The following is a 70,965-nucleotide window of genomic DNA, read 5'->3' on the forward strand; positions in this document are numbered from 1 at the left end:
AAAGTCAGTGGTGACTAAAGTCCATAAATGCCCTTGTATTACAGTCAGCCCAGTGCTTGCTTGACCAAACAACTGGGCACAATCACCTGGCTGAGTTGACACAATAGCCTCACCATCACAACCTGGAAATACCGAAGATCACAGCAAATCTTTCCCCACAGGATTGGGGTCTCCCAGGGAGAGAGTCAAAGTCATTTCTCCACATTGGTCTGGCAGCTTCCCAAGGTAGGTCCCCTGCATAACCAGTAGCTACTGTTATTATTATTATCATTTTTCACTATTGTTGCAATGATCACATTTCCACCAGTGGGAAAGAAAAGTCAGAAGGAAGCTGAATAGGAAAACTTGTACTGAAGTGTACCAAGCACTCAGCAAGCTCTGCCTGTAGTGTGGTACCTTCTCCTGAGTGTCTCCCTGCCTTTCCCACTGGACTAGAGGCTTCCTAAGGCCAGGGAGCGTGTCTGATGCATCCCACATCTCTCACAGCAGGGGATCAATTCGTGTTGGTTGCTGAGGCAATTAGGAGAGCAAAGGAAAGGGCCTTTACCCTCCCTTCCAGGAGCTCAGGGAGACAGCCCTGTTTTCAGATCAAGAAATAGTAACACAGGATTCGTCATCCAAATGGGCGCCCTTTTAAGCATGAAGGGGAATGCTATTCATAATTGCACTCGGGCAATAACGGGCGTTAATGGGGACCGACTTTTCCACAAAGCTCATGAGGACTGCTGCTTGGGGCCATCTCTTCAGCCCATCTCTTAGCTCCCATTCAGCTCACACTTCCCATTTTCTTCAGCAAAAGTTTGTTAGATGTCTGGGGCTTTGGGGGCAGTTAGTGGCCAGAGGGACAGGACCCAGTCAGGTCAACACTGAGGTCTTAACAAACACAATCAGGAAGCCCCCAGACCCAGCACCGCTGGGGAAGGCATATTTCCCACCACTGTGGAGCCCCCAGCCTGCTAAGAGAGACTGGCCTCGCCCTCCGGAAGGCCTCGTCTAACAGGGGCAATGCCGACCCCACCCTCAGAGGGCTCCCATCCTGCTCTGCGCCCGGCCTCGGCCAGACCTCAGTCTCATAAGCCCCTTCCTCATGGAAAGGCCCTGGCATCCGTTTCTCATGTCCCTGCCTGTGAGCAGGCGCTGCCCAGCAACCTTGCCCAGTTGTACACCTTGTTTCTCCCGTGGCCCCTGCGGTGGAGAGATCAGCTGCTGGCCCTGAGCACCTGCACAGGTGTCCCCTGAGATGAGGCTAGCCCCCCAGAGCTGGCGCCCTCTCTTGCTGGCCTCAAGTTGCCAAGGCCTTCAGCCTCAAGAGTCTGCCCCTTACCCTAAGCCCAAGAGTCGCCCAGGCGCCAGCTGGTCCCTTCCTGCTGCCATAGCTCCTTGGGACCCCAGGAGCACTGGGTGTGGTCGCCAGTTACCATGACTACATGTGGGGTCTGAGGATTGCCCCGAGGCCCACCTACTTCAGGCCAGGGGCCCCTTCCAATCCCTGGGACAAGCCTCCAACACAAGGCCATGAGCTCTGGACAAGTAGCCCAAGAGCCCCAAGATGATCAGACTCCCCCAGGCTGCCTGGGTGCAGCCTGAAAGGGGGAGCCAAGACTCTCGCCCTCCTGCCAACCCCGCCACCCCCAGCCCCAGCTCCCCCTTGCTGGCTCTTTTCTGAGGCATGGGAAGAGTGCCACCCCTCACTGCAGCCCTCCCTCAAAACTTTCAGGTTTTGAATATAAAAATCCATCCTCGGACTTCCTGGAAAAGCTCCTTATATGTTTCTGGGAACAGTGAGCTTTCCAGACTGTGGCTTCACTCCGGACCTTTTAGAGAATGGCTCAAAAGCAAAGCTGCACAGTGGCTTCTCTTGACTCCTGGCTGTATCAGCACTATCTGTCAACATGAGCAACTCCCACATGCCCCTCGGGCTAGCCGTAATGGTGCAGAGGAGGAGAAAAAAAGGAATTAAAAAGGAATAAGAAGGGAAATACATTGTGTGGTATTTCAAAACATTGTTGTGCTCAAGTAGGCCTCCATTGTAGGAATGGGTCATCATTTATACTGGGGGATATTTAGGTTGTTTCCAGACTTTTCCTGTTACAATCAGTGCTACAATGAACATCCCTCTTATCTATCCTGAGCATGGGTACACCAACACCTGGAAAGTAAATCTTACAAGTGGAATTGCTGAGTCAAAGGATAGCTCTTTTACTAGAAATTGACAAATTGCCCTATCAAAAAATGTTCAACAGTTTACACTCCCATGAATTTTGCACAAGAATGCTTGTTCTTCTTATGCTTTTGCCAATAATGTTTCATCAAACTTTTTTATTTTTTACCAATCTGGCAGCTAAAAAGTGAAGCTATGACTTGCATCCTCATCTGTTATGACCCATTTCTCCCCCTGCAAACTGCCAGGCCATATCATTTGTCCATTCTTTGAATAGAATTTTTAAAATTTATTTGTATAGACGCTTCCCACATTAAGGGAATTAGTCCTTTTTAAATGAATTTTAAATATTTTTCTCTCTTAATCTTTTAAAATAAAACTTTGCTGATGATATTTTCTCCCACATAATTCATTGCAATCTCAATGTAGCCAAACATAAAACCCCTATGCTTGGCTTTTCTTAGAAAGTTCTTCCCCACTCCAAGAACATTAAAAATATACTGGCAGTGGACTTGGCCCAGTGGTTAGGGCATCCATCTACCACATGGGAGGTCCGCGGTTCAAACCCCGGGCCTCCTTGACCCGTGTGGAGCTGGCCCATGCGCAGTGCTGATGTGTGCAAGGAGTGCCCTGCCACGCAGGGGTGTCCCCCACATAGGGGAGCCCCACGTGCAAGGAGTGTGCCCCGTAAGGAGAGCCACCCAGCGTGAAAGAAAGTGCAGCCTGCCCAGGAATGGTACGACACACACACACGGAGAGCTGACACAAGATGACGCAATCAAAAGAAACACAGATTCCCGTGCCGCTGACAACAACAGAAGCGGACAAAGAAGATGCAGCAAATAGACACAGAGAACAAACAACCGGGGTGGAGGGGGGAGGAGAGAGAAATTTCAAAAAAAATTAAATAACACAAGGGTCAAAGAAGTCTCAAGAGAAATTAAAAATTATTTTAAAAAAATATATACTTAAACTATCACACTTCCTCCGGGTACTGTGAGTTTTTTTCATTATTTTACACCTTTATCTCTGATTCATCAGCATTTAAATTTTTTTTGTTAGAAGTTATTAACCAGTTGTCCCAATATATTTTATCAAATAGTCCATCTTTTCTCTTGTGATATGAAATATGCCCTGTTTACACCCTGAAATTCAATGTATATTTTCATTGTTTGTGAAATCCTTTCTTTTCCATTGTTATCACTTATTCATGGATGGACAAGGACAAACTCAATCATTGTCCCTTTAAAATTTGTTAAAATATCTGGTAAGATTAATTCGCTTTCATAACCCTTAATTTCTATATATTTTTGGCTATTCTTGCATGTTTATTTTCCGCATAAACTTTTAAAAACTTGTCTAGTCCCCTTCCTACTTCAAAAAATCCTGTTAGTATTTTTATTGAACTTGCTTTAGATTCATAGATTCATTTAGGGACAATTGTCATTTTTGTAACACTAAATCTTCTTATCCAAGGCATTTATTTAAGTCTTTTAGAAATGTACTGCAGTAGAATTTTAAAGTTTTCATCACATGGGGTCTTAATAACTTTTGCTACATTTATTCCTAGGTATTTTTCTCTGTTTGCAGGACTAATGGGATATTTTTCTTATATTTTATTTATTATATTTTCTATTTAATGGCTATTTATATATGGAAAACTATTAATTTTGCCACCAGCCACCTTACTGGATTTCTTTAATGTTTTAAATTTGTATTCTAGTTGATTCTTTTGAATTTTCTGGGTATATAGTTAGAAATCTGCAAATAATGGTAATTTTCTAGGCAAAGCATTGAGTACTTCAGATATAAGCTATCACTAAAGCTCTCCCTTCCCCTGCCCCCACATCTACCTACAATAGATTTTGGGGTTGCTTCCTCACCACCCATCTTAGAATCTACCTCCATTTATACTTCAGCAGCCCCTTTGCCTGCACAGCCCATGAGCTTTGGGGGAAGCTGTGGTCCCTTGCACATCACAGGTGGCTCACACCTGGAGTAATTACAATAACCCTGCTGGCCACAACTAGACACTCAGAGGTAGGTATGTGGCCCAATTTGGGGTGTGATGGGGGCTTCTGGACATGAGTCCCTCTCTCTCTGGGATGTGAGGACGGGTTGGCAGCCTTCATGTAAACTTGAGAAGGATCCAATCTCAGCGTACAGCTACGGAGGACCTGAGCTGTGGTGGCACCACTGAGATATTGACTTAAACCATCCTCACAGCCCACCCTGATTTTCAACTTGCAGTTGATAAACCAGTAACTCCCCTTATTTTTCAAGCCAAGTTGAAACGGCTGTCCTGGTTTTTGCAACTGTGGTCCATGCGCCGTCATCAACAACCACTGATGCTCAATGACCTTAGAGGCTGTCATGGATATGAGGTCAAGGTCACTTGAAAGGGCCTCAGGCTTCTTGATATTTCCAAATGCACCATTGTCCTTAATTTAAAATTGAAACCTATACATCTTCAGAAGAAAACATAGGTGAAAATCTTTGTGTTCTTGGGTTAGGCAAAGATTTCTTAGATACAATATCAAAAGTACTATCCATAAAAAATAAAAATATATTAAAAATATAGTTGGACTTCACCAAAATTAAGAACTGCTGCTCATCAAAAGACACTCTTAAAAGAATGGAAAGACACGTCATTGACTAGGAGGAAATATTTAGACATCACATATTGGATAAGGAACTTATGTCTAGAATATATAAAGAGCTCTCAGAACTCAATAATAAGAAAACAAAACCTCAATTAAAAATGAGCAAAAGATTTGAACTCTTCCCCAAATTGCAGATACTGAACTGTCTTGATTAGTACACCTTTTGAAGTTAAGTAGGATAAGTCCTCTAACTTGGTTCTTTTCATGTTTGTTTTGGCTATTCTAGGTCCTTTGCATTTCCATAGAAATTTTAGAATTAGCTTGTCAATTGCTACAAAAAGTCCTGGTAAGGTTTTGATTGATACTGCACTGAATCTATCGATCAGTTTGAAGAGAAATGACGTCTTAACTCGGTTGAATTTTCTGAGTTGTGACCATATACAACTCTCCAGTTGCTTAAGCCTTCTTTAATATCTTCCAACAATTGTTCATAGAGTTAAGACTACAGGTCTTATACATTTCTTGTCAGAATTATCCCTAAGTATTTCACACTTATGATGCTGCTTTGCATTGTATTATTTTAAATTTTGTAAATTTTTTATTGTTTACTGCTAGCATATAGGCACTTAATAGATTTTTCTATATTAATCTTCTGTTCTGCATTCTTGCTAAACTAACGTTTATGTTCTAGGAATATTAGTGTAGATTCTGTAAAGTTTTCTACATAGATGATCATGTTGTTTGTGAATTTAGAAAATATTACTTTTTCCTTTCCAATCCGTATTTCTTTTATTTCCTTTTCTTGCTTTAATTATTTTCTAAATCTTCCTCTCCCACAATGTTGAAAAGAACTGGTGAAAACAGACAAACTTGCCTTGTTCTTGGTCTTATGGAAAAAACATTCAATCTTTTATCATTAAATATGATTTTAATGTAGGTTTTCACAGATGCCTTTTATCAGATTAAAGAATTTCCCTTCTATTCCAAATTTGCTGAGAGGTTTTTGTTTTGTTTTGTTTTATTTCTTTATCTGTAATGGGTGTTTGATTGTGTTAATTACTTTTGCTGCATATGAGATGACCATATAGATTTTCAGTTTTTCTTTTTTGGCTTCTTTTTTTTAAAAAACTCTTAAGAGAAAAACAAGAAACATGTAAAAGAAAATCTTTACAAATTACATATCTGATAAAGGACCTGTATTAATAAAGTACAGAGAATTCTCAAAACTGAACAATAAGAAAACAAACAACCCAATTTTTTAAAAAGGACAAAAGCTTGAGCGCACGTGTCGCCAGAGAAGACATCTGTGTGGCAAATAAGCACATGAAAAGATGCTCGATATTATTAATCAGGGAAATGCAAATTAGACCACATTACCTATCACTACACACGTACTAGAATGACTAACATTAAAGACTCACCACACCAAGTGTTGCCGAGAAGGTGGAGGAACTGGAACTCTCGTACACTGATGGTTCACTTGTAAAATGGTACAACTTCTTTGGAAAACAGTTTAGCTGTTTCTTTAAAAGTGTTAAACATACACCTACCATATGATCCAGGCATTCCAGGGTATTTACCCAAGAGAAAAGAAAACATATGTCCACATAAAGTCTTGTACACAAATGTTCATAGCAGCTTTATTTGTAATAGCTCCAACCTGGAACTCTAATGTCCAACCGAACATCTATAGACAAATGAAAGGATTGACAGATTACGGTATATCTGTGGTAGATTGAATTACGTATCCCAATTTAGGCACATTCTTATTCTTAGCCCACATCCCTTTAGGTGTGAACCCATTGTAAATAGGGTCTCTTGAAGAAGTTATTTTAGTTCAGATGCAGCCCAGCTGAATGCGAGTGGGTCTTAATCTGGATTACTGGAGGCCTTATGAGGAGAAGGAACCTGGAAGCCAGAGTCAGAGAAGGCCCCAGAGAAAAGGTCAGTGGGAACCTGGAAGAGAGAGAGCCTCGCCATGTGGCGGGAAAGCCGAGAGACCCCAAGTGCTGCTGGCAGCCAGCACCAGGATGATACAGTCTTCAGGGAGAAAGCATCACCTGCTGTTTTCTTGAGTTTGGATTTCTATCCTCACAACTGTGAGCCAATAAATTCCTGTTGTTCAAGCCAACTCACTGTGTGGTATTTTTAACAGTGGCTTTAGCAAACTAAGACAATATCCAAATAATGGAATACTACTAAGTAATAAAAAAAGAATGAACTATTGATATATAAAATGAAATGTATGAGTCTCAAAATAAGTTAGACTGAGTGAAAGAAGCCAGAAAAGAAGACTACCTACCATATGAGTCTATTTATATAAACTCAGTGCAAATTAAGTTACTGTGATAGAAAGCAGATAAGTGGTTGCTTGGGGATAGGGGTGAGGCAGAAAGGGCTAGGAGGGAGCGATTACAAAAATGCCATAGGAAACGTTTGGGGGTGTAGGTTATGTTCACCATTTTGATTGTCGTGATGTTTCCACCAGCGTCTACAGATGTCAAAACTTATCAAATTGTACACTTTAAATATGTGAAGTTTATTGTATGTCAGTTATACCTCAATAAAGTTGCTTCAAACCATTATTTAATATTTTAAGGTAATAAAGAATATGCTTTTAAAAATTCAGCAATTAGAAAAAACAATTTGCTTGAGAAAACCTCAGGAGAAGGTTCTCTAGGAAAAAAATGGAATTAATAGAGAATATAATATATTTGATCATTTGAAAACTACTATTTTTGAGCAGATTTGATGGAACATTTGGAAGAACTTTCTATGGATTAATAGAAAATTTAACCAAAGAAAAAAATAAGCCAAGTACTAGTTCAAGGAAAAACAAAAATATATAAGCAAGAAAAGGCAACCAGCAGTGAACATATGTACACAGTCATAGAAATTAAGCATTGGCTATAGATTTAACAAATATTTAGTTTACAGTTGAGGGAAAAGGATTGGTTGAAGTGAGAGGTGGCAGTTGAAGAGAGATAAATCTTTGTCTTCCAGAATGAAAAGTCAATAGCTTATGTTCTAGAATTGGCAAATCAAGAAATAACAGTAAAAATATATCATGAAAAACATGGAGGTAATAACCAGATGAAAGAACTAAAAGCCTTTGGAAGGGATTGTTTCTGGGGAGGCTTTTGACAATTTTTCCTTTTTTTTGTTGTTGTTTCCATGCTTATTTTTTATTTGTTTATTTAAACAAATTTTTTGATATATAATAATAAAGCATAAATCCATTCAAAGTGTAAAATCAATGGTATTTGTTATAATCACATAGTTGTGCATTCATCGATCACTTCAATAATTAGAACATTTTCATTATTTCAATAATAATAATAAACAAAAATCAAAGACTCATCACACCTCAATCTCTCTATGCTTCCCCTGCCATACATAGCTGCTATTCTGTTTCCAGCTCTCTAGTTTATTTCTATTTATTTATTTTAAAGTTTTCATAGATTTAAAAAAATTTTTCAAAGATACATAGATTATACAAAATGTTACATTAAAAAATATAAGAAGATTCCATATACCCCCACTCCCCACCTAACCCCACTCCTCCCACATCACCAAGTTCTTTCATCTGTGGCACATTCATGTCATTTGATGAACCCATCTTGGAGCTCTGCTGCACCGCATGGATTATAGCCCACACTGTAGTTGATACTCTCTCCCAGTCCATTCAGCGGACCATGGCAGGATATATGATATCCTGCATCTGTCCCTGCAGTATCATTCAGGACAACTCCAAGCCCTGAAAATGCCCCCATATCACACCTCTTCTTCCCTCTCCCTCCCCTCAGCAACTCCCGTGGCCACTGTCTCCATATCAGTGATACCATTTCTTCCATTGCTAGAGTCACAATAATTAGTCCACTCTAATCCATGTTTCATTCCTCTATCCTCAGGATGGCATTATCCAGTCCACCTCCGAATCGAGAGGGGGCTTAGATCCTACGTGGCTGATGGATGGGATTCTCCTGAGTGCAGTTGTGGACTCTTTCAGTTCCCTGGTGTGGTGGTTGACCATCCCACCTCCCTGTTAGCTGACCTGGGCAAGTCCAACGAACCGGAAAGTAGGTGCTTCAACTCTGCTGAGGCTCAGGGCCCGGCCGGCCCACAGTCAGTCCAGAGATTCAAGTCCCCCCAGCATACACCAACCCCAGTGCCAACCACAGGTTCAGGAAAAGTGACAGAAAAGTTTTCCTTTTTAATCTATGTGTATGTATTGTGCAATTCTAAGTGGTGTGTATTATAGGGGTTATGAGCCCACACTCTGGAGTCTGAGTTCAAATACCTAGTTGGTCACTTAATAACCATGAGGCTTGAGAGGTTACTTAACCTCTCTGCACCCAGATTTCCTCATCTGCAAAATGGGGCTAACAATGATACCAAATTCATAGATTTATCATGACGATTAAATTCATTAAAAAATATAAAAGGCTGAGGGCATGCAAGTCTGATGTAAACATGACATAAGGGTTAGCAATTATTATCAAGTGATGCTAACTTAAAGTTATTTTAAAAAGAGAGCTCCCACCAACTTAAAAAAAAAGTTATTTTAAAAAGAGAGCTCCTACCAATGTCTTACCTAAAAGTCAGCTAGTGCTGGAATGTCTTTGTGTAATCTTCTACTTTAAAATATTTTTATTTAAATGAGCTTTCATATAGATGTGTTTACATGTATATATGTTTTAATTTACATTGCTGGATTCATACTATTCATTTGTTATGTCTCATGTTTGTTTCCTTGGCAATAACTCTTGCAGTTCTTTCCAAATGGACATAACTAGATCTACTGTATTCTTGTTAACAGCTGTGTAATAGTCCATAATTTATTTATTAGGTCCCTTAATGAACACCATTCAATCTACTTCCAGTTTTTCTCTATGCTCTATGACAAGCAATGCTAAAATGTATTAGGATCACAGTGCACTCTTGTGGGTTTCTCTTTAGGGTAAATTCTGGCTGCAGAAGTGCTGGGTACAGAGACTCTTACAGAGGGAGAGCAAGGACCTCAAGTAAGAGAAACGACATCAAGAGGAAGGAGATGGTGTGTCAAAGACATTTGCATATTTCACAATTTTCTACGGGCTCACCAGCTTCTAATCCTTTATATTTCTTACATTAGCTCAATTGCTTCAAACAGAAAATCCTCATGCAAATTCATCATTTAGATACCTCTGGCTTCCCTTCTGGACTCTAGCATTTAGTACGAAATAGTGGACACATCTGGGCTGTGCAGACAGACAGACCTGGCTGTGTAGCCTTGGGTCAATGTCTTTCCGTGGTTCTGAGCCTCAGTTTCTTTGTCTGTAAAAAGGGAACAAGCACATTTACATTTACAGAGAATTGTTGTGAAATGTGTGCCTAACTGTCCCTAGCCCACAGGAGATACTAAAATGTATCCCCTGTCCCAGGAAAGGGGAAGTGACAAGTCTAAGGAAATGCAATCATTTCAGCTCCCCGTCACTCAGCTCTTCAAAACTCTGTGCCAGGACTTTGCTTCCTTCTTGTTTGTATCCAATTTGCAAAGTCACCATTAGTTGATCAGAAATTACTCAATGGGAAAGTAAATAATAGCCTGGAATTTTCTAAAGCTAATAATACATCTCCTTGCATTTATGATTAAGATAGTTTCACTATACTCAGTACAGTTCCTAGAATCATAAGCACTAAGATTTTAGTCTTATCTAGGAGAAAATACAAGGAGTCAGAACAAATGATGGAAGGAATTAAAGCCATGTTGTTCATTATGCTTCTTCCACTCCACATGATTTAAGTGGGGGGAGTGGGAGCAGAGACTGGCTTGGACAGTTAGAAATTCACTGCTGTGGTCCACTTAATTTCCTCCAACGCTAATCTGTCCCCTCTGCAGAAAGCTCACCAGTCAATGGTCTGGATTCTCACTTCAAGTGTCCATTTCTTGGGAAGATGAATGTCTAGGTTCAGTAGCAGCTGTCAACACATAGGGACTGATATCAGGGACCCCCAAAAGTGAATCTGAGATGGATTTGGTTATACAATGGTTTAGCATCTACATGCCTTCACAATATAATCTTTGTGCTGGAGAAAAACAAAGTCCATGTCCCTACCAAGGCTTTCTCGATTCCACTTCTTGTGATTCAGTTGAATAGAGTCCAGAAGAGAATAAAAGATTCTCTGACCTGCCCCTTCCCCTCCGCTCCTTCCACAATTCCCGGTGCTGCAGGAATACTGCTTGGGAATTGTTCTTCAACATCTGTATATTTCCCAGCCATTCTTTCATGGCTTCACTCTTGTTTGTACTGGGATTCAGAGATGGTAATGTGTGGCCTCTGCTCTGGAGAGCTCAGAGTTCAGAAGGGAGACCAGCCAGTGCAAGTAGTGCAGAGTGGACAGGTCATGGTGCAGAACTCACAGAAGGGTCAGCTCTCTTGGGCAGCAGGCTTCATGGAGGATACCCTGAGGCTGCGTGCTAGATGTCCATTAGCTGAGCTTCGGGAGTGGAAAAGCCTCTTCAGTCCACAGGAACAGCCTTGACAAATCGTCATCAATCAGGGTGACCAGAGAAATACTGGTGAGTGGAGGAAAGGGCAGCCAGAGCCTGGAAGAGAGGAGCAGACCAACCTCGGAGGCGTTCATCGCCAAGGTAAGGACCTTGGACCTCGTGAGTCTGCAAAGATCCAAACGCCTGCCCTCCCGTGGGTCTGGATTGCCGATTGCCTCTCTTGCTCTCCGTACCAGTCTGCAGTATGGGCCGGGAGCAACAGAAATGGAAATCTGGCTTATGCAAGCTGAGAAGGAAACCATGGGAAGACTCTTGGGGGCTCACAGAGTCACTGGTAAACAGCTAAACAAGGTCTGGAACAGATCAGGGATGGGGATGCCAGGCTGCAGCCGGGATCACCCACAGACCCCGCCCGGTGCCGACCCCTCTGCTGCGCTGCTCCTGCTGCTCTGTGGCCTGGGCCGCCAGGAGGGCCCTGGCCTTGTCCCCGCTGCTGCCCGTCCCTGCGTGCGGTAACCCCTGCTTCTCCTTTCGATGAGTGCGGTTGACCACCCGTCCCTGCCTGGCTGCCGGGAGGCTGGGCACTCAGCTGGCCTCGGCAGGCGCTTTACTGGAACATGGTCTTGGTCTCCCATTAAACCTCCAAAGGTGAAGAGGTCTGCTCGTGAGAAGGAGGCTCTCTGCAGGCCAGCCCCCACTAGACAGACGGCAAGTTGGCTTATTCAGGGCCTTTGGGACATTCCTGACTTGATCAAAGTCACGCACCGAAGAGGGAAAGGCGCTGCCGCGGAGCCCTCCCTGGGGGCTCTTTGAGAGGAGAGACTTCTATTCACGGCCAGTGGAGGATCGTTTCTGGGTTGTTGTTGTAAAAGTTTGTTCTTTTGCTATTTTACTATAGAAAAAAATTATTCCTTTCAGAAATAAGTGAAATGGAGAGCCATCAACAGAGGATCAATAATTATTGGATTTGGCTTAAGGAGTAAAGAATTGGCTTATCGGGGAGGGGGGGAGTCAGTCACATCCCTTCTGAAAACTGTGATGCTCGCTGGCCCCTGGATGAGGCTGGTTGAGTCCCTTGAGGCTAAGGCTGATGGTGAAGGGGTATCTCCCCCAAAGCCATGGAGAACTCCAGAATCGGGCACACAGACCCAGGAAGGTTGCAGAGAGAGCCCTGGGTGCAGAGCCAGGGGAGTTCTTTAGCTAGAAGCAACAGAAACAAAATCTATTAACGGAGCAGAAGAAAAGAACTTCAGGGACTCCACAATGTGAGAGATAGAACTGGTCTTAGAAAAGAGAAACTGAGGCAGGTCTTGAGGGTAGCAAGGGCTGGCCAAAGTTGGGTGGTCTGGTCAGGGTGACACTGCTAGGAAGGAATAAAACTGCCTCTATTTTTGGTCTATTTGTTCCTCCGCCCCAAATTTCAATACCGGGAAGGGGCCGCGCGGTGGCCTGGCTTGGTTTGCTTGCCTCCCCCTTGGCCAGGCGACGGCAGGTCCCCTGACCATAATTGCAACTGATGGAATGACAGTGCAGGCGAGGCAGTTGTGATAAAGGAAAGTGGGGTACTCCAGGAAGGGGAGACGGATGTTGGATAGCGCCAAGCTCATCCTGTCCACTCCGGCAGCCCCAGCAGGATGGCGCAGCCTGCATCAGTTCTGCGTGGCAGGAGTGCCCCGAGATGCCTCCTGCTCCCTGCTGCATGTGAGCTCTACGTGCCTCACCCTGTTCCCCCGGGCACAGGGGGGATTCTTCTGTACCCCAGCAATCTGTTTGCAATTCTAAGATAACCCCACAGCCGTAAACAGCCAGAGGTATCTGCCCGAGGACGTGCCACCTGTCGCCCCTGCTTCCACCAACACGGAAACAGCAGCGTGACACCAGAATCATTCGGATCCCTGAGGCCAGCTGCCCACCACCACGCAGCACCCGTCCGTCCGCCATCTAATCATCTATCAACCGCCCCAAACCGCAGCTCGCCGCTCCCCTTCCTCCCAGCGCCCTCCGGGAGCTCTGTGGAGGCCCACATAATTGCAAACGGACCCTTCCTCCCCCTGCCTTTGCGGTCCACCGGCCCTTAGCCCCGCACCCCGCGCAGTGCCCGAGGCCCTCTGCCAGTGGTGCTGGGAAGTGCAAGCGTCCGAAGGAGAAAAAGAAACCTAAGCAGGCCGTGCAGCGCTGGGTCTGCTTTCACAACCACCCACTTCCGTCTTTAGACTTCAGCTCGCTCCAGGCTTCCCTTGGGTCTTCAGGGGGTCACATGACACTGAACAGCTGGTGAATGAACCCTCGTCCTCCCCAACGACCCTGTCCCTCTCAACCCAGACTTGGCGGCAACAGTGGGGCAGGGACAAGGGTTGGGGGTGGAGGGGAGGGAGAATATAGCCACACACCCTGCCCGTGGGCTGTGCAGAAGGGCCTGGTTCCCAGCAAGGGATGGCAGAAGGTCATTCTGAGCAATCTGACTTATATGCATATTTTAATAAAAATAAATTTTATTTTTTAGAGAAATTTTAGAGTTACAGAAAAACTACACTGAAAGTATAGGGAGTTCCCATATATCCCCCCCCATATACACACAAATACAGAGAGTTTCATTAGTAACATCTTTCATTAGTGGGGTGCATTTGTCACCAGCGGTGAGCCAATATTGAAGCATTGCTACTAACCGAAGCCTGTAGTTTACCTTATGGTTTATACTTTGTGTTGTACAGTTTGACAGGCTTTGACAAAGGTGTAATATCATGAGTCCTTCATTGCAGCAGCATACAGCGCAGTTTCACTGCCCTAAAAAAACCGACTTTCACACCTGTTCATCCCTCCCGCTCCCCTCTGAACCCCTAGCAACCACTATTTTTATATCATGTTACAAGTTATTCTGTTCACATAAGGTAATAATTACAAGAACAATACATCTACTTTGGTCCATGGTTACGCTCCCCCCTTATGATTGTTCATTTCTCAGTCTTGAGGGATTTGGGATGATATCCGCTCTTACTGCTCCAGGCTGAGAGGGGGCTCTACAACTGAAAGCAAAACAATTTCTTCCGTAATAGCTGACTTCCATTTGAAAAGGATTACCCTGGTTCCTATACTGTATATGGACTAAAGGGCAGCAAGGATAGAAGCAGGGAGACCAGTTAGAAAGCTCTTAAAGTAATCCAGGTGAGAGATCATGCTGACTTGCAGTGGGCAGCAGGCAGATGGCGAGAAGTTTCAAATTCTGGATGTCTGAAGGTGAAGCCAAGGATTTCCTAATGGATTGAATGTTGGGAGAGAAAAGGAGAGAAATAAAAGAATCAAAAGCTGACAGAACAGCTGGAAAGATGAAGAGGCCATCAACTAAGATGGGGGGCAAGTACCCAGGGTTCAGTTTTGCACACAGAGTTTGAGATGCCTATATGATATATTGACAGAAATATAAGTCTCAAACCCGTGAGAAAAGTCTGAGCTAAAAAGATACATTAAGGAATCACCACACATAGATGAAACTTAAAACTGTGAGACAAGACATCACCAAGAAGTGAGTACAGATGGAAAAGACCAGAACCCGGGGCACTCCGACATTAAGATGTAAGGACGAGGAGGAGGAAGCAGCAAAAGAAACTGAGAGTGACCAGTGATGTAAGAAGAATATCAAGAAAGTGTTATGTCTAAGCAGACAACCAAAGAAAGTAATTCAAAGAGGAGAGAGTGAGTAACCAACCCTATGAGATGGTGTCGGTAATAAAGTGGGGACTAAAAATCGACCACAGGATGTCACCACGTAGAGGTCACTGGGGATGCTAACAGGAGAAGTTTGGGTTGACTGATGGTGATGACAGTCTCGTTGGAGTGGGTTTAAAAGAGGATGGGAAGAGAGGAATTGCAGGCAGGGGGTACAGACAATTCTTTTGAGGAAGCTTGCTTTGGAAGACCAAAAAAACTGGGTCGTAGGTTGTAGGGAAGTGGGTCAAAAGTAGGCGTTTTAGGATGAGAGAAACAATAGTATATTCCTTTGGCAATTGGGACTAATCCAGTAGAGACTGTAAAATTGATGTGTGGAGGAGAGAAAGGGAAGAACTACTGCTAGACCAATGCCCTTGACTAGATGAGATTTTTAAATTGTGGTTATCTGTGTATATACATACACACACACACATATGTGTGTGTACCATAAAATTTGCCATCCTAATGTTTCTTAAATGTACAATTCAGTGGCATTGATTCCATTTGCGATGTTATGCTACTATCACCATCATCCATTACCAAAACATTGTTACCACCAAACTCTATGCCTAAGATGCCGTCATTTTTTTCAGGGTTCTGTCTTTTTTATTATCCAGACACATGCACATGAGGGCCCCTTGATGGCCAGCTATGGGAAGACGAAGCCAGAAGAAGAGAAGAAAATGCGTCGCATCTGGCTGCTGGACAAAGCATGGCAGCGAGTCGCTCTGTGGGCTCTCATGCACCGTGGCGGCCCCGGGCGACTGGACTTCCTGCTCTGCGTTCGGTTCCTTCTCTCATCCAGATCTGCAGCAGTCCTCAACTGAACATCGCTAAAAAGATCCAATTCCAAAGACCTGTTAGCAGGTCATCGAACGTAAATGCTGTAGTTGCTGTGACTAGTGCTTCAAGGGACTTTGTGATCGGTAGGGTCTTTTTCTAGGTCATCTGAGGAGCGAATGGTTCCAGATGCTATAAATAGTGAACTTTCTATGTGGTTCATGTGTTTCCTTTTCTCCTTTTTTAAAAACTGCTGATTCTTCCATTACCTTTTCTTCTACAGAGTTTGCTAAATTTCTGAGTTTGGGGATTTCTGGGACTGCTTGTTCTCCATGGGCGCCTGGTTGCTCTCAAAGTTTAGAGTAAAAATTTCTCATTTAGTCTCTGTCTCTATCAATGTGCTTAGCTTCAATATTTCAGAATCATAAAAATACAGGTCCATTCGTATCTGGCTTCTTTCACTTAGGATAATGTCTTCAAAGTTTGCGGAGGCTTGCTCGGTCGGTAGAGGTGGGGTCTGGCTGCGGACGAGGGGTCGGTCCCGCTTGGGACGAGGGATCGGTCTCACAAGGGGTTGCGCGGTTCGGCTGACGGGGTCGCCCGGCGAAGCCGGCGATGAAGGGGTCGCCCGGAGAAGCAGGCGACGAACTGGGGACAAGGGAGGCCAGGCCCTTGTCGGGGGCTCTCAGGACTGGAGGGCGCACGGCAGAAGAACTACCATGGAGACAAGGTAAACACGCAAGTCCACTTTATTGAGGGAGAGGCAACAGTTTTATAGGGGCTGGGGAAGGCTGATTGGCCGAAGCCACGCCCTGTTCTGATTGGTTGCCGGAGAAAGGTCAGTGGGCGGTACTGGACGGGGGAGGGGTGGTGATTAGGGATTGGCTGTTGCTGTTGCTGGGGGAAGGGGCAGGGTTTAGGGATTGGTGGCTGCTGTTGCTGGGGTAGAGGGCAGACTTGAGTTTCCCGCCCACGCCTGGCTGTTGCTGCTGTCGGGGGAGGGGAAAAGGGCAGACTGGATTTTTCCGCCCACGCCTGGCTGTTGCTGCTGTCAGGGGGAGGGAAAAGGGCAGACTGGATTTTTCCGCCCTGCGCCTGCGCAGGGAGAAAGAAGAAGAAGGGTGCCACCCCACAAGGCATGTGTGGTGCCATCTGGGAGGAGGGGCGGCCGCGGAAGCATGGCTGCCGAGAAGGGGAGACCCGAGGGCACTCTGCGCCCATGCCGAGCTTCCTTCAGGGGTGGCGGTGGGCCCGACCAGCCACCCTATTATGGGGGCAGCGGCTTGGCCTGCCGCGGCCGCTCCCCCGCCAGGCCAGCAAACCACACTTCAGCCCGAGGGGTGACCGCAAAAGTTCACCCAGGCAGCACCATGTATCTGAACTTCATTCCTTTGTATGACTGAATAACTTTCCATTGTATGGATGTCCTACATTTTTTTATCCATTCATCTGTCAATGGACATTTGGGTTGTTTCCGTCTTTTGGCTACTTGTGTAATGCTGCTAAGAACATTAGCATCTATTTGAGTCTCTGCTTTCTATTATTTTGAGATATACCTGAAAAGTAGAATGTGGGGGTCACATGGTAATTCTACTTTAACTGTTTTTGAGGAACTGCCAAAATATTTTCCACAGAGACTGCATCATTTTACATTCTTATCAGCAATGCACAAAGATTCCAATTTCTCCATATCTTAGCCAACACTAATTATTTTCCATTAAAAAAAAAATAGCCATCCTACTAGGTGTGAGGTCGTTTCTCATTGTGTGTGTTATTTTCCTTTTGTTTTTTTGGAAGTATTTTGGATTGAACCCAGGACTTCGTGCATGGGAAGCAGGCGCTTCCATGAGTTATATCCACTCCCCAAAGAGAGTTGGTTTTTTGTTTGTTTGTGTTTAGGAGGTACTGGGGATGGAAACTGGAACCTTGTACATGGGAAGCGGGTGCTCGACCACTTGAACTACATTCGCTCCCCTCATTGTAGTTTTGATTTGCATCTCCCTAATAATGGCTAATTGATGTTGAGCGTCTTTCCATGATCTTATTGGGTCATTTTATAACTTCTTTGTAGAAATGTCTATTCAAGATTTTTGCCCATTTCTAATTGGGTTGTTTGTCTTTTTGTTGGTAAGTTGTAGGAATTCTTCATACATTTAGGATGTTAAACATTTATCAGATATATGATTTCCAAATATTTTCTCCCATTTCATAGGTTGTCATTTCACTTTTATTTATTTCTTTATTCATTTATTTACTTAGATTAATTAATTTATTTATTTCTCTCCCCTTCCCCCCCCCAACCCCGGTTGTCTGCTCTCTGTGTCCATTTGCTGTGTCTTCTTTGTCTGCTTCTGTTGTCGTCAGCGGTGCCTGGAATCTGTGTTTCTTTTGGTTGCGTCAGCTTGTTGTGTCCATTCTCTGTGTGTGTGGCACCATTCCTGGGCAGGCTGCACTTTTTTTTGCGCTGGGTGGCTCTCCTTATGGGGCGCACTCCTTGCGCGTGGGGCTCCGCTACACGGGGGACACCCCTGTGTGGCAGGGCACTCCTTGCGCGCATCAGCACTGCGCATGGCCAGCTCCACACAGGTCATGGAGGCCCGGGATTTGATCCGTGGACCTCCCATGTGGTAGACAGACATCCTATCCATTGGGCCAAGTCCACTTCCCTAAAAAAAATTTTAAAAAAAATTTAAAAAAGCTAACCAGCAGTTTCTGAGCTTCATTAAGTACTAAGCACAGAGCTAGGTCTGGGGACCCTGTGTGACAATCACCGTCACTCACAACGGGAGGGGCAAAACCTAGTCAGGGCTTCTTAGCCTTTGTCTCCCCCTTTATGGTTTTCTTTAACACAGGCTCCTCTCTCCATTGTCTCTGCTCTGAGCTCAGGCAGACAGCAGACAGCACGCGAGGACCGGCCGCGAGGACCGGTGGGCCTGCAGGCTGGGGCCTTGCTGGTTCGGTTTGAGCAGGTGGGTGGGTGATTTTTGCATCATGCATCACGGTAGCAGTTTGATATGGTTATGAATTCCAAAACTAGTTATTGGATTATGTTTGTAATCTGGTCTGTACCTGGGCGTGATTGAGTCATGATTGGGACTTTGATTGGGCCACATGTTAGGGTGTTGAGTGCCCTAACATGTGGGTGGGGACTCACAGATAAAAGGCATGGCAAAGAACAGAATTGAGCATTTTTGATGTAGGAGTTTGATGCTGAAGGCTTACGCTGGAGCCCCGGGAAGTAAGCTCACAGAGGAAAGAGAAGCCAGCCCCAAAAAGAAAGGAACCCTGAACCTAGAGAGAAGCAAGACCCTGAAAGGGAAGAACCCAGGAAGCCTGAACCCTCACAGCCATCAGCAACCATCTTGCTCCAACACGTGAAATTAGACTTTGGTGGGAGGTATCTTATGCTTTATGGCCTGGTATCTGTAAGCAACTACTCCAAATAAATACCCTTTATAAAAACCAACCGATTTCTGGTATTTTGCATCAGCACCCCTTTGGCTGACTTAATACATCATTAAGCTCTCCCAGTTTTAAACTGGAATGGGGTGGCTCAGGGGTTCTTCGTGACAATCTGCCAGGTGATCCACCCACAGAACTAGTTTGGAATCCACTGGCTGAGAGTTGAGGCCCTTGCAGAAGCCACCTGGAGTGGGTCTTTGCATTGATAGTGATTATTAAAAAATATTACCTCAAATATTATTTGCCTAGATAACCGAATATTTTGCAACCAAGGCAGGCGACTCACTTGCCTCGTCCTATCTCAAGCCTGAGCTCCAGCCCTGCAGGGCAGATGTGTTAGCTTGAATGACGGGAAGTAGCCAGGTTTTTCTGTATGTGAGAAGGGGATGAGTATCAGCAACCTCATGTGGTTCAACCGAATGGGTCCTTCTAGGATGGGGCTGTGAAGGCTCGCCCCAGGCGCCCTGCCCATGTGAAAGTGTCATTGCTCAGCATCCTCAGCCTGACTGCCTCTCAGAACCACCAGCAGGGCTTTTACATTTAAACCAGAGCTTTGGGCTGGGGGTGGGCCCAGGTATATACTGGTGGGTTTTGTGGGGGGGTTTTTTGTTTGTTTTGTTTTGTTTTAACACCTCTGTGGAACCTGGATTAAACTGGGTTATAGAGGCAGGGGTCCTGGATTCAAATTCTGCGGCCATCAGTTCTAACTGCACAATCGGAGGTAAGTTACAGGTTTTTAGGTGTGTTAAGTAATGCGTGGTGATTTCTACCACAGGGCCTGGCACATAATAAACCCTAGATGACAGTTAATGCTTCTGTGAGCTATCATTTATTGAGCACTTACTTTGTCCTACGCATGATCACATTTAATCCCTATGATAAGATTATATAGAGAAAGTCTTGGGGACCCATTAGAGTCAGGAAACCCACGCCCTATTTCCTTCTTGAATTCCCTCCCGATGTCTTTTAAAATTTGAAAATACCACCAAAACCTTTGACCCAGACAGCCGATCAAGCGCCTCGTTCATTACCTTTGATGCAACACAAAATCAAGCCCGCCTGCCCTAAACCCCCCCTCTAAGATGGACAACCCTCGGTCCAATCGATTAATAGGAATCTAGCTTACTTCCTTTTTATGTTATAAAAATCATCTTCCATTCCTAGAAGACTGAAGCCAGGTCCGTGTCTACACATGATCAGGCATCCTTGCTGCAGCACAACTTTCAGTGTCCGGAATAAAAGGCTGTAATCTGCAAACTCAACTCCGATTTCTTTCAACACTTGCAACAACCCATGCATTTTAATTGCCACTTTACAGAGGAGGAAACTGTGGTTCAGAGAAGATAAGTTAGCCACCCAAGGTCACACGGCAAGTTAATGACAGAGTCAGGGATTTTCACCCAGGTCTGCCTGACCAAACAGACCAGAGCTGAACTGACTACGTCCCTTACAGCCACCTTAGGCTCCCTCCAGGAAGGGCGGCGCTAGGGTCATGATAAGCCCTTGCCATCCCCATAAAGGAGGGGGACTCTCTGTCACCACAGAGCTGTCGAGGCAGGGAGAGGAGGCACCGTCAAAAGCGAGCCCGTCGCTTTGCCTGGGGAAGTTTCCTCCCGAGGGGGAAATCCCTGCAGTTTCTGCTACGGCTGGCTGCGCTTGAACCCCCAGGCCCCTCCCTGCCTTGCTTTCAGTTCTCTCCTTTAAACTTTCTCCCTCGTGGCATCTGCTCCCAGCCCTCTTCTGAACCTGAAGGCTTCCTGGGTGCTGAAATTGTGGGCTGCCCTGGTGGGCTCTGCCGCGGGTGGCACTGCCGGTCACTCTCACTCTCCCGGGTGTCTTATTCGGGCCATGCCTCATCTTCTGCCCCCTCTGCTCCTCCCTTCTTATGGTCCAACGAGACCAGGTAGCTCTCTCTTCCCCGAGTCCAGCCGTCCTTCCTCGCCGAGGTTGTCTGCCTGGAAGGCCCTTTCCTTCTCTCGCTCTCCCCGGAAGTTCACGGCCACCCCTCTAAGCCCAGCGCTGGTCTCTCCTTGATTGGGATGGTAAAGATCGTCGTGGCCGTCCCATCCCTGCGTCGTCACCTCCCCCAGGCCCCTCACCCTGGCCTCACCTGCTTCTAGGCCACTTCTGCCCTCCCAGGTGCGTCAATCCCTGCGGCCCACGATGGACTTCTCTGGACTTCAGTTGCATGCATCTTGGCTACTGGGCTGGGAGCCTCCTCAAGGCAAAGCCTGTGTCTCCCTGGCACCCAGGAGGCTCCCAGTGTCTCCGGTGACCTTAAGAGCGATGCCACCCAAGGGCTCAGTGAGTGCTGGGCGCATCCGCACCACCTGGTGTGGATCGACCCATTTCGTGCTCGTGACAACTGTGAGCCTCTTCCTCGTTTTACAGTGAGGGGTGGGGACAGGAGGCACTCAGAGCTTCAGGGACTTGTCCCAGGTCACTGCGGGGAAGGTGTGGAATCTGGACCCAGGTATTGAGGCTGTTAGAGCCCCTGTCTTCACCCCCAAGGCTCAGCTGCCTCTGGGTAGGGAATGCCAGAGGCAAGGGAGGCAGGGAAGGGCATCTTCCCTCAAGGAGCTCAGAGCATGCACATGCCACCCACAACCCCCCCCCCTCCCCGGACACACACACGGAGAGAAACGTGGGGAAACTGCAAGGGAAAATGTAGTTATGAGCTAAGGTGTGGCATAGAGCAGTGCTTCTCAGACTTTGTCTTTAAATGACCTGGCGGTCTTGTTAAAACGTAGATCTACATTCAGCAGGCCTGGGGGTGGGATCCCGGGCACAGCGTTCTGAACAAGTATTTGGGGCTGGTCCGTGGGCCACTTTGAGTCACGAGGACGTGAGCTCTAAGAGTTGAAGCAAGTCAAGGAGGGACATTTCAGCGGGGGCTGGAGAAGTCCTGGGGCAGCGCGCTGGGTCCAGGACGATGGTGGGGCTCAGATAGGTGGAGAGCGGGCAGAGAAGCCTTCCAGGGCCATCTAGCTCTCGGTTCTTAGGGGCCTGGGCCCAAGGAGGTGGTTTTAGGGGCTTTTAGCTTGGGCCTCAAACCTGTCCCTTAATAAGCAGCTGGGCTAGGTGGGAGTTCCACGTGCAAATAGCCCATTTTTGAGAAACTCATTCTCCTGATTGAGTCAGGAAATATTTTGCAAATTCGGAAATCAGAGCCAAAGGGGAAGTGCTGTGTGGTCTATAACCAAGTTCACTAGTTTAATGGGAAAGATCTTTCCTAGAGTGGTTCCTCTTGAGGAGAGCATTTCTGCTGGCTCCAGGACTTTGGCCATCTATAAAGCTTAGCAATGGAAAATAAGGAGATTCTCAAGGAGGAAGCGCTCTTGGTTAGCAGCAGAGAACCAGCAGCCCTTGGCCAAACTACAGTTCCTGCCATGGAGCTCTTCGAAATCAATGGTAAAGTACTCTCCCCCAACAAGGCATTTACCTTGTAACATATTCTCTCTGTTCATATTGTTAGAATAGACAAGTCAATAGAAAGATTGAGTTTTCACCATAATGGGATTTTGTATCTTATCTTACTAAGACATTTCTGGAATGCTTCAATCGGAAACTTTTGCAATACTAATAATGGATGTCGCCTTTAGTATATAGTTGTTGTTGTTGTTTTTACTTTCACAACTCCCTTAAATTGTATTTAAATGTTTTCTTTAGATAAATGTTAATGCTTATTAATGCCCCCCCCCATTTTTTTATTAGTATCTTATTCTCATACACTGCTTCTGTGATGAAATGTCAATCATAGCAAGGGGATTATAAAAGTTCCACAAAACTGAAGCCAAATGTCATGGATTTTTAATTCAATTCCTTTAAAACTCTTAAACAGGACTTCTATTATAACTGATGTATTGATCAGAAAAGAATTTTCTCCATTTTGTGTTGGCTAGAATATGTTCATAGCTTCATAATTAGCTTGTCAAATTAAATTCAGGTTTTAAAAGTTCTGTCAACTCTATTGTCTATTTCCTCACACACTGTTACACCAGCGACACATTTTTAAAATCATCTAGGATTTGCAGTATTTAAGGTCACCGGTGGGCTTGTTTCCCACCGAGGAGCTCTGATTTCCCATTCTAGAACATCCACTTAGAATCGCCTTCCAAGACCATGAGTCTCTTTCCCCTCCCAGGTGTTTATGGGAGTTGTGTATTCAGGAACAACTGCAACTCTCTCCCCTGACCTGGGGTCCCCCAAACCCCACTCATCCAAATACTAGGAATGAGCATCTGCCTGCTCATTCATGGGAGTAAAAAGATGAATGGTCCAGGGCTTTGACAGTGAATTCACAATGAGGTAACAAAGACCAGTAAGCAAACATATAAAAGTGCTTGGCTAATTAGAACATTGGGGAATGCAGTATTCTGGATACCTGATTTTTTAAGATTACTGAAGATATTCAAGTCAAATCAGCTGAACAAATAAAATGTGTACCTAAGACCTGCTGGGTGCTGTATTCAGCATTTCTAGGATCTTCAAGGAGCTCACAGGCATGTCGCGGTGGCAGTTTAATCCCTGGTCTATAAACTGACCATTCCAATACAGCGCATCCCCAGTTGTGCCTGAGATGTGCACAGTGTATTACGGAGGCATCTAACCTGGCAAGAAGCTGGTAGAGGTCAGGAATATTCAGAGAAATGCAAATAGCTCCATATTGTTGGGCCAGACTTGGGAGGGGAAGCCCAGTGGGATGAGGCTGGGACCAAGGAATGTGGCCTTTATCCCTTGGGCTGTGGGAATTCTTGAAGCTCGGTGCTCACTGATTTGCGTTTGAGATTGCTCACCATCATGGATGAGGAACAATCTGGGGACAGTAACACTAAGGACAAAGAACTTGGCACAGGAGATAATGAGAGGCAGTAGTTGTGAGGAAGAAAAGGAGGGAATGTTCTGGCGCAGTGTTAGAAGTCAGATCAGTAGGACTCTAAGGGTAGGACAGGGCAGGTGAGGGATGTGCAGGAGTCCAAGATGAATCTCCAATTTCTGCTTTGGGACACGGGTGCTAGTAAGTAAAAATCTAACCAAGAGATAAAGTCATTCCAATTTAGATGAAGCATTTTCCTATATGCATTCACAATTCCTGCCTTCTAATACAGAGGTCATGGAGTGTAATGGAACTTTCTAGATGAGTACCATATGAGCAGTGATCATTGTGGGTCTCCATAACATAGGGGTCCCCTTAGGACTTATTGAGATGAATAAAGCTACTTGCTTCAGGGCAAAATGGCCCCCAACTTCTTTATTTTTTGTCTGCTGAAGATTGCTTTAGTTTTCATAAGAAGCTGGCACACCATTGGCTCTTGTTGCACTCAGGCACAAGCAGAACTCTTCCTTCATGGACTGATATTCAGCTCTTCTCCCACCTCTTAGAGTTCAACAATTAACCACTTGAGCTGGAAAGAGAGATTGTATATTTGTCCCTGTTGACAACATGTGATTTCTGGCATGTGCTTGTTTCTACCTTATGAATTATGAACGCTTCTCTAGCTTGAGTCTTCCTGTTACTCTCTTGATATGCCTGGTTTCCTGAGGAGTTCTATTATTACTTCTGCAAACTTTTAGGTCTGTGGACCATAACTTGTTTGGACTTCTCACTCTAACTCCTCAACTATTTTAGCAGTCATATCTTTCTTCATGATACTGTTTCCCACCAATGTCAATCTCAAGTACATTCCTGACGGAGAAGACCCAAACAACGTACAGGGAGGGAGGTTATGGGTTTTGTTGCTGTTGATTGTTTCAATACATTTTTTGCGCAACAGACCTAGCTATCCCTTCTTCCTGATCTGAAAATAAATTTAAACTTTCTTCCATCGGACCTTAAACTTCATGTCCATTGATTCATCTTTGCTGATACCAGTACTATTATTTCATGTAATGACTTTGTTCGTAGTCATGTCAACATTTTTGAACACCCTTTAAACATCTGCCTTCACCCTAAATTTGTTACTTTTTACTTCTTATTTGGAAATAATTGTAGATCAAAAAAGTCTCCATGTAACTTTCACCCAATGTCCCCTAGGAGTAACATCTTGCATAACGACAGTAAAATACCCAAACCAGGAAATTGATATTGCTACAATCCACAGAGCTTGTTCAGATTTCACCCATTTTCCATGCATTTATTTGTGGGGGTGAATATAGTTCTTTGCAATTTTATCATGTGTAGATTTGTGTAAGTACCACCAAATTCAAGATACACAACTGTTCCATCACCACCAGGGTCCTTTGTGCTACCCCTTTAGCACCCTCCACCCCACCCCTATCAATTCCTAACTCCTGGCAACCACTATTAAGTCTCCCATCTCTTTAATTTTATTTCAAGTATGTTATATAAATGGAATTATACCATATACCACTTTGAAATTTGATTTTTTTCACATAGCATAATCCCTTGAGATCCATCTAAGATGTTGCATGAATCAATACTTTGTTCCTTTTTGTTACTAAGTGGTATTCCATGATATTAATTTATCACAGTTTGTTTAATTGTTCACCCATTAATGGACATTGGGGTTATTTCCAGTTTTTTATTGTTACCAAGCAAGTAAAAGTTTTTTGTGTAAGCATGTTTTCGTTTCTCTGGTATAAATGGACTGGAGTGCAATTTCTGAGTTGTAGTTTGGTTTTACAAGAAACTGCCAATCCATTTTTGACAGCCACTGTACCATTTTACATTCTCACCAAGAATGTTTGAGTGAGCAAATTTCTCCTCAACCTGCCAGCATTTGGGCTTATCACTATCTTTTATTTTAGTCATTTTGATAGGTGTATAGTGATAGTTCTTGAACATCCAATTTTTATTTCCCTAATAGCTAATTATGTTGAACATCCTGTCATGTACTCATTTGCCACCTGTATATAGTTTTTGGTGGAATGTCTCTTTGTGTTTTCATGTCTCTTTCCCGTGTTTTAATTGGATTGCTGTTGGCTGTAGGTTTTTTTTTTTAACTGTTTACTTTTGAGATTTCTTTTGAGGTTTAAACCAAAATTCTTTTAAAATTCATTCATTCATTATTATTTTTGCCAAAGGAAATCTGATTTCTATAGCACCACTTGTTGAAAAGGCTACCTTTCCTCCACTGACTTGCTCTTGAACCTTTGTTAAATATTAGTTGAGAATATTTGTGTGGGTCTGTTGCTGGGTTCTCTATTTGTTCCTTTGATCTGTGTTCTATTCCTCCACCAATGCAACACTGTGCTTGATTATTGTAGCTATATTTTAAAACTTAATATCATGTAGATTGATTCTTCTCGCTGTATTTCTCTTTTTCAAAATTGTTTTTAGTTCTTCGAGGTCCTTTGCCTTTCCACATAAATTTTAGAATAAGCTTGCCTATATGTAGGAAAGACCTTGCAAGGGTTTTTGTTGTTGTTAGGCCAGTAAAAAGAATTTATTTGGGAAATGGGGGATAGAACAGACCTTGCTGAAAAATGGGAGAGAAAGACCAAAATACACACCAAGATTTGGCGCGGGCTCCTCCAGGCAGAGAGAGAGCGTTTTGTCTGGCGTGGTTACCTTTTAAACTGTTAATTATTCCCCCCCCTTCCTAATGATAAGAGGATGGGCCCCAGTGGTTATTGGTTACCCCGCCAATGGTGGATTCCAATGGCAAGGCCAAGGGGAGGCCTAGAAAGAGAAGCTGGGACCTGAAGGCTATACTCAAGGTCTTCTCCTCCAGTCAGCCTGTACTAACCTGCCTCTACTCCCCCCTCAGAGTTCATGCCCTTATTCTTACGGGGATGCTGAAGGGTGATGGTCATTCTTCTGTAGTTACTTCCTGCTGGTTAGGGCAACAGTCCCTGCCTGACAGGGTGTAAACCTCTCTGGCTATTCTATTGTGGTTGAGGAAAGACAGTCTGACTCTGTGGTTGGAACTGGATGAAATCCCCATGTGACTAATATCTTGTTTTGGAAGGCTTTGATTCTGGAAGAAATAAATTTAGAATTTTGAAGATATATGACCCACAAAAAGGATAAAGAAGATGGTGGTAAGTGGGTCCAAAAAGTAGACCAGCTATGACATACTGGATCATGAGAATGAGAAAGGTCAGTTGCCTCAGCAGCAAGAGCATCTGTTTGCTATTTTAGGCATGGATAGTTTCTTCTATGCTGTTAGTTAGCTCTAAGGAAAGATTGTAACAGATAATGGGGTTCAGTATAAATTGCCAATCCCAGTTTTTTTGGTGATGGTTATGCCTAAAACAACTAGCTAAGAGGGGGATGAGAAGAAGCACTGCCCTTTTAGTTATTCTATAGGGAGAGAAGACCAATACCTTGCTGGGATTTCTATAGGAATCACATTTTACCTATAGATCAAGGTGAGGGGAATTAACAATTTGACCTTGTTGAGTCTTACATTCCATGAACCCAGTATGTCTCTTCACTTATTTAGGTTTTAGATCTTTTATTTTCTTTTAATCAGAAGGTTGTAATTTTCAACAACAGACCCTGTACATGTTTTCCTAAGTATTTCATTCTCTTTGGAGTGATTGTAAATCCTACTGTGTTTTTTATTTTGGTTTTCCCTTGTTTATTGTTTACTGTTAGTTTATATGTGATTGAGATTTATATGTTGATATTGTATCATGCAAGTTTGGTTTATGAACTTATTAGTTCTAGAAGTTGTTTTGGTAGATTCCTTGGGATTTTTCTATGTAGATGCTCTTGTCCTCTGCAAATAGGGATGGTTTTATTTCTTCCTTTCTGATCTCTATGTCTTTATTTCTTTTTCTTGCCTTACTGCATTGGCTAGAACTTTCAGTACTATGCTGAATAAGAGGGATGAGAGCATACATCCTTGCCTTGTTTCTAATCTTAGGGGGAATGCATTCAGTTTTTCACCTTTATATATAATGTTAGATTTGGGTTTTTTGTAGATGTTTTTTTTTTAAGTTGAGGAAGTTATCTTCTATTCCTACTTAACTTAGAGTTCATATTATGTAAAGGTGTTGAATTTTAAGTGCTTTTTCTGCATCAATTGATAGAGTACATGATTTTTTTCTTTAGCCTGTTGAAATGGTGAGTTACATGTTTTACATTGATGGATTTTTTTGAATATTGAACCATCCTTGCATACCTGAAATAAATCCCACTTTATCATGGTGTATAATTATTTTTCTATATTGTTGGATATAATTTACTAATATTTTGTTTATGGTTTTTGCATCAGTGATTATGAGTATATTAGTCAGCCAAAGGGGTGCTGATGCAAAGCACAAGAAATATGTTGGCTTTTAGAAAGGGTATTTAGTTGGAGTAAAAGCTTACAGTCCCAAGGCCCTAAAGAGTCCAACTCAAGTTTACTTTCTCACCAAAGTCAGTTGCCATGTGTTGAAGCAAGATGGGCATGATATCTGCCTGGTCTCTCCTTCCTTCTTCCATGTCCATGGAGCTTTCTCTCTTCCTGAGTCTTCTTTTGTGTGTGCCCATTTATATCAGCCCACCAAGGGAGCAGGAATTCAACCCTGAACATGGTTGAATCAAAGCCCTAATCTTAATAGGTAACTTAATCAAGCCATGTGAATGGACTCTAATGCATTCAAAGCATATCACACCCAGAGGAACAGACCAGTTTATAAACATAATCCTTTTTTGGAATTCATAAGGAGTATCAAACTGCTACAATGAGCAAAATTGGTCTTCAGTTTTCTTTTTTGGTACTTTTTGTCTGACTTTCATGTCAGGGTAATCTTGATTTCATAAAATGAATTTGGAAGAGCTCCATTTTCTATGAGATTGTGGTGATTTGGAGCTTTGTACCCCAGAAAAACATGTTCTTAAACTTACTCCATTTCTGAGGGTATAAACTTGCATAAATTGGAGGTTTTGATGAGGTTGCTTCAGTTATAGTGTGGCCCGATTGATTCAGGATTGGTCCTGATTCTATTATGGAGGCCTTATAGAGAGGGTCACACACCAAGAGAAAACTATACAGGGAGCAGCCAGAAGCTGGAAGTCAGCAGATTAGAGAAGCCAGGAAAGGCTGTCATGTGTATCGTCATGTGACTGAAAAGCCAAGGACCAAGGACTGCCAGCAGCCAGCTCCAGATCACCAGTCTTCTAGGAGAAAGCATCACCTTGACGACACCTTGGTTTTGGACTTCTTCTAGCCTTAAAACCATGAGTCAATCAATTACCATTCTTTATGCCAACTCATTGCATGGTACTTCTTCAGCAGTCAGGAGACTGAAACAGAGATTGTGTAAAATTGGTGCAAATTCTTCTTTAAATCTTTGTCAGGATACTCCAGTAAAACCCTTTGGGTCTCTTAATTTCTTTTTGGGGAGCTTTTTAATTAAAAAATAAACTTATTTAATACTTATAGATATTGAGATTATCTATTTCATCTGGTTGTTTGTGGTTTTGGAGGAATTGATCCATTTCTTCTAAGATGAAAGGGTATAGTTATTTATAGTATTTCCATGTTTTCGGTTTAATGAATACAAGATATGTATAACAGTGATATCATCTGTTTCATTCTTGATATTGATGATTTGTACCATCTCTTTTTATTTTTTTTGTCAATCTTGCTAAAGGTGTATCAATTTTATAGATTTTTTTCCGAAAGGACAACTTTTTGTTTCATTAGCATTTGGTATTATAAATTTCCTTCTCAGTACTGTTTTATCTATATCTTATAAATTTTGATACTTTATAATATCATTTTCATTTGTTTTTTTTTAGTTTTATTTGAAAACTTCTCTATACTCATGTATTATTTTAAAGTATGTTGTTTAATTTCCAAGTGCTTAGAGATTTTCCTGTTGTCTTTGTTATTGATTTCTGTTACATATTCTATATGATTTCAATTCTTTTACATCTTGTTGAGGTTTGTTTTATGACCCAGGATATGGTCTTGCATGTTTAAAAGAATGCATGTTTGAAAGAATGTGTATTCTGCTGTTGTTGCATGAGGAATTCTGTAAAAGTTTATTAGATCTTGTTGATTGATGGCGTTGTTAAGTTTCTCTATATCTTTGCTGATTTGCTGATTTTCTATCCATTGCTAAGGGCGGATGTTGAAGTTTCCAGCTATAACTTTTCACGGTCTACTGGACTAAATATTTTAACTTACATTGAGTCAAGTGTAGAAAACTTATTTTCATTTATTTCTTTTACCTTCCCCTCTTAGAAAATATAGTTAAGTATTTCCTTTACATGCTTGAGCACCGCATGAGATGGTATTGTAATTTTTGTTCCAATCATCAATTAGGATTTCCAAAATTTATGAGATTGGCTAATAAAGAATCTTATTTTTATCTATTCCACTGTTCATCTTTCCTTTCTGAAGTTCTAAGCCTTCTATTATCACTTGCTTTCTGATTGGAGAACTTCCTTTAGCTATTAATTAAAGATAGGTCTACTAGCAATAAATTCTCTTACTTTCTCTTTATCTGAGAAACTCTATTTCTCTCTTCATTCCTGAAGGATATTTTCATCAGATATAGAATTCATGGTCCACAATTCTTTCCTTGCAGCACTTGAAAAACGTTATGCCATTTCCATCTGGTCTTTCTCAGGTTTCAGATGCGCCATCTGTGGTCATAATGATCAGTGTTTCTTTAGAGGTTATGTGCCATTTCAATCTGGCTGCTTTCAAAATTTTTATCTTTGTCTCTCGATTTTTAATTTCATTTTTAGACTTCAGATTTTTAAATTATGGTGTGTCTTTTTTTTAAAGATTTAAAAAAAAAATTTCTCTCCCCTCCCCCACTGACCAGTTGTCTGCGCTGTGTCCACTCCCGTGTGTTCTTCCTTCTTTTAAAAAAAGACTTTTTATTTATTTCTCTCCCCTTTCCCACCCAGTTGTCTGCTCTCTGTGTCCATTCACTGTGTGTTCTTCTGTGACTGTTTCTATCCTTATCAGTGGCACCAGGAATCTGTGTTTCTTTTTGTTGCGTCATCTTGTTGTGTCAGCTCTCCATGTGTGTGGCACCATTCTTGGGCAGGCTGCACTTCCTTTCGCACTGGACGGCTCACCTTACAGGGCGCACTCCTTGTGCATGGGGCTCCCCTATGCAGGGACACCCCTGCGTGGCAGGGCACTCCTTGTGCACATCAGCACTGTGCATGGGCCAGCTCCACATGGGTCAAGGAGGCCTGGGGTTTGAACCATGGATCGCCCATGTGGTAGGCAGACGCCCTATCCACTGGGCCAAGTCCACTTCCCTGTGTGTTCTTCTGTGTCCACTTGTATTCTTGTCAGTGGCACTGGGAATCTATGTCTCTTTTTGTTGCGTCATCTTGCTGCGTCAGCTCTCCGTGTGTGCAGAGCCACTCCTGGGCAGGCTGCACTTTTTTCACCCTGGGTGGCTCTCCTTATGGGGCACACTTGCGCATGGGGCTCCCCTACATGGGGGACAACCCTGCATGGAAAGGCACTCCTTGCGTACATCAGCACTGCGTGTGGACCAGCTCATCACATGGGTCAGGAGGCCCTGGGTTTGAACCATGGACCTCCCATGTGGTAGGCAGATGCTCTATCCATTGATCCAAATCTGCTTCCCATAAATTACAGTGTATCTTGACATGCATTTCTTTGAGTAAACTGTTTGGGATTTGCTCAACTTCTTATGTCTTTCACTGTTTTGGAAGTTTTCAGCCACTGTTTTCACACATGTCTTTTCAGCTCCATTCTCTTTCTGGAACTTCAATAATAAAAGTATTCTTTTTTTTTTTTTAGGCTGCCTTTTTCATTGGCTCATTCCCATAATACCTGGTTTTCCTCTCTTTATCCTTACTCAGTGCTCCCTTCACTTGGTTTGAAAACATCCATATCTTCCATGCTTGCCCTACTTCCACCTCTAACCTCTAAGACGCCTGTGTCTGGAGCAGTTTATCTTTCCAGTCCCATGTTTTGTTTCATTCCATTTAATGCTGTCTAGGAGATGGTTTTTACCATCTATCTTGTGTTAATGTGAGGCTTCCTTGGGTGTTATCCAGCCTTGCCATGGTGGTTATAGGGCTATGTGAGGCCCTACATCAGATTCCCCGTGTTCTTCCAACACTTCTGACCTGGCCATCTTCAACTCCTCACATGTCCAGCTCCCAGACCTCTGCAGCTACCCCTTCATGTCTCTGTCCAGTTGTCATCTCTCCAGCACGTTGGTGCTGGAGATCCAGCCCGAGAATCGTGAAGGAGCCTGAGGCATGGACAGACATGATTCAGGCTGAGCTGAACCACGGTAGAGAGAAACTCAGGGGGATGCGGGGAAGCAGAGGTGGCCCCCACCCCCCAGGGCAGCCAGGGAAGGTTAGGGAGAGGAGAGGTTCTGTCATGCTCCCAACAGACAAATAGGAGTTAGTCTCGGAGAAGGGGGAAGAGAGAGCCATGCGATGCACAGAGATTCGTTGCCCAAAGTCAGAAGGTATAACTGCATGTCACCTAGAGTCCATTTGGAGGTGTGGCATGGAGATGCAGCCAGACAACTGGCCGAGAGCAGGGCTTTGTGTGCGAGAGGAGTTTAGATCGTGCTTAAAGGCCTGAAGACAAGGGCATGCCTTGGCCAGACTGCATATCGGAGAGCTATGTGTGGGTCTGGATTCTGAGGATTCAGTGGGGCCCCTCCATGCTAGACCAAGGATATCTAAGTGCCACTAACGAAAGCTTTCGTGCTTCCCAGAACTCTCCTTAGATGGTGATCATCTGAGGCATCTGAGTGCATCAATGTGACTCTCAGCCAGGGGTCCTGTCCTGCAGGTGCCTAGAAAGACTGTCGGCAGGACAGCACAGGTCCCACGCAGAATGACAAAAGACCTGAGGCTCATACACCTGTGTCAGACCAGTCAGCTGAAAATGCACCATCACCCATCCGAAAGCACGAACGGTGCCCGCCTCCCTCCCTCAGCTGCTCATTTAAGGTTTCTTCCCTTCCGAATCTGCCCTTGAGGCTCAATTCCACTGGCTTCTTCCCATGGCAGTGGTCAGGCCAGACCAGGGAGGCAAGCTCAGGCCTTAGAGTCAACACCCTGGGGCCAAGGGCTCCCATGTCACCTGAACTTCTATGAAGCCAGGTCTCTCCTCCACAGAAGGGGGTTGATGGCACATGCCTAGCCAGGTAGCTGTGAGTCTGAGAAGACTGTGTTGGTAAAATGCTGCACAGAGCAGGTGCTCAATTGGTGTGCGCAGGTGGGGACCACAGGTAGGTCTTCTTTGGGCAGTGGCCCTGCCTTTGGTGTCCTTAGGGAGACAACTGATGTGGACACTAGGAAACTGGAACTCCAGGAAAATTTTCATGGCAGCTGTGTTAGTCAGCCAAAGGAGTGCTGAAGCAAAATACCAGAAATTGGTTGTTTTTTTTTTTTTTTTTCATTTCTCTCCCTTCACCCCCCGCCCCAGTTGTCTGTTCTCTATGTCCATTTGCTGCATGTTCTTCTTTGTCCGCTTCTGTTGTTGTCAGCGGCATGGGAATCTGTGTTTCTTTTTTTTGTTGCGTCATCTTGTTGGGTCAGCTCTCCGTGTGTGCGGCACCATTCCTGGGTAGGCTGCACTTTCTTTTGTGCTGTGCAGCTCTCCTTATGGGGCGCACTCCTTGCGTGTGGGGCTCCCCTACGCAGGGGACACCCCTGCGTGGCAGGGCACTCCTTGCGTGCATCAGCACTGCACATGGGCCAGCTGCACATGGGTCAAGGAGGCCCGGGGTTTGAACCGTGGACCTCCCATGTGGTAGACGTACGCCCTAACCACTGGGCCAAGTCCGCTTCCCTGGCTGGTTTTTATAAAGGGTATTTATTTTGGGTAGGAGCTTACAGTTACCAGGCCATAAGGCATAAATTACTTCCCTCACCAAAGTCTATTTCCATGTGTTGGAGCAAGATGGCTGCCAATGTCTGCCAGGGTTCAGGCTTCCTGGGTTCCTTCCTTCCAGGGTCTTGCTTCTTCCTGGGCTCAAGGTTCCTCTCTTCTGAGGCTGTCTTCTCTTTCCTCTGTGAAAGTACTTCCCGGGGCTCCAGCTTAAGGCTTCAGCATCAAACTCCAACATCAAAACTCCAACATCAAAACCCTCACATCAAAAGCTCCAATTCTGTCCTTTACCATGCCTTTTATCCCCACCCCTTGGTGGGTGGGGACTCAATGCCCTAATGACGTGGCCCAGTGAAAACCCCAACCATAACTCAATCATGCCCAGGTACAGACCAGATTACAAACATAATCCAATATCTATTTTTGGAATTCATAATTATATCTAACTGCTACACAGCTCATCCATAGAGCAATATTTGCATTAATCAAAGGAATATTAGACAGCTATTAGAGAGAATTAAGTTTCTGTCTTCAAAGAGAACTAGGAAAATGTCCATGAAAAAGCATTCATTGCAAAAAGCAACGTACTCCACTGTATGTAAGACAAGCTCATTTGTGGAAGGTGAAAAGAAAAAATAAGTATCTGAATGTACCTGGGCTTCTAAGTGTTTGTGATCAAGGGCTGTGAGAAGTAAGCCACATTCCAGAATGCTCATCTCAGTGGATTAAGATGCCAGGGGACTGAGGAAGAAGGAACACTTTTAATGTCCCTCTATACTGTTGGATTAACTATATCAAGCATTTTTTACTTTTCTAACTGAAAAATTTAAAGGAAGACCTGCTCGTGAGTTTCAGTTCTGCTTTTTATAACCTAATAAATGACTCGACTCCCAAAGTCTTGCTCGTTTATAAAATGGGAGCACTCCTCCTCCCAGAATTTTGAAACTTAAACACGTGAATTCATTGATTCATTTATAAACATCTATTGAGAAGCAACCAGGGACCGAGCACCAGGCTGGGGCTTCCTCAGTGAACAAGGTGGACACAACATCTGCCCATGAGAACCCTCTTCTTGCAGCAAATGGCGTATGGATGGGTGTTTGTCCAGATGCACAAACGAGTGGCCCGCAGCGGCCCTTCTTGCCTTGTGGAAAGAGTCAGGCAGGGGGAGCTTTGGGCGTTGTGGGTCTCTGGCGTCCTTCCCACGCCGCCTCACGGGGGCCCTCCGCTCTGCGCACTCAGCCACCCCCTGCCTGGGTTGTGTTTTCAGATAGAAAGCCCAAGAAGAGGAACGGGGTGACCTGCTTCATGGTTACCATAGCCATCTACCTGATTCTGCTCACCGCGGGTGCCGGGCTGCTGGTGGTAGAAGGTACAGAGGTTGTGGTCCTGTGGGGGTCCCTCCTGGGGTACCCAAAGTGGCCGCCTCGGCGCAGGCTCAGGGGCCGCGCCCGCCCCCGGCGGAGAGAAGTTCCGCATTCCCCGGACGGCCACCGTGCCTGGAGGAGGGGGTGTGCACAGAGAGCGGGCAGCGTGGGCTCCCTGTGTGCTCGTGCGTGCGAGAGCCAGGCCGTACGTGCGAACCTGCGTGCGCCTAATCGGTGGAAGGCGCCGTGCGTGCGCAGGGATGGGCTGAGTCAGGCGCCGCTTCCAAAACGAGGCCCAGCCTCCTGGTGGGAGGGGCGCTGTTGATTGGCATGCTCCTCTAATTACCTTGATTCTGCTTTGAAGAAAATGTCCCTGGTCCACACGGTAAGGCCGTGAAGCATACACTGAAGCCACTCAAGGATGTTGGGCACCCAGTTGTCACAAACAGGCCGTGCACGTCAAGTTCACGTGTCGGTGCTGCTTGTGCCTCTTTGTCGGGCGTTGTGCATTCATTCCCAGAAGCTGTGCTGAGGTCTGAACCTCGTGGAGGTTGAAGGCTGATGGTGGGTGCAGTGGACGCATGGTCAGGCCACAGAGGAACGTTCTCTGGCCGTGCAATGCCATGCTGAGTGTGGAGTGCATACATTTAAGACGTAGAAAAAGCTCTGTGCTCACGCTCCATCCCCACAGGCCATGAAATGCGTGTCTGCAGAGTCAGGACACACGAGAGTTATGTGCCCATGACAGTTACACAGGAATGCCAAGGGTGTACTCGAACGCGTTGGACTTTAATAAGGACCCTCTAAGAATGTGTGTGTGTGTGTGTGTGTGTGTGTGTGTGCAGTTCTGAATCTGCAGACGCGTTTCCGGGCCCTGGAGATGCTCTTCCCCAATGGAACGCTGGTGGCCGAGGACAGCCCGTCGTTCTTGCTCCTGTCGGCCCTCGCCCCACCCCAGGCTGGGGCCAGGTGGGACGGCGGGAGGCTGCAAGCCCTGCAGGCCCAGCTCGCCGAGGTCCATGCCAGCCAGGAGCACCTGCTGCGGCGGGTGGACAACCTCACTCACAGCCCAGGTTTGGCCGCCTCCCCTCTGCTTGGGCTGGAGTCCCCTTCCCCAGCAAGGTCTAGCCTGGGGCCAAGGCAGGGAGGGCGGGGGGAGCCACGTGGGGCTGGCGTGAAGCTGCAGGCACCATGGGCAGCTGCACCAGGGGTCTGGGAGGTGGAGGGGTCAGGAGCCCAGGACCCAAAGACCCTGTGCCAGCCGTGGAGCACCCAGGCAAGGCCAGGTGTGACTCAGAAGTGCCAGACTGATCCAGAAGGTGTGGGAGGGTGTTGAGGACTGGTGACATGCAGAGCCTGGGGTGAGTCCCAGGGCCTCTCCAGTGCAGCTGACCCCATGGGAGTGGGCGGGGAGAGGGCAGCTGAGGGCCAGGCGCGGTGGAGCCCTCGGAGGAGACAGGAGAGCCGGAACTGCTGAGGGAGCTGCCGTGGCTTGGGCGACGGGGCTGCAGGCAGGAGAGATGAAGTCAGTGGTGGAGACGGCGGAGGTGTCCTTCCGGCTTGGCCGTCCTCTCCAGGCTGGGGGCTGGGCGGAGCCAGGGTGTACCTTCAGGTCCCTGGGCTGTCCCAGGTCGAAGGGCTGCTGCCTTGGCCAGTTTGGGCAGAACCAGCTCCTGGGTGTGACGTGACGCCTGGCGGGCTTGCGCAGTTCCCAGTGAGCTCCAGCCAGAGCAGGGAGTGGGGCTTGGGCGGCTGGCTGCCCCCTCCCACCCGTCCTGCTGATAGGGGGCCCAGGAGAGCAGGCCTTCTGCCAGGCTGTGCCGAGTCAGGGTGGAAGGCAGGGCCACACAGCTCTGGGCAGATGGACAGAGCTCAGGCTCAGACACTCAGAGCTGGAACCGTGGGAGCGGCTCTCCCTGCGTGGAAACGGGAGGGAGCTCGTGTCCCGTCAACCTGAGGAGGCCCTTCACTTGGCCTCAGCAACTTCAGCAAAAGGGTTCGGCTCCCTGGTCTCCTGACAGTGGCTGGTGTGCCCAAGGGGCCCGCAAACTTTCCACACCTATGCAACTCCCAGCAGCCTAGAGTTCTCGGGCTGTGGACCTCTCAGTATGATAAGGCGTTGCCCCCCTGTTGCCCAGAACCTGGCCTTGGTAGAAATCCCTGCTCCTCTCGTGGGTACCAGGACCTCCCGGGAGTGGGCGAGGCCGACAGGACCCCACAGCTCAGCCTGCACCCCGCTCTCTCTCCTCACAGAGCTGTTCGGGATCAAGGGTGAACCAGGCTCTCCAGGTAGGTTCCCTTCTACCCCGAGCCCCTCTGCTTCTCCTTTCGACCCTTCCCAGGGGCCCTTTGGCTTGTGCCATTCCAAGGCTCCACATCTGACCCCAGCTCACCTGCCATCGGTCCCCACGTCCTCCCGCACAAACTCACTGGCCCTCAGTTGTATCTCTGCTCTGTCTGGGATCGTGCTTAGACTCCCAGCCTCTGGCATTTACTCCTTGCCTGAAATGTGCACCCCCTCCACCCCACCCACCCAAATCCTGGCCATCTCCCGAGCCCCATCTTTTACCACCTTCTCCAGCTGCCCAGCTGCCCAGTCACCAGGATAGACCCTGCCCTTCTTCTCCCATAGCACTCTTTCCAGGTCACTCGGATCAGACCCTTGGTGCTTAAGCCCATACAGGCACTGACAGGCGACTTCTCTCTCCTGCGATGGCATGGGAGGCTGGGGGACGTAGTGCAAGGAGCAGGCCATGCGGCCGCTTGACTGGAGTCCTAGCCTGGACGGTCCGTTCCTAGCTGTGCTACGACGCAGCAGCTGAGGCTCACAACCACGAAGCAGCTTGCCCAAGGTCACCCAGCTACAGGGGCGGCGCTGATAGCCAAACCCCACTCTGTGTCCTTCGGAGGACGTTGTCCACACAGTTGCTTTGGGTCTGGCTTCTGCTGGCTAATCCATGGGCCTTAGGAGGCAAGAGCCCTGTCCTCTCCTCTCTCCTCCTGTTTTCCACTGTCAGGGGCTCAGTGAAGGTTGGTGGCCTGAATCATCCCGTGAGTGGGTGGCCTTGTCCCGCCACCTTGTTGCTTGGCTCCTGGGGGCCTCTGCTCCTCGAATTTCTCAGGTTTTCTGATCCAAAGGGGCCCCAGGGGTGGCCGCACCGCCGGCCAGCTAGAAGGGAGCCGAGGGCGCGAGGGACACGGCGGCGGTCTCCCGGCCCCCGTCACCCTTTGGACCACCCTGTCCAGGCCTCGCTCTGAGCCCCCTTTTCCTTTCAGGACCCCCTGGTTTCCAAGGCCTGCCCGGCATCAAGGGAGAGGCAGGTGAGTGAGGAGGAAGGAGCGGGTCTCCTCGGAGGGGTCACGGTGGTCTGCAGGCAGGCCCACCCGAGCTGGAACACCCCATGCAGCCTGCTAGGGCCGGCCGGCTGGAGACAAAGACATTGCTCCCCTCGGCGCTCGGGGCCAGAAGGCGGAACCCCAGAGGAGCAGTCTTTCCTCGGAATCCTCGGGGCGCACCCTTCCTGTTGCCGCGCCCTGGCTGCTGGCTGCCAGCCTGCGCCTCCCTGGCTCGCAGCTTCAGCGCCCCGGTCCCGCCGCCGTCTGTCCCTCCTCTCTCCCTCTTATCAGAACCAGCCACACCGGATTGAGGGTCCACGCGGCCGCAGTGTGACCTCATTTTAGTTGAACGAATTTTACCTGCAATGGCCCTATGTCCTATTAAAGCGCTGGGGGTTAGGGCTTCAACATATCTTTGGGGGGGTGCACAAGTCACCCCATAACCCTGACCCTGCCTGGGGCCCCAGGCGGCGTGGGGAGGAAGGGTGGGGCTGCTGCCCGTCCACAGAGGCAGGCACAGCGAGCCTCGGCCCGGTGGAGCTGGGGGTGCACGGGCGCTCTCCCGTCCACAGCGTGGGGAGTCCAGAGCTCACCGGTAAGAGCCAAGGGCACTGGTGGAGTGACCTCCTCAAGGTCTCAAGTGTTAGTGGACTAACTGTCAACCGACCTGCTCTGTGACCTTGGGAAGAGCCACGCCTCAGAGGCTTTGTCTGTAAAAGGGGGCTGAGAGAGCCCTGGGAAGGCTGGGGAATCAGCGAGGAGGTGTAAGGGGGTCCCTCCCCCCCTCCCTCTAGGTTGTTAGCTAAACCTGCCGCGACAGCTCCTAAGGGCCGGCCTGGAGCCCAGGGGCTCCTCCAGCCCACTCCACCGCCCCCAGCCCACTCTCCACGCACACCCTGCCAGCTTCCACTTTCCCGGAGGAGCTGAGCCTGTGGAGATGGAAACCTGCAAAGGCGAGGAGGCCATTACTAGAGAAACCCGCCGTCTCCAGGCAGTTGAGGCCAGGTGCCCGGCCCCCGAGGCAGAAAAGAAAGCCCCCACTCACAGAGGGAGCTGAGTTTCAGAGAGAAAGCTTGTTGGGGAGAGGAAGTCTTTTCCAAGGAATTGATTTTTGGCAAGAACTTAATAGAAAGGACTCCGAAGGGCTCTTGTTCTAAGTCCCCAGCGGTGGTTTTGTGGAGGAGGCTGAGGGTAGTTTCTACATCAGGGGTGTAGAGTGTGTGACGGACAACAGAGGGAGGGGATAGCCCAGATGGGAATACACACAGCCTTGCACATGTGCACATTCACTCACACACACGGACACACAGACATCACACACTTACAGGCACCTGTGCCAACACACAGATTCAAACACACAAAAGCACTCACACAACACACACCCTTGCCTGCACACATGCTCGCACTCATTCACACATGCACGTACCCACACTGATATGTGCTTGTGCATATGCACAGAGCATATACACAAAGCCCCACTCAAACACACTCACACAAAAGCACTTAGGCAGTGCACAAATACAAATGCACACGAGCTCACACACGCACATGCACTGGTGCACACGCTCATGTGCACACAGGCACCCACACTCACCCGAGCAGAGGCCCCGCTCACCCCAGGCCTGTGGGAGCTCGGGCGGGGCAGGGTGGCTCAGAGGCGCCTGGACCTCCCTCCCTCCTTTCTCCCAGGAAGAAAGGGCCGGGCTCTGGAGCTCACAGATCTGGTGCCCTAGAGACCTGCTGGAAGGGCCAAGCTGGAAGTCCCGCTACACTGGGCTTTCCTGAGCTGCTCAGTCCTTGCTCGGGAGGAACAGAGCCCAGAGCCACCTGTCTCCTCAGGACGGGCTCTGACAGGGATTCATCGTCCACGGGGAGGCCTTCAGCACAGGGCTGTGTAGTCTTACTAAAACCAGGCAGCCCCTTCTTTAACCAAAATCTTACCTGGGACCCAAATATAGAAAACAATCAGAGCAGCTGCTGCAGTGGTTCCAGAAACGCACGTGGAGTCCAGACCCACCTGCAATCTGCAGGCTCCTGGCAGAGCCTCTCTCTACCGCCCCCTCCCCTTCCTCACCCTCTCTCTTGGGTTCCCCAGGTTCTCCTCACGCTTTCAACAACGTCCGGGCCCCTCCCCTCCGTGGGGCCTTCCCTGAGGGACTCCTCGCCCCATGGCCCCTGTGCCTCCCTGGAAGGGACCCGTCCCTGCTCAGTGCCAGCTTTGTCCCGGGCACGGGAGGGCCCAGGCCAGCACCTGCAAAGGACCACGTCGTCCTTACCAGCTCCATTTCACAGATGAGAAAACTGAGCTGCGGAACCCTGAAGTGGCTTTTCCGAAGCCGTCCAGCCTGAGCTCCGAGTCAAGCCAACTTTGCCTCACTCTAAAGCCTTTCTTCCACAGGAGGAATCCATCCAGCATCCATGTGGGATCTAAGCCCCCTCTCACTACAGGGGTGGAGCGGACATCACCATCCCAGGGTCCACAGGATGGAGGAATAGAGTATAGATTAGAGTGGACTTACTGATATTCTATTCTGGAACTATTGTGATTAGTAATTGAAGAAAATGTGGCATTGGTGTGGAGAAAGTGGCCATGGTGGCTGCTGGGGGTGGGAGTGGGAGGAAGAGATGCGATGTGGGGGCGTTTTCAGGACTTGGAGTTGTCCTGGGTGGTGCTGCGGGGACCGTTACTGGACATTGCATGTCCTCCCATGGCCCACTGGGTGGACTGTGGGAGAGTGTGGGCTATGGTGTGGACCATTGACCATGAGGTGCAGCAGAGCTCAGAGATGTATACACCAAGTGCAATGAACGTCCCGTGATGATGGAGGAGATTGTGGTTAGGGGAGGAGTGGGGGGAGGGGGGTGGGGGTATATGGAGACCTCATATATTTTGAATGTAACAGTAAATAAATAAAGACAAAGGAAAAAAATGAAGAACTTAACATTTAAAAAATAAATAAATAAAGCCTTTCTTCCACTTTCACACGGGAGGTGGTTTCCAGGCCAGCAGGGACTCTGCTGTGTGTGTGTGTGTGTGTGTGAGAGAGAGAGAGAGAGAGAGGGAGAGAGGGAGAGAGGGAGAGAGGGAGAGAGGGAGAGGGAGAGGGAGAGGGAGAGAGGGAGAGAGAGCGTCTGGCCCAGGCCTTACCCAGGCAGGGGCTCTCATGATGCATCGGCTGATGGAAGAATCCAAACCAGAATGACCGAGCTCTCCTTTTCCCCCTCACAGGCCTCCAGGGACCCAAGGGCGTGCAAGGGGATCGTGGGGTCCCTGGTAACGTTGCTTCCCAGAGCGGTCGTGAGCCCCAGGACCCTCCCTCCACAGCCCCACCCGCGCCTGAGGGGGTTGACATCCTGCCCTCCATCCCCTGCCCTCAGTCTCCTTCCTGTGAAGTAATCAGTTGGCCTGACTTCATGGAGACCCTCCCCGAGATGAGTCAACACATCTGCTAGACTCCCTTAGGGGCCGCTATTCTAGAACCTTCTCCCCAGACGCCCCCCGCCCCAGCCCCAGGAGCCTGTTTGCGGGACACCCCACCTCCGGCCTCTCTCCGCAGGTTCCCCAGGACTCCGGGGAGAGAAGGGCAGCAAAGGCAGCGGGGGCCTCGAGGGCCCGAAAGGAGAAACCGGCGCCAAAGGAGACAGAGGGGAGCTGGGCTTCCCGGGTAAGGGAGCGCGGGGGGAGGGGGTTGGCGCTCGCTGGGAAGTGGGGGGAGTGCGGCCTGCCCCGGGTGCACCCGCGTGTGCCCCGCGTCCACGGAGCGGGCCACGCCCTGCCCCGCGCGTCCTGGAGGTGGGATGCAGTCCCTACTCTCTAGGAGCGCGTGGTCTGGGGAGGAAGGGACAGGCAGGAGCTAAGGGGGGGACGAGGGCGAGACGCAGAGCAGGTAGGAGACAGGCTGTGCTCAGAGCTCAGGGGAGGGAGGCGAGGGGCCTGGAGAGCAGGCGGGACTGGCAGGGCCCCTGCTCGGGTGAGTGTGTGTGCATGTGTGCACACGAGTGTGTGAGCCAATGCATGTGCGTGTGTGCGTGTGTGCGTGTGTGAGCACGTGTGCATTTATATCTGTGCACTGCCTGAGTGCTTTTGTGTGAGTGTGGGGGGGGCTTTGTGTATACTCTGTATGTGCACATGACTAGTGCATGTAAGTGTGGGTACGTGCAGGGAGTGTGCCTGTGTGAATGAGTGTGAGCATGTGTGCAGGCTAGTGTGTGTGTTGTGTGAGTGCTTTTGTGTGTGTTTGAGTCTGTGTGTTTGCACATGTGCGTGTAAGTGTGTGATATCTGTGTGTCCCTGTGAGTAAATGTGCACATGTGCATGTGTGTGTGTTGCAAGGCTGTGAGGGCCAGGGGTGATTCCGGAAGGGGCGCCTCAGGTGGGGGGGATCCACCCTGGAGAGTGGGGCTACCTCTGCAGCAGTGCTTTCCACCTGCACACAGGTCAGCACACCTGCATGAGAGCCGTTCAGGGTGCTTGTTCGAAACGCAGGTGGGAGCAAGGGCCTGGGTTCCCAACGAGGTCTAAGGGCCCCCTCGGAGACACACTGCCCCCGGGCTTCTGGGCTGACTGGGTGCCTTCATTCTCCGGACCTCATGGCTTGCAGCCCCCTTGGGGTGGCTCCGAGGAGGATGGAGGGGATAAGGGCTTTGGGGTCAGGTAGGCTTGGTTTCCACCCCTGCTGTGCACCTGCTTTTACCTGTGTGATTAGGCAAGTCATGTAATCCTTCTGAACCTTCTTTCCTCATTTTAGAAAAGAATAATAATTAAAATGACAGCCATTCAATTAAATAATACACAACTTGCAGCACAGGTGTGAGGGTTAGAGACCTTGTTTGTAAACTGTCACGTGGTAGGTACTAAATAAATGATAACTGTTTATAATATTTCAGTTTTAGCTCCTGTCAGGTAGGAAGGGAAGGACATGAGTTGCAAAATCAGACAGGTCTGGATTCCAATATGGCTATTACTCATTAGCTGTGCAACCTTGGACAAATTCCTTAACCTCTCTGAACCACAATTTACTCACCTGTAAAAGGGAGATAGTAACACCTACTTTAAATAAAGGTTAATTAAGGGATATAAGACACGTAAGATGGGTGCCTGAGTAATAGGAACTATTTATATCATGAGAAACCAGGGATGCTTGCCTTCTAGAAGACACCCCAGAGACATGTCAGCCCTGTTCAAGTATTTGAAAAGCACTCGTGGGAGAGAAAATCGTCTTGTTCTGGGTGGTACGTGGCAGAAGAGGAGGAGCAGTGGACAAAGGGTTCAGGAGAGCAACGGAGCTGGGGTCAGCGAGGAGTAATGGTTTAAAGCTTTGGGCTGGCCTGTGACAGAACGGGCAGACACAGATCTTAGTGGGACACTCACTGCTGGGGGCTGCAGAATTCTCCTCGGCAGTATTCCGAGGGCATTCTTGCGTCAGGCAAATGGTGGGACAGTTGACCTCCAAGGATGTACCAAAGCAAACGCCCCTCGATTCCCTTTGCAGATAGGAAAGGGAGACTCCCTTATGGGGACCCCATCAGTGCCAGAGAGGGTGCTCCCAGCCAGCCCTGTGCCCTGTGAGTCTGAGTCACCCAGTTTCCCATCCCACAGTGCCCCAGAGGAGATTACAGAGTCCACACCCAGACCAAGACTTGGAAACGCTCTGGTCGGCGAGCAGCGCAGTGGTTTTAGAAATCAGGGCTCCAACCCAGCCCTCCTCTTCCCAAATTTCCTCTCCCAAGATCGCAAGGGCCCTCTCACCACTGCTTGCCGATCGAGCTCTCCGAAGCAAGTGAAGCCTGCCCCCCGGCGTACTGAGGTCTGCCCCCCTGTTTCCCAGCAGACAGCAATGCCGCAGCGGTGGTTTCTGGGAGGCACGCATCTTCGCGCTTCGCGTAGGCGCTGCGACTGGAAGGTTCTGAAGCCAGAGGCCGCCATGTTCCTTAGCTGGAACCAGAGCCTTCTTCTCAGATGGCCGTGTCCTCCCTCCTGAGCTTGGCCCCTTTGATGGGGACGTGGAAGTTTTAGCAATAGACACTGCCTGGATCATTCTGCAGAAACCCTCCCAGAGCCAAACAACTGCCAGAACCTGAAGGGACCATAACGTGAGGCCTCCAGGGAGAGCATCCCCAGAACCTCCTAATCCACGGACACTCTCCGTGGCCCGAACGGCCTGCTCCACTGCGTGCACTCGGGCTGTCACGAGACCTTGACTGTAACCGAGCTCTTTGTGATTCTTTTCTCTCCCTTCGATCTTCCTTCAACTATCCAAACCATCTCTGAGAAGAAGTCCCAAGCCCTGCCCCTCACTTCCCTGAGGAAGGTTCCCAAGCTTTGACCCAGAAAGTTTCGCCCGCCAGTTGCCTCTGTCTTTCCTGCTTCAGACCATTTTGTCCTCTTTCCTAATTCATGCTTGAGAAGTTTGACCTCAGGCCCGATTCCTCTCCAGTTCTAATACTCTGAAAACAGTGGAACGGAGAAAAGAAAACTGTCTTTTAACAAAATTCCCCCTCAACAAGGCAGTTTGAGACCAAAGTGCCCTTGAGGTCCCAGGGGTCCTGAGAGGGCCTTGAGGTGGGGTCGTGCTGAGGGTGGGAAACTCCTGGGCTTGCACGCCCTTGAACCCCACTGTTTGCTGACAAACAGCCCCCGCGTGGTGGCGGCTGCTGAGGACGGGCGCCTGAGCTCTCCAGCCAACCTGCCTTTGGGGAAGGAGTTGCTGGGCCCTGCCCCCACGGGGAGGGTCCCTCAATTGATATGCATCTGGCACTGATGAGAAAGGAGGAGGCAGCATCCGAGGACTGAGAAGAGGACAGGCTGGGACAAGCCTCGAATGCTGATGACAAGTGGAAAATTTGAAGTCTTGGGCAACCGAAGAGCAGGTGCCTGAACTGCTGGCAGAAATATAAGATGCTGCAATATGTTTTTCTCAATCGGCGCCTGGGAGTTTCTCTTCTCCTCAGCATTTGGGCTCTGTTTTCTGGAGCAATCAGATTTCAGTTTCAAGGGGTTTCAAGAGACAAGTTCCAAAGTGCAGGCACTAAATGGAGCCTAGAAGGGCTGATGGGGTCTAGGAATGGGTCCCCCAGTTGGTCCGCTTCTCGTGGGTTTATGTCTTGTCTCTGGGGCAAAGCGGTGCCCTCCTAGAGGGCTGGGATGGTGTCTTCTACTTCCAGGCATTGTGGAGGAGCTTGAGAAGTTCTTGACTTTGGATTGGGTGGGACAGGAAGTGCAAGGGCGAGAGTGAACCTTGCCCTCTTCCCCTTGACTGACTGTGACTTCTTGACTTTTCAGGAAGCAAGGGTGACATGGGTGCGAAAGGAGAGGCAGGAGTCATGGGGCCCCCTGGGGCCCAGGGGAGTAAAGGGGACTCTGGGAAACAAGGCCCACCAGGTAAGAGCCACACACTCAGGTCCATTGACCTGTACCTGTTCTTGTTGCCTGGCAGGCTGAGCCAGAAGGAAAAAAAAAATCCCTAAAAATTATTTCTCATTTTAGGTTCAGCTGGAATTCCTGGAATCAAAGGAATTCAAGGTAAGAACTGGGCATCATTCCTGCTACCGTCATCGCTGGACAAAGTCAGATCCAGGACTTAGACTCCACACCTTTGATTAGTCTGAATTCAGCGATGGTCTTTACCAGCATCTGGGGTTTCTTAAAAACGTGGCCTCTACCACTAGGAATGGAGCCACAGGCAGTGGGCAGGCTATTTGTCCTTCTTCCTTAGCCCTTCACCCCACCCAGCCACCCAGAGGTGTGGAGCTGGGCATTCACAGTCCAATGTCTCCGATAAGCCCACAAGGCCCAAACTCGAGTGGAAAAGATGAATGAATACATTGCCCAAACTGTAATATCCTCCCTTCTATCAGACAAGTTCACGACTTCTAAAGAGAGAGATTTAAAGAGCTGTGGAGGTGACATACAGGCTTTAGTTGGTACCGGGCTACAGGGAAGGGGGACAGGCAGGGCCCCTGCCAACCACCCCAGCCTTGTGGTCACTGCTTAACTTCTAGGACAACCAGGATCACCGGGTCTTCCTGGCGCTCCCGGTGCAGCAGGATCCCCAGGTTCCAAGGGTGACCCTGGCCACGTGGGCTCACCTGGGCTCAGAGGTGAGATCCCTGGTCCTGGGTTGGGGGGGGGAGTGATGGCTGAAGATCCACCTGGTCCAGCCCTCATGCCCCCTGTGGCATCTGCTCTCCAGGACCACCAGGGAATACTGGGAGCCCCGGAGCTGAAGGTCCAAAAGGAAGCAAGGGAGATACAGGTAAAAGAGGGTAGAGGTGGGTAGGTAGGTGGGTGGGTACTTGTGCATGTTTGCTGAATTTTGGGGATGGGCAGGGAGGACGGAGGCAGCCCCTGAGGCTCTCTGCCACCACAGAAAGAGATTAAAAAGGGCAATTTCCTTACAAAAGCCCATGGGCTCTCTCTGCTAAGGGTTCCTGATAAGCCTTGGATGCCAGGACCAAATCTCCAGCATCAGGGAGGAGAGCAGGGTACCCCTCCCATACCAACTTCTCATCTCCCGGCTGTGTGTTTGGCCCCAATTTCTCAAGGGGACCCTCAGGGCCAAGGCTCTGGTTTAGGGCAGGTAGACCAGAAACCCCAGTTTGCCACTTCTCCCAAGGGGGCTCAGATTGCAAGGGTTGACCCTTGCTCATTGAACTTAGAGAGACTAGTTTATAAACCATTTTGCTAGTTGAATCTAGGATCCAAATCCTCATGCCAACTTAGTCTAGACTATAAATCATTATGCCAATTTTATCTATTCACCAAGTATGTCCTGGGCACTATAATGTTCTTGCTTGTTCAGGTAAGTCCAGGACCTTGTGCTCGTGGGCTCCCCAGGGTGCTGCCCTCAGACACACAGGGTGGTGCAGAGACAGATGGCAGACTGTGCCGGGCCACTCCGTGATATGGGCATTTGCACGGTGAGCTGCAACATGCCATTTGGAAAACCAGGCCCGGGCCAGGAGGTGTTCCGGTGAGGACAGGCCACATATCTGCCGAGGCCTCCCTGTCCACGGGGGCAGAAGGTCACGCTTGTGTCAGACAACTTGGGTCACCTCGCCCCTGGGCAGTGGTCCTGAAACCATGCCAGGTGCAGGTCCTTCACAGTTCTAACTGAATGAGAAATCAACTGATTGATCCAGTCACTGATTCATTCTTTGAAGAAAGGTAACTGCACTCTGTTAAATGCTTCAGATTCAGAAACTCCCTGGATGTGGTTCCAGGCTGGTGGGGTGGGGCAAGGCAGGCCAGTGCCAGGTGGGGTAAAGCTAGAGCTGAGTCATGGAGGAGGAGCAGAGCTTGGCCAGGTGGAGGGGGAGGGAGGGAGTCTAGAGAAAGGGAGCAAGCAGATGAACACGGGTGGGGGCAGGAGGCCTGCCACCCTGAGGTCCCCAGCTAGACCTCACCTTCCAGAAAGGTTCCATCTGTGTGTGGTGCTCAGGTGTCCCCGAGGTGTGGGCTGCCTCTTCCAGATCTTATACTTCCATCTTCCCTGACCCAGAGCTTAGCATCCTTCTGAATTTTGGGCCTGAGACTCTCTTGCTCCTGTGTTTCATCCCTCATTTATAAGTCACTCAGACGAATGGTTCTTGACTAAGCAAGAAGACTGAGGATGAATCGTGACTTTGCCCCCCGGGGCACTGTGCCCATCCCCTGGCCTGCAGCCTCCCTGCTGTTTGAGGTCCAGGAGTCCTGCTCTGCACTCTGCAGTCTGGATGGGTTTGCATAATAAGAGCCGCTCCTAATAATGAGCATTTTCATGACAACTCAATGAGATAAGCATTTTTGCTAGTGCCATTTTACAGTAACTTGCCCAAAGTCAAACAGCCAGCAAGTGACGCACCAGAGTTCAAATCCAGGCCTGGCCCACCCAAAGCTTGTGGTCTTCATGCTACACTCTCTCTGGCAGTCTTCCCATCTGACCCGAAAGCACTCCCACCCCCATCCCACCAGGAGATACTTCTCTCCATCTGTATTAGTCAGCCAAAGGGGTGCTGATGCAAAATACCAAGTACCTTTTGGTTTTTATATAGGGTGTTTATTTGGGGTAGGAGCTTACAGTTACCAGGCCATAAAGCATAAGTTACTTCCCTCATCAACGTCTTTTGCCACATGTTGGAGCAAGATGGCTGCCGATGTCTGCCAGGATTCAGGCTTCCTGGGTTCCTCCCTTCCTGGGGCTCATTTCTCTTCAGGCTCAGCACCTCTGTTTTCTCTACAAGGTCAGCTGTAGACCTTGAGGATCTCTAGGCTTTGCCTTTCTCCACAAGGCCAGCTGTAGACTTTCAGGCGAATGACTTGTTTCTATTCCCAAGGCCTTTTCTCTTTGCTCACAACAAAGCTCCTCTGTGTGCTGACTTCCTGGGGCTCCAGCTCAAGACTCCAGCATCAAAACTCCAACATCAAAAAACTCCAACTCTGTCCTTTGCCATGCCATGTATCTGTGAGTCCCCACTACCAAGGGGCAGAGATTCAACACTCTCCTGACATGGCCCAATCAAAGCCCTAATCATAATTTAATCCCGCCCAGGTACAGACCAGTTTACAAACATAATAAAATATCTATATTTGGAGTTCATGAACCATTTCAAACTGCTACACCATCCCAGGCCAGGAAGGATCAGAAGCAGTTGCAGCTCCCTCCATTCTTTGAAGCAGACAAGAAGCTCTCAGGCCTTGTAGTGGTCTCTTAGTTATTGACCAAAGACCCACATCCATTTTAGCCCAGAGCCTTTTGGCCCATCATCTGGGTATCACCAAAAAGTTAAAAAAAACTCTGCTACCACTGAGTCCTTTCTCTCTGTTGAACACCTTTGTGGGTTTCTCCATCAACTAGGATGCTATTTGCATAAGAACTCATAGTGAATCCCAACCAGGCACATTTTAAGGGATATTCCTTCGTTCTGGCTGCCATTCAGGATATGGCCATCACAATTCATGTATAATCACGTATTTGCCTACCCAGGACCAAGTGCCTGTCTAGATCAAGTTGCCAACAGGCCACACGAACAGATGACCATAATCTGGTTAGTTTCAGTCAGGCCCATATATCACCCTAAAGTCATAAATGAATGAATTTTGGAGAGGTTGGATTTGACATTTTCCAAACTGGGTGAGAAGGAGGTGGTGGTGGATGAGAGCCAAATCTTCTCCTCATGGCCCATAAAGTATGCTTATGAATTTCAGGATGTTGGTATTCCCCAAACTAAAGGTACTAGGGTGTTTTGTGTAGTTTGGTTCTGTCAAGCCAAGTTCTAAAACTGATAGGTTTCCCATTTTGTAAATAAAATCATGAATCTTTCAAGAGAACCTCTAGTTGCTTTGGCTGAAAACAGACTTCATCTAGGTAACAGCTGGAGCCCATTATTATGCAATAATTACTCTTGCTCTGGGACAGGCACTGTGCTTGGGACTTTACACCCATGACCCTAATTCACCTGCCAACACACTAGCAAGATGACGTTTATCACCCCCACTCTACAGCCGAGGAAACAAAGGCCCGAGGAGGGTGAACCCTCTGCTCAGGTTCTCACAGTTGGCATACACTGAATCCAGAATTTAATCCCAAAGTCTCCAGAGTTGTGCTTTTCCAGATCTTGTTGAATAGACTAAAATGGAGCCCAGACCAAGTTAGGATTGCCCTCACCTCCACCCCCCATCCCACACCTCCCACCTTCCAAACTTGGTGAACAGGCATTAGCCACACGCCCACCCATCCAGGTGGGATGTTCCCCACGTGTGCAGTTCTACAAAGAGAGAAGCCATCTCATGCTAAAAGCAGGAAGGAGGAATTTCTTTCCATTCTGCTGGGAAGATAAACCTCATACTTTATTAAGTGGGCATTACAAGCAGATCTTTTTCTAATGGTAATTTCCTTCATCTGATAGAAACAGGGTTTTGTCAGTCCCTCCAAACATATTCAGTTTTCTAAGCTTTACTATTTCCAAAGATTGCAAATTTTAGCTCTAAATCCCTTAGCCCCTTTGCAAACCATAGCTGCATTAGGACTAAGGAAGTCTGCCTCTTTAACTTATAATCATGCCATTTTTCTTTCTACCATTTTCACCTGATGAAATGATTTTAGAAACATTCAAAATCTTCAAGCTCCAAAATACCAATCTTAAGAATTCTACATCTCAATGGCCTTTAGGTTTAAAATAAAACCCAAATCAGAATTTTTTTGTCCTTTTATTTACCTGGTGAGGCATAGGCAAAGGGCAAAATCATTTTAAATCTAGTTTCTTGTCTGCCTTTTAAAGTATTTTACTTTAAAGATAAGCAGAAAATTTATGAAAGCAGTTAAGCCATATATCACTAATATAATTTCTCTGCTGATTCCTTTCCCCATATCTAAGTACCGAGGTAGTACAAGAATTTACTAAATTCTATCAAGTCATATCACTAAATTGTCACTTATGAAACTCTTCCTCATTTTCCATTCAGTTTCCTAGAAACATCTGCTGGAGCCTATACAATCCCGATTTGGGGTCTCCTTAATGACTTCTTACCCCACAGCTCAATCTGTCAGTTGTTAGATTAATTTAAATTGGCCAGGCTGTGCTAGCATAAGAGTTAGGATGGTATTCTTAATGCACTGGAAATATATGCATTTTACTCGGAGACTCAGCTGAGCCTCAATTCTGACTTGCCACTGACTAGCAGTGACCACTCTGGGTTTCGGTTTCCTCATCTGTAAAGTGTGCAGAAGATTCTAGAAGAACATCCAGGTACCTGCCAGCTCTATAGCACCCTGGGAACGGAAAAGGCCGTTCTGCTTCTGTGCAGGGACATATTAAGATCTGAGTCAGAACATCAGCTTACCACTGAGTAATAGAAAGGCACGTTGCTCTCTAAAGAAACAAACTATTTTCTTTGGGAATAACCCCCTTCCAAATAAATATTTCAGGCTTTCTCAGTGCGACAATTTTATCAATACCCAAGGAAAACCAGGGTGTCTGTGGCTAAGAATTAAAATGCAGCATCCATTTTCTTTCCAGTGTCGTTTTATAAAATGAAGTTCTAGATCCCACTTTTAGCCATTTCTCCCTTGAAAGTACGGGGTATAGTTCAATAGCATGCTCGATTGATTTATAGTGGAGTAATCATTAGGCCCCGATCGATTAGTCAATGAACAGCCTCTCAGTGAAGGCGTCCTTGGAGCTCAGGAGGCTTGCAGAAAAAAAGCCTACACCCACTAAAAACGAATCGGGGGAGAGGATGTGGTTCAAGCGGTTGAGTGCCCACTTCCCACAAGGGAAGTCCCGGTTTGGTTCCCAGTGCCTCCTAAAAACAAAAACAAACTACAAGCAAACAAGTGAAAAAAACCAACGCAGGGAAGCCGATGTGACTCCATGGTTGAGAACCAGCTTCCCAGGTTCAATCCCCCAATACTCTCCCCAAAAAAGAATCTGGGGTTATTTCCACGAGCGCCAGCCTGTCATAGGAATGGAGGTTCTGGGAGAGCTCAGGAGTGAGACAGGCTGTGACTTCCTGCTGAGACAGAGAAGGTGGCCCAGGGGAGGCGCAGCGAGCTTGCCCCGCCCCTGAAAGATGCGGTGATTTGCTTAGGGCAGCGGTCCTCGAGCGTGGCCCCTGGACCAGCAGGCTCAGCAGCGCCTGGGAATTCAGAGGATGTGCAGTCTCAGGTCCCCACCCCAGACCTGCTGAAGCAGAGACTCGGGAGAGACCTGGCAAGATGTTTTTTAACAGCCCCTCCAGCAGCTCGCTCGTGTCTGACCACTTTTAGGGGAGAGGGATGACCAAAGAGCAGCCAGGGGGGCTCTGGAAGCAGGCAGGCAATCTGGACGAAACCCCAGAAAGGAAGGAGCCTGGCGTGCTCGACCGGGTGGCTACAGGGCGCAGTGGGAGGCCACCCTGGTCCCAGCCCAACTTTGCCTCCTCCGGACGCTGTGTGACCTTGAGAAAATCACCTGGTCCACTGAGGAAATAACACCACTTTGCAGGGCGGCCGAGAGACCCACCGTGACTGTGGAAGGAAAGCCCCTGGGCCTGGGCCTGGCACAGTGCAGCCAGCAGCACATGCCGAGGCCCCAGGAGGCCAGGGGCTGGGAGGGAAAGCCAGTGGGAAGTGAGACCAGCAGGGCCACTGTCCCTGAGCTGGAATGCCAAGGCTCCCTTGGGACCCCTATCTCGTAGACCCCATTCGTTTGCCCAGTGCTTGGGGAGTGTAAGGGCAGGTTAGTGCCCTGGGGCCCTGAACCTTGCTGGGCCACGCTGTTGAGTTAACGTCCCTCAGGATAAGACAGAGGGGTCAAGGGTGGGGACCGTTTCCCTACTCGAGGCAGGACAGCAGGGCGAGTGAGCCTCGGCCCTCCGTGCACGACCTTGGCGAAGTCCACTCCACCGCGGGCCTTGGCAGGGTGCTTGCTGGGCAGGGTGCCCTGCGCTGGCCGCGAGGGGCTAGGCGCACCCCCCACCCCCAGCTTGGACAGGCACGTGACAGGTGAGGACAGATGCCTTGGTCCAGGGTCACAGCGGCCTCGTGGAGCCAGACGTGGGCTCGGCCCCGGGCACACAGGACGCCCTTTCGGTCTCCCAGATGCCCTCGAGGAGTCACGCAGGGCAGGAAAATGAGGTCCACAGAGCAGGGTAACTTGCTCCAGGCTACCGAGCCAGTGAAAGGCAGAGGGGCGCTCGAGCCCGGGCTGGCGACTCTGCCACCACTTTGCCTGGGGGGGAAAGCAGGCCATCCACCGGGGAGGCCGAGGCAGGCTGCAGAGCCGGCAGTGTCTTAGCAGGGTGTCAAAGGCTTGTCTGACCTCCCCAGGGGCACCCACGGGGGAGGAGACGGTCCCGACAGGAACCAGCACAGATGGGCTGAGCCGGAGCGTGTCTGCCAGAGGCTGACCTCAGAAAAACCTGAGCCTCGGATCCCCTCCCCAACATGAGGGTCTGCACTAGTTGCCCTCCCAGGGCTTTCTCCTTCTCCTGTTGTCCCGGCCTGGGGCAGAATCTCGCAGCTCCTCAGCCCCTCTCCCCCTCCCCAGGCAGGCCCAGGCCTCGGATGTGTCATCTGAAAGCCTGCCAGGAGCTGGGGCTCCCCTTGGTCATCCTTCTAAGAAGGGGGTCCCTCCCCTTGTCCTCTGTTGACCAGCATATAGTAGGCGCTGGAGAAATTCAGGGATTTAACTGAGGTGGGAGGCAGGGGCTGGCCAGGTGCGACCCTCCCCCAGGCAATCTGCAGTGAGGACCCCTGAATTACGTGGGGTCTGGTGTGGTGCAAGGGCAGATCTTTGCTTTGGGATGAACTGGTATTGTGGCAGGGAGGCCAGAAGAGGGCAGAGCAGCGGGCACAGCCACGCAGAGGTGGCGGCTGGCCTTCCACCGCGATGCTCCAGGAACCATCCCTAATAGTCAGTAATTAGCTTGCGTGCACCGAGCTTGTGTAACTGTCTTGGGAATCCCATTTCCCTGAGATAAAATCAATATTGGCACTTGAAATCGAGAGAGCACAGTGTTGCTAAACCAACAAATGATTATCCCACAGTGGTCCAGCAGGGTTCTGGGAAGAGAGGGTTTTCCATGAAAGCTCACTGAATGGAAAGATGGAAGGGAGAGAGGAGGGGAGGGTGGGAGGGAGAGAAGGAGGTAGGGAGTTCCATATTACACCCACAAATAAGACGGCTGCCAATGATCGTAGTTGCTACTTTTCCATTTTCTGGGCTTGGGGCCCTGTAGCCCCATGAATCTTTAGCCACACTGGCGATCACAATGAAATAAACCAACAGTGTTTATGGAGCATCTACTATGGGCGAGGCCCCAAACCTCCCGGGGGGCCACTGAGTTCCCTCCACAGTCTTTTGAAAATCAAGATAACTTTATTTTCAAAATATCTCTCCATTCTCTCCCCGTCAAAAAAGCAACTCAAGGAAGAGGCTTGGATTTAGAGCCCAGGTCAGGTGATTACCGCGCAGGGAGGCCCCTCCTGGACTGCGGGCCTGCCTGACCTAGCCAGCCTTTAGGGCCCCGCATTTCTCTCCCACCCCAGTTCCCTGGACCCCATTCATCTGCAGCCTGCCTCCTTTTGTTGTCTGCTGAGGAGCCTCTCGGCAGCCAGCCGTGGAGAGCCCGTGTCTCTTCCCATCTGCATTAATCAGACAAAAGGTAGAGGCTGTCTAAGATTAAAAGTGTCTAATATCTAAGTTTTATTATCTTCTCCCCCCCACCCCCTTTATTTTTATTTTGATCTTAGGACTTCAAGGACAGAAAGGAACAAAAGGAGAATCAGGAGTTCCAGGTAACAGACCGGCTTCATTTTAATTTCTCAGGCTGGTGGCTGGAGGAGCCTGCTGTCTCGGCGGGCGGCGCTGCTTGACTTTGAACGTGCGGTGACCGCTGCGGGGTTGCCCGGTCTTGCCAGAGGGCAGGGCCTCGGGCTAGTCACTCAGGCTTCGGATTCTTCCCCTGGAAAACCTGAGGAGCAACTTGAGCGCAGGCCCGCGAGGGGTGTAGGGGGCAGGGCAGGGGCTGAGGACGGTGAAAGGGTAAGAAAAGCGTCCATCGTCCACGCAGGTGCGCCGGGCGGCCAGGTGCGGCTATGGGCCGCGCGGCCTCCCCTCCAGTCCCCTCGGCTTCGAGCCTCCACCTGCTCCCTCACATCCGCTTTGGTCATTTCCCTCCCCTCTTTGGCATCTCTGCTTTCCTCCTCGTGACGCGGCCTCGTGGACGCAGCGCTCGTCCGTCGCTGGTTGCCGCACTCGCGCTTTCCACGCATTGTTTCCGGTCCTCTCCACGGCCCACCCTAATGAGCACCCATGCCGAATTTCTTGGACAAGCTTCTTGAGCAATTTTTCTTTCTCATGGGCTAGATAGCCTGTGCCTTTCTTAATTTACTAAAGGGGAAATCAAGAGTTAGAAACATTCTAGCACATTCTCCCAGGATGCCTGGAAGTGCCACCCAGAGATGGGCTGATGGCCTCGGGAGTCTCGTCCACTGCCTCTGCCTGCCTGTTCCCAGACAGCACGTAGCCGGGGTCGGAGGCCCAGGCAGCGCCCCTGGGAGGGACACTCGAGGCTGCCGGTGGGGGAGCGCCCGTTGGGGAGGGCAGCTCATTCCGGAAACCCCACGCCCTGGGCCCTCCCTGAGAGGGCAGGGCTGCGACCTGGTGGTCTCCCCATCTCCCCACCCCTCTCTCTCTCCTCTCCAGGACTGACTGGTGGGAAGGGAGAAAAGGGCAGCCCGGGGCAAGGAGGCCCCAAGGGCGCCCCTGGACCCACTGGCCGGAAGGGAGACGAAGGACAGAAAGGTAAGGCCTCTGATTCTGGCTTGTGGGTTCCTAAGGGGGGGGGGGCTTGTTCTAAGGGATACAGGGGTTTCAGAGCCCAGAAGGCAGAGGTGCACCTGTTCAGTCGATTGCGTCAGGTGGCGGGCGCCGTCCTGGGCCAGGGCACGCAGCCGGGCCTTCCGAGAGGAGACGCGCAAACGTGCCCTGGCACCGCGCCCGGCACGTCCCCAGCCTCCCCGACAGGCTCCGTGGCTCCTTCCACGAAGGAAGGACTTTTGTCCCACACTGCGCCTCTCGCCTTCCAGTGCCCCCCCTCATCTAACTTCAATCCGTCCTGCTGCAGCATAGGCCCGTTCCTTGCAGTTCAGCCACTGGGGCCCGAGGCAGATCCAGTCCCCGCAAGGCCAGGACCCCTGGCAAGGCTGGAGGAGAGAGGCTGCCCCCTCCGCCCTCCTCCCCCCCGCCGGCAGAGGGGCCCTGGGCTTGGTCATCTTCAAATCCTGTCGTTTTTCTCCTTTTCACAGGATCACCTGGACAGCAAGGGGTAAAGGGAGAAAAAGGTCAGAAAGGTGAGTACTATTTCTCATGTCCTCAGTTTGTGCTTTGGAGTCCAGTCTGTGCTTGCAAACCAGGTGTGTGGTGGAAGCAGGAAGCCTGGCTCTCACAGAGTTCCTCATCTGGGGGAAAGCTGACACCTTCCCAGGCACGCAGCCACAGTGCGGAACTTTTCCTCCATCCCTCCCTCCCTCTCCTTTTTCTTCCTCCCTCCCTCTCCTTTTTCTTCCTCCCTCCCTTCTCTCACTTATCCCTTCTCCTCTCCACCACCTGCAGCAGGACTTGCCAGGCTGGGTGCACAGGCCGGGGGCAGAGGCAGATGCTCCGACAGCCTGGCGCCGCAAGCAGGTGCTCCGAGCCCGATTGCCAGTCGGGCAGGTGCCTTCACCAGGGACCTCCAGGCTGTGAGAACAGCGAAGGGGAGCCAGCGCAGGCTCCTTTTCCATAGCTGGGGAGCTTCCAAAGTGAAACGGAGCCTGTGTTTGCACAGAGCCCTGGGGCAGTGCCCTCACCTCTCCCACATGATTTCCTCACCCAGGTAGCGCCTTAGAACTCGTCAGGATCGTGGGTGGTTCATCTCGAGGCCGGGCTGAAGTTTACTATAACGGCATCTGGGGGACCATTTGTGATGACAACTGGGACAAAGCCGACGCCATCGTCTTCTGCCGCATGCTGGGTTATTCTTCGGGAACAGCCATCGAGAGGATGGGAGGCGGTGAGTGGGTCTTCGACAGTGACTCGGCAGGGGAGAAACTGAGTGCCAGGAGAGCCCTCGAAGATTTCAAACACATGGATTCAGTATTAAGTATTTGGACGAGATGTTTGCCGAAGGGCTGGGTGCAGAATGGAGGCAGAGTCCTGGGCGGAATGGGTGCGGAGGGAAGGAAGAGCCCTTGGGCCCAGGCGGCTGCTTTGCTGCACTCTAACCCTTCCCCTTCTTGCTTTCCTCTTATCAAGGCACGGGGCAGATCTGGCTGGATGATGTGGCATGCAGGGGGTCAGAGACAACCCTGTGGCTCTGCAACAAGAGTTCCTGGGGCTCGCACAACTGCAACCATGACGAGGACGCGGGAGTGCAGTGCATCTGACCCTCGCACCCTTGCACAGCCAGCTCCCCAGACCCCAGGTGTGGCCGCCTGCTTGGGGGAAGGCGAACGCTCTTCCAGGGAGTGGCCGAGCAGCTTCTGGGAAGGGGTCATCAATAAAACTCCAAGCGCTCCTGGTAACGCCCCCGGCTGCAGCTGAATGTCCCTGGACGGTGCGCTCCCTCTTTCTCGCTGCCCGCGCGGTGCATGCACCCTTTCATTGGCTTCTCACGCACCCCTGCAGACAGAGACGGTGGCATCTGAACCTAGGACTGGGCTGAGGGTAGGTCTCAATTTGGTGCAGAAAGTGAAGGCCACCTGTAGTCAAAAGGAGTCTTGGCCATTCCTTGAGTCCTTCAGATGTAGCGTCTCTTCAGCGAGTTTCCCCTCCAGCATTGGGGAACTGTCCGCCGTTTCCCGGGCTGGGCATCAGATGAAAAGGGTGGCGTGCATCTGGTACCATGTTGTTTGATAAATACGAAATGGGCCTTTAAGCATGAAAATTAGTTCTCATTAGCATGTGAGCTCCGTTAATGCAGGGACTTTTGTCTGTTTAATTCACCCCTGGATCCCTATCACTGCAAGCAGTAGGAGCTCAGTAAATATTTGTCCAGTGAACGACTGTATTAAACCAAGAAGGCAGAGGAGCTCACCCACCCTGAGAGACAGGGCTCCCTTCTCCATTTTCAGTCTCGCCCTGAGAAGCACACTCTCTGAATGAACTGTGTGATCTGGCCAGGTGTGATAAGTGGTTCTGCCTAATGCTGAATCTGGGAGCGTTGGGTCCACGTGAGATGGGACCCCATGACATTGTCATTCTCACTCGACAGCCAAGGAAGTGAGGCTCAGAGCATTAAGAAAATTGCTCAAAGCCCCTTGCCAATGACAGAGCCCAGGTTAGAACCCAGGAAGGAGCAGGTGGAAGGATGTGGAGGCCACGGGGGCTGCGGCCAACCAGCATTTCTGGCCGTTCCTTACCACTGGGCCACGGGCTGAGAATCACTCCTGTTGGGGTGCCTCGGAGCTTCTTCCCCTCCAGACATCCCTGCACCACCCAGAAGCCAGCGTGCCGGCAGGGGCCACGGGGGCGCCATCCCAGCACCACTCCCAAAGTTGCAGGGGACAGAGGCCTCCGGGCTGGTGGCAGGGAGGATGTTCCCAGCCTGCTTTGGGGAGCACTGAGGAGCTTGAACACGGACTTTCTCCTTTGGCAGAAGCGCCTTCCCGGCAGGTGGGATGGAGGAGTGGTAGAGCTGAGAAGACATTTTAGGCCATGCCAAGTACCAGGGACAATATTTTGCAAATGCATAATTCATGTGCTTTATCAGCCCTTCTACGTTAACGTCACCTTACCTCCCAAGAAGCTCTTTGCCCAAGGGAAGGAGAGGGCAGGCACAGCTGACACGGAGGTCAGCGAGCGGAATCTCAAAGCTGTGCTTTCTGAACCTCTTTAGGCAGCCTAGAGCCATGAAAATAGATTGAAGGCAGAAGCGATTTTCTAACCTTTTTCTATTTAATTTATCGAAAGTCCACCCTGGCTGACCTGATCATAGAGGTTTTTGTTTTATTTTGTTTTGTTTCTTAAAGATTTATTTTATTTATTTATCTCTCCCCACCCCCGGTGTTTGCACTTGCTCTGTCTCTTCATCTTCTTTGTTTCTTTAGGAGGCACCAGGAACCGAACCCTGGAGCTCTGATGTGGGAGGGAGGCATCTAATTGCTTAAGCCACCTCTGTTCCATTCCTCGTTGTGTCCCTCATTATGTTTTTCCTCTTGTGTCTCTTGTTGCATCATCTTGTCACATCAGCTCGCCATCCTGCTCATCTTCTTTAGGAGGCACCAGGAACTTCTCTCCCTGCTTTGTTGTATCTCTCATTATGCTTTTCTTCTTGTGTCTCTTGTTGCGTCATCTTGTTGTGTCAGCTTGCCACACCAGCCCATCACGCCAGCTCACTGTCTTTTTTAGGAGGCACCGGGAACCGAACCATGAACCTCCCATGCGGTAGGCAGGAGCCCAATCACGTGAGCCACATCTGCTTCCGTGATCATAGGGTTTTGAGTAAGGGAGGTGTGCACAGACAGGAAGGGGTGTGGAGAGAGCCCACCAGCTCCCTTAGTGGTGGACAGAGGGAAAGGAAGTGAAGAAACAGGAACACAGCAGCCGAAGGTCCAGCACCTGGTCCTCATTTCCTGTCCTGGCATCTGCCTCCTTCAGGAACAACTCACAGTGGGACTGGCTCCCGCCCCTGGAAGCCACTTCCTCCATCCTCAGGGATGGGGCTGGCCCTAATGAATCCGCCCTAGAGAGCTGCTTCCTAACACCCTGGGTTGGATAAGGGTATCAGGAATCCAGACTGAGTTCCCGCAAGCCCCGTCTGAGCCTTTCCACAGTTCCTCCTTTGCTTTTTCATTCAACCAATGTTGACCGAGTGGCCACTGTGCACCAGGCACGGTGCAAAACACTGAGAATAACTGGGGGTTAAACAGAAGTGGTTCCTGCCCTCGTGGCGTTTCAGGATAGTGGATGAGCCATAGGAATCAAATCATTACACAAGTAAATGGAAACTCATACATGTGATAGTGCTATGAGGGAGATGCTGATGGTGCGCCGGGAGTCATGCTCACGAGTTAGGGAAGGGTGAGTCGGAGTTAACCAGATGAAGCAAGAGGGGAAGGTTACCCCAGGTTGAGGAAACAGGATGCGCAAAGGCCCTGTGGTGAGAGGAATAGTACAAGTAATGAAGGACGAAGAAAGGGGCATGTGGCTTAAGCTGAGATGGCCAGGTGAGCACAGCGGGAAGCCAGGCTGGAGGGGTGAGGTGGGGCGGCGTGCAGGGTCTTCTACACCACGCTGAGAGGCTTTATCCTAATTCTAAGAGCGTGGTAAGAGGGGAACAGCATAACACGATAAAAGGTAAGGGTCACTTCGGAAGTCACCTGAAGTCCTTCCTGAAGTCATCTGTGACACTCCTAGTCTCCAAGATGTGCCGGCTCACAAGAGTACACGCGCATGTGCAAAATGCACACTCACACATCCTTGTTCTCTCTCCCACACACACTGCCAGACACTCTCGACACATACACATTCTCACACACTGTCACACACACACTCAAATATACACAGTCTCACACGCATACACTCTCAAACACAGACTCCAAATACACACTCACACACTGTCGCACATTCAAACACACACAATCTCAAATACACACACATTCACACACACTCAGACCCTATCACATCCCGTCACGCTCTCAAACACACGTCACCTATGCTCACGTACACTGACACACACACGCACACGTCTGTCTCCAGGGACAGACATCAGCTGACAGCACAGAGTGGGTAAGATCCCACAGAGCACGAGTCGCCTGCCCCTCCCAGAGCGGCGAAGCCCGGAGGCAGGGGTGGCCCACCACAGTCCCTCCCGTGCCGTGATTTTCACCCCATCCACTCTCCCCTGGGCTCCGGCCACGTGTATTCAACTCTCTGCTGACTCTCTCCTCACGGGTACCTCAGAGTTTGGGCAGCTGAACCTTGACCCATCGTCTGTTCCCCCCATCCCCACTGCTGATCCCCAACTTGGGGAATGGCCCTCTGCACAGTCCAGTACAGAACCTGAGGGTCAAACACCACGCATCCCCCACGTTGACTCCCTCTTCCCAAGTCCCGTGGACTCTGTCTCCCCAGTTCGGTCCACCTCTGCTGCCACAGTGGCAGACCACAGTATCAGTGGCCTGGATGATGGTGGCATCTCCTAATCAGTCTTTCCCTCCCACTGCTCTCCAACAGCAGCCTGAGTGATCTTTAATGATTGCAAAACTGACCTGCCACTCCCAGCCTAAAGCCCTCAGTGGCTCCCTATTTCCTTAGGCAGAGGGCTAAACTCCTCACTATGGCTTTCCAAGAAGTGTCCCTCCAGTAGTATCTCCAGTAGCTCTCCAGCAACCTGTAGTGTTTTCATTTCCCAATTACTTCCAGCCCTTTCTTCAGTCTCTCTTATATATTGTCTCCATACAACAGGCTCTTGGTAAATAGTTTCTGATTGCTTCACTCAGTGAATGAATGATTGACTGAACAAACAAGAGAGTGAATGAATGCTGAGTGGAACATTTAGCTCCTCCACCCATTCTGGAATGGCTTCTTCGCCTTCCCTCAGAATGGGAGGGGTGTACCTGCCTTGCCTTGCCCTCACTCTACATTTATGTAGTCGAAGGCCTCCCCTCAAATGATATCATTTTCCCCAAAGGCAAATCTTATACAAGATTAGCTTAAATAAGATAACTTAAAGATTAGATACCTTAAGATTATATTACAGGGAAGCAGACTTGGCCCAATGGATAGGGCGTCTGTCTACCACATGGGAGGTCCGTGGTTCAAACCCCAGCCTCCTTGACCCATGTGGAGCTGGCCCATGCGCAGTGCTGATGTGCGCAAGGAGTGCCATGCCACCCAGGGGTGTCCCCCGCGTAGGGGAGCCCCACGCGCAAGGAGTGCGCCCCGAAAGGAGAGCCACCCAGCGCAAAAGAAAGTGCAGCCTGCCCAGGAATGGTGCCGCACACACGGAGAGCTGACACAACAAGATGATGCAACAAAAAGAAACACAGATTCCCGATTTCTCTGATAAGGATAGAAGCGGTCACAGAAGAACACACAGCGAATGGACACAGAGAGCAGACAATGGGGGGGGGGGAATCTTAAAAAGAAAAAGATTATATTACAACAACAAAAAACTTGGGCCCGAGTTAATTTAGCTAGGTTCTCCCATTATGTAAGTATTACCATGCTCACGAATCTTAAGGAATGTGGGCTACCAGCTCCAATGCACCACACGGTCTCCAGGCCCTTGGCAGCTTCCCCGTCAAGGGTGGGTCCCACCTGCCTTCCCCTGGAACCGGGTCAGGCCTTAGGACTGGCCTTGACCCACAGACTGTGGCAGAACTGACTGCAAAACAGTTCTGAGCCTGGGCCTTAAGAGCCTTGGGCTCGTCCTCTCTCCTCTCTTGGAAACCCTCCACCTTCGTGGGAAGAAGCCTGGACGAGCCTGCGGGAGGATGAGTGAGCCCTGGAGGGGGGCCCCGGGCCCCAGCGGAGGCCACCCCCCATCAGCTGGCCCACGGCAAACCACCGACACCCTAGCGGGCCCAGGCAAGACCACGCGCCAAGCCAGACTGCCCAGCCAACTCACAAACCGTGAGAAATCACAAAGGGTTGCAGCTTTAAAGCAACTGCATTTTGGGGTCTGCCACGGCTCACTGATACAGTTAACCTGCCTGAGGACACTCAGGTCGAAAGGGGCAGAGCTTGGATTTGAAGCCACGTCTGTCTGATGCCAATCACGTTAGCAGTTGCTGCTGCCCGGTACCCCTGCTGGGCAGTTCCTCCGGCAAGTTCCTCCAGCTTTAAGGAAGCTTCCCTTTCAGATCCGCAGGGGCCGCCCCACGGGGCTGCCACGTGCTTCCCTGGCCAACCATGGGGCTGAAGAGGCACTGGGTAAAATTGGTGCAACGCATCCTCCAGTGCCAGAGAGCAGGGTGGGGAGGGGGAAGGGGGCTTGCTGAGGCTAGGCCTGGCCCCCGAGGACACTGCTGGCGGGCTGGCTGTGTCGTGCACTGGAAAGGGTTCTCCTCCCTCCAGGAGGTGGCCGCTGCCCCTTCTAGAGACACTCATCGCTCTGCACGCAGACTGGCTGGGCAGGATGGAGGGTCCCTCAAAGGACCTTCTTTGCACAAGTCCTCCTATCGCTCCCCCTGCCCAGCAGGGCAAACCCAGAGAGCTCTTCCCTGAATCAAGTCAGAGAGACGGGGCTTAGGTGGAAGGTTCTGGAGTCAGACTGCCTGCATGTGAATCTGGACAGTAAGGTTGCTGACCCTCCCCAGGTCTCCTCACCTATACAATAAAGATAAAAATCAGTTTTTATCTGATAGGGTTTCTTGTGAGGCTTAACTGACATGGTAAGTAAAAAGGAAACTTTTAAGGGAAGCGGATTTGGCTCAACAGATAGAGCATCCACCTACCATATGGGAGGTCCAGGGTTCAAACCCAGGGCCTCCTGACCCGTGTGATGAGCTGGCCAATGCGCAGTGCTGATGAGCGCAAGGAGTGCCCTGCCACGCAGGGGTGTCCCCCGTGTAGGAGAGCCCCACACACAAGGAGTGCACCCCGTAAAGAGAGCTGCCGCACACGAATAAAGCCCAGGAGTGGGGCTGCACACACAGGGAGCTGACACAGCAAGATGAAGCAACAAAAAGAGACACAGGTTCCCAGTGCAGCTGACAAGAATGGGAGCAGACACAGAAGAACACACAGCGAATGGACACAGAGAGCAGACAACCATGAGGGGGGAGGGGAGAGAGAAAGAAAGAAATAAAATAAATTTTAAAAAAAGGAAACGTTTAAAAAGGTGCCTGAAAATAAAAAAGAATTAAAAAAAAAAAAGGCGCCTGACACCCGGTAAGCCTGCAATGTCAGTTATTACACTTGGAAGCCTTTCACAATCCACCGTCACCTTCCACCCCTGCCCACTGCATCCCGTGGAGCAGGCAGGTGGGAATTGGCACTGCCCTCCCAGCCGTGCCTGCGCAGGGAGGGAGGAGGCTTTAGGACCATGTGTGTATTAGGTTTTCCGGGAGCTGATGCAGATAGAGTTAGGCAGGAGGGTCAGGCGGGAGGGTGTAACTCCTGTGAAAGACAAAAGAGAGCCAGCAGGGTCGGGCACGGAGAGCGCCTCAGACAGCCACGCAGACCCGACAAAGTCCCCAGGCAGCTGCGAGCCAGGGCGCCCCTCGCAAGGGTCCCATGTTGGACAGGAAGAGCCGGGATCCAGGCCCCAGCCGTGCTCGGTCCCCGGCCAGGGGCTGCATATGGAGCACTGCTAGGGGGTCCCTGCAGGAGCTGCTCTGGGGCCGCAGCTGCCCACGGTCCTCGCAGCTGCTGGCAGGCTCTTTCTTGAAAGGAGAGCCGAGAAGCACCTCTGGCTGCTACACATGAGCTGCCGAGAGTGTGGGATTTGGGACTCGATTCGGATCCCAGCACCCAACAACCAGCTGCGTGACTTTGGGCAAGTCATCTAACCTCTCTGGAGTTTCTGCCTCCTCATCTGTAAAGGGAGAATCGTGATAATAGGAACCTTCTTGTATGAATTAACGGCTGCACTCGGCGCACACTGGGGACCGAGCAGCAACAGCAGCCATCCGAACCACTTCCGGCTCCAAACCCCATTCTCACCTGCTCTCCCCACTCAGGGTATCTTCTCTTCTTTATCCCACTCCAGAATCCATTTATTTATGTATCAAAATGGCAATTTAAAAAATCCCCTTCGAGGATCAGTGCAAATTGTACTTCCATCAGGAAACTTTTCCCAATTGTCCTTACTCCAGAGAACTCTTTCCTTGCTCTCAATTCTTTTTTTTTTTAAGGTTTATTTATTTAGTTATTTCTCTCCCCTTCCCTCCTGACCCCCGCCCCCACCCCTGTTGTCTGTTCTCTGTGTCTATTTGCTGCATCTTCTTCTTTGTCTGCTTCTGTTGTTGTCAGCGGCACAGGAATCTCTGTTTCTTTTTGCTGCGTCATCTTGCTGTGTCAGCTCTCCGTGTGTGGCGCCATTCCTGGGCAGGCTGCACTTTCTTTCACGCTGGGTGCTCTCTTTACGGGCGCACTCCTTGCGCGTGAGGCTTCCCTATGCGGGGACACCCCTGAGTGGCACAGCACTCCCTGCGCGCATCAGCACTGCGCATGGGCCTGCTCCACACGGGTCAGGGAGGCCCGGGGTTTGAACCGCAGACCTCCCATGTGGTAGACAGATGCCCTAACCACTGGGTCAAGTCCGCTTCCCACTCTCAATTCTTATACCCCTTCTGTTACCAGATTTTATCTAGGTTCTTGGCTATGCTGCAGAAATGAATTTCAAGAGCATGCTGGGTGAGTTAAGGCAGTAATTTATTCAGGTAGGGAGGGAAGAGAAAGGGGAGAAAATAACAGAGCAGGGGGCCCAGGTAGAGAGGAAGGGGGTGAAAAGTGATAAAGAGGGCTGATTTACAAGCTACAATTCCCTGTAGAGATTATAAAGCCCTAGGTTTACTTGCGTGGCCACGAGGCAGAGGAAAAATGGCCAGAGCTGTGCACAGAGGGCAGGAACGGGTCCAGAGGCAAGAGAGCAGGACAAGAGCGTGCTCAGGCCTCATGGTTTGCTTTATAAACTCTTAATTATTCCACCCCTTTGCTAATGGCAGGGGAGGGGTTCCAGCTGTTTGCTGTTTTGATTGATCACCCCACCCATCAATCTCCCAGGGAGGACCCAATGATAAAGTCCCTAGGGCACATTCGGGGCTTTTCCTTGCTCCCAGAAGAAGTCTTTGTTCTGGAAAGCAGCTCCCTGGGGGTGGGGGTCTTCCAGCAGCCATCTCGGGGGCTACTGATGTCCCCGTGGACTCTCTGCAGGTTCCAGATCCGTCTATTAATTCCCTCTCTTACTGGCCTGCTTCACTTCCATGTAAGGAAGGAGAGCAGCATGGACACATGGCGTGCACCACGCTAGAGGCATTTGTGTGTGTGCTGAGTACCCACGATCTTCTTATTCTTCATTCTTCACAGCAACGTTGACTGATTATCTCCATTTTACATTATTATCTCCATTTTACAGGCAGGGAAACTGAGGCTGGAAGAAATAAAATGACCTTCCTGAAACTCATTTCCAGACTTTCCTAGAACTCATTTTTAGATCTGCTGACACTGAGCCCTGTGCTCTTTCATTTGCACCATGATGGACTCAGGAGGCGTTGAGTACATGTGCATTGCTGTGTGTGAGTCAAACAGTACACAGCAATCTTCACTATTAAAAGTGTCCGCTAGCAGCACTCCCCTGATGGGGAAGTTCTAAATTTGTGAGATTAAGTGGGTGATCGGAACTTGGGAGTTTATTCCTTCAAACTCTCCTCAGTTGCCTTTGTAGCAGGGTAGAGTTGAATAAGACCAAGTCTCAGGAATGCAAACCCTCAATTCACAGAAAAGGAAAGACTATAGGCCAGTAAACATGAAAAACATGCTTATCTTTGGTTAGTAGCAATGTTTCAATATTGGTTCATCAACTGTAACAAAGGTACCACACTAATTTCAGATGTCAATAATAGGGGAAACTGTATGTGTGTGTGTGTGGGGGGGGTGTATATGGGAACTCCCTATATTTTTGGTATAATTTTTCTGTAAATGTAAATTTAAAACTTCTCTAAAAATAAAGTTTAATATTACAAAAAATTTAAAATATGCTTATCCTTGTTTATAATAAAAGAAATGCACACAAAAGAAAGACCATTTACTTATATATCAAATTGGCAATTTAAAAAATGCCCAGTCTGGTCAGAGAAGAGGGAAAAAGGCCCTGTTACCCACTGTGAATGGAAATATAGATGGGTGTGTCAGGGGCGGGGGGGGGGGGGGGGAGGGGGCACTGTGGCAAGATGTATCAAGAGCCTTAAAAAGATGGTTTTCTTTTGACCCTGAAAAAAGAACTAATCTGAGATACTTCTTGTATTGGTTAGTTATTGCTGCATGACAAATGAGACTAAACCTTGAAGGTTACGACGATTATTTATGCTCACTCAGGCATTTGCAGGTTGGGTGGGGGCTGCTTGATCTAGGCTGGGCTCAACTGGGCACTTCTGGTTCAGCTGCAGGTCCAGCTGGGTGTGGCTTTTCTGTGCCTGTTGGGATTAAGGCTGTTCCATCTGTATTCCCTGTGGAGCTCATTTCTGGTGAAAGCAGTGGCACAAGAGGGCAAACAAAGACACAGGAGGCCTAGGTTCAGAAGGGGCATGCTGTCACTTCTGCCCCCACTTCATTGACCAGAACATGTCACATACGGGAGCCCAAAGTCATGGGTCAGGGAAATTCCCGCCACCTCTAGAGGGAGGGTGGATACCAAAGAGCATGTAACCTGGGACCAATAAAGACAGATGGAAGCTTATCTCGAAGTTCTTAAGAATATTGTGTATAACACTGTGGACTCACACAGATGTACAATTAGCTTCTACAAATTCCACTCCATGTGTTTAGGAAAATTAAAAGAAATTGTGGTTTAAATTCTGTTTTTCACATTTCTTCTTTATTATATGCTACATATATCACAATATTATATATTTACACACACAACTTACTATATGTGTCTTTTTTTTTTTTAAAGATTTATTTATTTATTTAATTTCCCCCCCTCCCCTGGTTGTCTGTTTTCTGTGTCTATTTGCTGCGTCTTGTTTCTTTGTCCGCTTCTGTTGTCGTCAGCGGCACAGGAAGTGTGGGCGGCGCCATTCCTGGGCAGGCTGCACTTTCTTTTCACGCTGGGCGGCTTTCCTCACGGGCGCACTCCTTGCACGTGGGGCTCCCCCACGCGGGGGACACCCCTGCGTGGCACGGCACTCCTTGTGTGCATCAGCACTGCGCATGGCCAGTTCCACACGGGTCAAGGAGGCCCGGGGTTTGAACCGCGGACCTCCCATATGGTAGACGGACGCCCTAACCACTGGGCCAAAGTCCGTTTCCCTATATGTGTCTTTGTGTAAAATTAATTCTGCACTTCATGTGCAGAATTTAAGGGACTTCCGAAGGTATTTTGACTTATATGATTTTCCACTTTTAAGCTGAGATTTCTTTCTATTGTAGAGAAAAAGTGGCCAACATAGTGCATAAAATGTCACTACACCCTCTTTAACATGTAAACCTTATTACAGAGGACATTTAGGAATAGGGGGAAATACTAGAGCTTTATTTATCTTAAGAGAAAAGCTTTATAAAATAGTATATGCAGATGGATCACAATGTAATAAAAACAGTCTCCACCTTCTCCCTCTGCACCCTATCCCAGATTCAGTCAAGCACCAAAGACCCGCCAGTCTTACCTTATAATGCTTGCTGGGTCTGTGCACTTAGCTCCACCTGTCTGCCTCTCCCGTGGTCCAAGCCGTACTGCCAACGGTCTAAATGATTCCCACGGCCTCCAGCTGGTCTCTCCTTTCAGTCTTGCCCCCTCCAATCCATTCATCCCAAACAGAGTGATCTTGACTTTTATTACTTTCTTTGGTTTAAACCATTCAGGGACCACCCACTGCCATTACAAGATGCCACCCTCCAGTCATGGCATATCTGGCCTCCACTCGCGCCTTGGCCCTTGTCCTGCCACTTTCCACCCAGCCCAAGTTTCCTCTCCAGCCCCAAGGATGTCAAAATCAAGGTGATGGGGCTTTGTCCCTGCACACCAGCTCCTGGCAAACCTGGTCTCCTCCGTCACACGGCAAGGCGCATGGCACCTTCTGCTGGGCTCTCCCTTCTCTTTCAGGCTTTGTTTTCAGTTCCTTGCTTCCTTGGCTTTCTCTCTTCTTTGTTTGAATTTAATTCTCTTGTAGAGGATTCCAATAATAGGATTGAGACCCATCCTGACTGAGGTGGGCCACACCTCAACTGAAGTAGCCTCATCAAAAGTCCTGCTTACAATGGGTTCACAGCCGCAGGAATGGATTCCATTTAAGAATACGGTTTTCTGGAGTACACGCAGCTTCAAACCACCTCACCCTCTTACTGCCAAGCACTGGACCTGGCGTATAGTAGGTCTCTCTCTCCCTATATATATATATTATATATGTTTCATAAATGAATTGTTTTAAAAATGTATATGTTTAGAAAAAAAAGATTGAAAAGAAACACCAAAATGTATATCTCTATAGGATTATGACTTGTAGTTATTTTTTAAAAATATTTTTCCATGAATCTGAGTATATATATTCATAAGCAGAAAAAATAACTGCTATTTAAAATAAACAAAAATAAAGCACCCTACATATCATCAAAGGGACCAGAATCTTCTCCCTACTGAGCTCAGACTGTCAGTCCTGGTCCCCCTCGGATCCATAGGGGGTCGTCAGTGTGCAGCCCCTTAGAGGGTGGGAGGTGCGGGGACCACCCACACTGGGTGGGCTGTGAAGAGGGGTGGGACTGAGGCTGGAGGCACACAGGTAGCATCCTGGGACGACTTTATATTTTATGACACGGGACACAATAAGGGGGGCTTATGTGCTGATAGGAGCAACCCAGTAAGGAGGGGGAAATTAATAGTTCAGGAGAGAGGTATAATTTTGGAAGTGACGTTCTCCCTTCTCCAGGGCAAGAGCTTCTGAGCACTTGGCAGGAGCAGAACTGGTGCTTCCACTCGACAGGAAGGAGGGCAACCACGTGACTCGAGCTGCAGGGAGCCAGTGGATTTGGTGGTGGGGGGATGACAGATGAGGCAGTTCCCCCTTGATCATTTCTATTTTCTCCAAGGCAATGGGCCAAGGTCACCTGCTGGGCAGAGGGGGAGGAATGGGCCCTGGGGCTGTCAAGGCCGGCAGGGTTGGTCCTGTGCTGCGGTGGGGAGGGCCCAGCTACTGCCTTCACTGGAGACGTTGGGCGCAGTCAGGGCGGCAGCCCGCGGAGAGCTTACTCTGTGCCAGGGACCGCCTTTCACTGACTCTTCAGAACCTACTGGGGCCATTGCTCAGAAGAAATGGTCACACGGCCAGTACCAGGCAGAGGCCAGAATCAACCAGGTGTGCGTGACGACAGCCAGAGGTTTCCCACACACCCCATGAAGACTCCCTGGGGTGCCCCTCCCTGCCCATTTGGGCACCACTGCAGTCTCCTGCAAGTCCCGTTTGCTGAGGGCCTGATCGAGGATAGTCTACTCTGGCAAATGTGGGGGACTCCAGTGTAGAAGGGTGCCGACAGTTTACTGTCCTCCCCTCGAGGAGAATTTGGGGGTTGCGCACTGTGACTTAACCTCATCCCTCAGCTCCATTTTCCTTTCCACTCATCATGGCCCTGTTCCCTGCACTACTGTCTCACCTGTGAACTTTCCCCCGCATTTCAGCAGACAGGTATATGTGTCTGCTGTGTACGAGCTGCTGGGTGGGGCACTGCCGACGCACAGATGAAAGGCCCTCTTCTGCACCCAGGGCCCACTGGGAGACTCCTGATCTCAGCGCAGTGATGGGCTGGGTTGGCTGGGTGATGTGGGCTCTGAAGTCCGACCAAGTCTAGGGACAGACTGCGATTCCTCCCCCTCTCCCTGCCCCACACCCCATTCTGTACCCTAAAATCCTCACAAACGGAACAAAACAGCTTCATGTGCCTTCCTGTAAACGCACTCAAAATAATACTCAAGAGGAAAAGGAAGAAATAAATAATACAAAGATAAACCACGAAATGTGCATGATTGCTGATGTTTAAAAGGCATTATTTTCCAGGATTTTCTAATTGCAGTCCTCCGATAAGTTGATGGGAAGTCCTTCTCTGCCCTGGGCCTTTGGGTGGAGGCTGCGAATATGCAGTCGGTGCTCATGGCGCACAGTAGGTGCTCATGCCCACAGTTGGTGGTCTCTGCATGCGGGGT

At 49.1% G+C, this 70,965-nt stretch overlaps 1 protein-coding gene across 1 annotated transcript; it reads left to right on the plus strand.

Annotated features, from left to right (window-relative positions):
- Positions 1–22,461: 22,461 nt before the first annotated feature.
- MARCO (macrophage receptor with collagenous structure) lies at positions 22,462–57,691 on the plus strand. The gene is made up of 16 exons (XM_058301109.2): positions 22,462–22,615; positions 35,234–35,335; positions 36,176–36,403; positions 37,584–37,619; positions 38,607–38,651; positions 41,896–41,940; positions 42,224–42,331; positions 45,949–46,047; positions 46,153–46,188; positions 46,668–46,766; positions 46,859–46,921; positions 54,878–54,922; positions 55,833–55,931; positions 56,435–56,479; positions 57,004–57,180; positions 57,423–57,691. The coding sequence occupies exons 1-16, from the start codon at positions 22,507–22,509 to the stop codon at positions 57,551–57,553; spliced, it is 1,467 nt and encodes a 488-aa protein (XP_058157092.1). The 5' UTR covers positions 22,462–22,506; the 3' UTR covers positions 57,554–57,691.
- The last annotated feature ends 13,274 nt before the right edge of the window (positions 57,692–70,965 follow it).

This window comes from Dasypus novemcinctus, chromosome 7 (genome assembly GCF_030445035.2).
Source record: "Dasypus novemcinctus isolate mDasNov1 chromosome 7, mDasNov1.1.hap2, whole genome shotgun sequence".
Taxonomy (NCBI): Eukaryota; Metazoa; Chordata; class Mammalia; order Cingulata; family Dasypodidae; genus Dasypus; species Dasypus novemcinctus.

What these genes read in the sequence shown, in the direction of transcription:
- MARCO (XM_058301109.2), top strand. Translation starts at nt 22,507, where the DNA reads ATGGAAAATAAGGAGATTCTCAAGGAGGAAGCGCTCTTGGTTAGCAGC. An exon ending in GGAGCTCTTCGAAATCAATG is followed by an intron (nt 22,616 to 35,233) that starts GTAAAGTACTCT and finishes TTGTGTTTTCAG; the next exon opens with ATAGAAAGCCCAAGAAGAGG. An exon ending in GGGAGAAAAAGGTCAGAAAG is followed by an intron (nt 56,480 to 57,003) that starts GTGAGTACTATT and finishes TTCCTCACCCAG; the next exon opens with GTAGCGCCTTAGAACTCGTC.